At 36.7% G+C, this 58,179-nt stretch overlaps 2 pseudogenes; both read left to right on the top strand.

Annotated features, from left to right (window-relative positions):
- Nucleotides 1-5,824: 5,824 nt before the first annotated feature.
- LOC125112958 (olfactory receptor 10AG1-like) lies at nt 5,825-8,224 on the top strand (annotated as a pseudogene).
- Nucleotides 8,225-26,466: 18,242 nt separating this feature from the next.
- Nucleotides 26,467-27,404, top strand: LOC125112957 (olfactory receptor 10AG1-like; annotated as a pseudogene).
- The last annotated feature ends 30,775 nt before the right edge of the window (nt 27,405-58,179 follow it).

The following is a 58,179-nucleotide window of genomic DNA, read 5'->3' as shown; positions in this document are numbered from 1 at the left end:
GTTCTAACAATGCATTTCAAATTCTTGTAATCATTCATCTCAGTTTCTGACAGAAAAATGTAGAGTTTGTCTGAAAAAGAGTTTAACTTATTAAATTCAATATATTATTCTGTTACTATACTGTAAGTATTTGGACATTCTTAACTTTGACATTAAAGATGTAACTTGCTAAAAATATATAAAATGTAAATCACGCATATGATGAAAAAATTCATGCTTACCATCATAGACTGGAATGAAATTCTTTCATTGATGCAGATTTTGTATATGTTTTTCTCATGACATTCAGTTTTAAACTATTTGAATTAAAGAGTTGCCAATAACTTTCTAAAATGTTTTTTCCTTCAAACCAAATAGTGCCCCTTAAATATTTTGTTTTCTGTCTTATGAGAATTAGTCCTCTTCCATATCACTTTTTAATTGAACTAACTCATTATAATTGGCATTCAAATATTTTGGAAATGAACCAAAAAACATTTCTGGCCATAACATGCCTTTGTAGTTACGTCTTACTCTACATTCTCTCATTTGTCTTCATTGTGCTTTGTTTATTTTTTTTTTGCAGACTCCAATAATCAAATGTCTTTAGTTACATATTCTGTGGTGATTTTAATTAGCACATAGACCATGATTTCCAGGTATTCTCTTGACATTTACAATTTAGACACTCCTCTGACCTTTATACTGGTTCCTAATCTGTTACTTATACATAAAATCCACTTGTGCTGAAATTCAGAATGGACCATAAGTGGAAGAATGTATAAAATCAGTGTTTGTGGAAGTAAATGTCACTACTGAGATTTCATGGAATAGTGAATTATAAGTGAAGCATGGTAGATGATTAAAGGGACAAAAAATTAATGTTTGTTAATGTTTGTATGTTTCTAAATATGTAAAATTTCAAACATAAAAAAGTAGACAGAAAAATATGGTTAATTCCCTTGAGATGTAGTAAAATCATATAACCAACTTGGTTTCACTGATATTATCTTCACATCAACCTTACAGGATTAATATTGAATTAATTTTTGTATAGGTTTGAGGTTTATATAGAGGTTCAGTGTTTCACTTTTTTTTTGGTTTGTTTTGCATGTCCAATTTTCCAACACCACTTTTGAGACAATATATTTTCTCAGCTGAATGGTTTTGAAACTTTGTCAAAAAGTGTTCATGTTTATGTGCGGCAATTTTTAAACTGTCTTAAATTCCATTGGTATAGTGGCTACCCCTCCACCCACACTATATTGTTTTCATTATTCTAGACAATAGAATATACAATATCTACATATATATGTCTATGTGTGTCTCCTGTTATAAAATTCAATGTAAAACTATACCAAGTCAATTGAGGCAGATGCACTAATGGCCCAGAACTTTCAGGAATGAAGTTTTGCATCACACACCAAAGACATAGCTATGACCATCTGAAGTTCTTTCTGGGGGCAAAGGGAATAAAGATTAGATGTTGGAAGAAGAGAGTTATCAATACTAGTTATTACAAATAAGGACTTGCAGAAAGAAGGACTGTAATCTATAATTGTTATGAGTATTTCTTCTTCATTTGATTATGAATATATCAAAATATCAAGAACCAGAGAGAACATTACCTCAGGACTTTGTATCTCTTTTGGCAAAATGATAACAATTCTTTGGCTGCATGTTATATACTTGTATCATGTTAAGTGGGTTTATGTCTTTTTTATTATTATTTGGAGATCAGTCAGCTAAGTAGAGGAGTATGGTTATCAAGTTGACAAAGGAAGGACTCTGACAGCTAGTTTTATGTCAACATGTTCAGGCTATAGTACCCGGCTATCAAACAATAACCTAGGAAGTGTTTTGAGACATTCTGTATAAGTGATTAACACCTAAAATCAATAAGTATTTTTTTGGCTTTTTAGGGCTGCACTTGCAGCATATGGAGATTCCCAGGCTAGAGGTCTAATTGGAGCTACAGCTGCCAGCCTATACCACAGCCACAGCAATTCCAGATCTGAGCCACATCTGTGATCTACACCACAGCTTACAGCAATGCTGGATCCTTAACCCAGTGAGTGAGACCAGAGATTGAACCCTCAACCTCACAGTTCCTTGTCAGAGTCATCCACTGAACCATGACAGGAGCTCCTCAGTAAATTTTAAGTAAAGGAGATCACCCTCTATAATGTAGGCCTCGACCAATCAGTTGGAAGCTCTTACAAGCAAAACTGAGGTTTCCCTGAGGAAGAAATTCTGTCTCAAGGCAGCTTCTTCCTTCCAGTTTCAAAATCAACAGTGAGAAAAGAACCAGCCTAATTAGCAAATGGAGCAAACTCTTAAATAGATTTTTTTTAATTAGAGGGATATAAAAAGGTCAAATAATTGCATAAAAGATGATCACCACAGTTAGCCATTATTAAAATACAAATTAAAACCACAATAGTGCTATCCTACACATCTATATTTCATGGCTATAGTTAAAATAAAATAAATCACAATATTATGTAACTCAAAATTGGTACATAAAGAGATAACCCTTTATTAGTGATAGCTTTCAAAGCCTGCAAATAATATTTCTAATGTAAGTTGCTCCATGTCTCTACTCATTCTTCTTTATACAAGTATAAATCTATTCCTGCTTCCTATGGTTAAATCTAATATTCTTATCCATTGTATTTTGTGAGTGTGTCTATGTGTGTTTGTAGGGGACATTACAGAAAAATTATTCTATCACTGCATACTCACTAAGCTGAGAAGAGCCCTGATTAACCTAAGGACACCTGTGGTTTTGACCTCAATAAAGGAACCTCTTGGAATTTTAGGTTGTGACAAGTGAGGAGAGTTGAGGATGACATAGGCAGTCATGTCTGGTCACATGGAAGTGCAGTGAGAAATATTCCCAACCTCTCTTCCAGCCTGGTGTGATCTTATAACTAAAATTGCGGTGAGGGACTGAAATCTTACATGCTGTTTTTAGTTTGTACAACTAAAAAAGAAGTGAGTGCTTCCCTTTATCCATGCCTCCCCCTTATGTAGTCTTGAGGGTTATGAGAACTGCCAGGCTAGTGTGGATGTGGAGATGGAATATTTGTGTTTAAGATGGTATTACTGCCCCCACAGCCCTAGATTCCCCACTTCTAAATTTATAATGACAGAGAGATAAACTTCTACTTCATTTAAGGTACTGCACAATTGCATATTTTTAGACCATCTTAGTTTGTGATGCAGGTAATATATAATCATAAATTTCTGATTTTGCAAAGGCTTCTATTTTTTAAGTAATATAAAGTAATTTTTTTCTTATTTATTTTTTAATTGAAATCTATTCCATAATACACAAAATCCAGTAAGAGAGGTAGAGAATTTAGAGAGGAAGCTATATGGATAGATATGTTGTACTAAACTCCTTGAGTGGCAGACAGGAAAGTTTAGTTCATTTAGGGAGTGGCTTGGGGAAGGAGCTAATCTCAAGGGTAAAGAATAGTTCCTATCTAAAGAGCATATTTATTATGACAATAGAACATATTGTAGACAGTGGTTAACCTTTGTTTCAAATAAATGTGAATTAGCTAATTGTCACAAAAATTTATCATTTTCTCTCTTGTAACTCAATCCATAAAGGTAAGCATTGTATTTAATGTTAATGCAAACAGGTGAGCATGACTCATTTTTGTCCAATAAAAACAATTTTATTTTACATACAACTGTATATATTTTGCATCTACCAAACACTTATTTTGGAAAATTTAAAAGAGAAATCCTTTGATGTAACTCTTATTTAATTTCAAACTCTGTTTCAGACAGATTTTGACAGTATGATTCTCAGCATTATATTATAAAATTATTTTGTAATATAATGGACCAATATGCCAAAGATTACTGCCCTCTTCTTCATATTCATGATCATCCTAGGTGTTAATATTTATTAAGTTATGACTATATGATAACCATGCATTTAATATTTATATATATATGTTAAATCTGGGAATATCTCATCAAAGTTTAATTGTATATAACTAAGAAATAAGATACTGGATTAACCTTATTAAAATGGGTTTGCATCATTCTAATACCAAGGGAATAATTTTTGGTTAAAATTAAGTTCAATGATAAAAGAATCTGAAAATGCGAAAGAAATACTAGGTGGTTTTCACTTATCTTTGGAGATGTCTCCTAAGGAAAAATGTCTTCTGAACTACATTAAAAACATTTAGGTTATTACTTATCTTCAATTTTATTTTATGAAATTGCTCTAAATAGCATTAAATACATTTTGATATAGCTGGTATACCCCCAAAAAAATCATTATTAAATTGGAAAGACCAGAAAAATAAGCACAAATGATTTGAGTAAAAACAAAGGTGACTGCATTTACCTGAATTTTTTTGTGTTTTTCTTTCTGAGTTTTATAAATAGAAGATGTAAATGTTCCCAAAAGTCAGAAACCATCAAATATGTTGCAGTCTTTGTGGAAATCTTTGTATATGATATTGAATTTTGAAGGTAAGTACATATAGATAGGATTTGAAAAATTATTTCTTAATTTGCAAATGGTCTTACATTAATAATGGCATTTAATAGTCATAAAATATTGTTCCATTTGACAAAAAATAAGTTGAAGTTAAAAGTGTTTTCACTAAATGTGGACACTATATTCTTGGATGCAAGTTATGTTGTTCTTAGTTTCTCTGGCTATTTTATGTACATGAGTTTCGGTATGCTTTTCAAGTGCACTACCCTACTTGAAGAGTAATAAAACACTTAGAGAGAGGATCAAAAATGAGAGAAGGCCTTACATAAAGAGCAGATAGAAAAAATGAATAAAGCAGGTGATAGTCTCTGAAGACAATGTTTAACCCATCAAATGTAGGTTTATGAGGCATGATGGTCTGAAAGTATTGATGATTTATTCAAAACACAATTGTAATAAGTGTCCATGCAGTACACTTTATATTGTATTAAATAAGTGAATAAAACATGAATAAAGGTGTCAGGATTAGATAAACAAAAAAACCCAAAAAAGTATGGTTGTATAATCTCAGACACATGAAATTATTTTTTAGTAATATCACCTATCAGCCATTAGGTTCCAGCCATTTTAAAGACACAGTTACAGAATTTCCTACAATCACATTTTCTTTGAAAGAACTGGGTAGTAATGAAACAGGTTTTAAATACCTTTTGTACCTTAATATGCAATCTGAAATATTGTAAATGTTAAAAGAAATTACTATTTAACTTTTCTTTTATAACTCACAGAAAATCCACAGGATTCACAAGTTTCATTTTTTTTGTCTTTTTGTATTTTTAGGGCTGCACCCATGGCATATGGAGGTTCACAGGCTAGAGTTCCAATTGGAGCTACAGCTGATGACCTATGCCAGAGCCACAGCAACTCAGGATCCAAGCTGCATCTGCATCCTACACCACAGCTCAGGACAATGTCAGATCCTTAACCCACTGAGCAAAGTGAGGGATTGAACCCACAGCATTGTGGTTCCTAGTTGGATTCCCCTCTACTGTGCCATGATATGAACTCCAGGATTCACAAGTTTTAGATGAAACATTGCTTCTGCCTCATAGGTGTCTATATTTTCATAGCTGAAATCTGGACAATTGTCTTCATCTAACACCTGTAGAATATATATGTATATATGGGTGTCTCTTATTTGTAACAACTTTGCCTCTGTGAACTGTCAAATCAATTAACACTATTAAAATAATGTATAACATTCTGAAAATAGAAATAATTTGCTACTTCTGCCAGAGAGAGTGAAAAGAGTATAATTTCTACCTCCGCCCCCTAAAAAAGACCACACACTCACACACACACACCACAGAAGGCATGCTTGAACTTTACCAGGGGAAGGAGGAGGTCAGTCTGAATTCTGGGTAGGAACCCTCACTTACACCTTAAGGACTATTTCAAAGAAGCAATCAAGTTGATTCACTTTTAATTTATTCAAGCATTTAGAAAATAAATTTTTGTGGAAAAAATATGCTACACATTGCATAAAAAGATGTATAGAATGTCAAAAGAAGCATCTAATCTACATATAGCAGAAAGAAAAGTACAGCATAAAGCTGAGCAATCTCAACCTAACATATTCATGTGCCTCAACTAACACACATATGTGTGCAAAAAAGAAAAAAAATAGTGAATGGATTAAATGGATTTAGGAGAATAATAGCAATTGTTGAAGAAGTGAGTAATTTGGGAAGTTCTCAGAGATGTTTTGTGGCTGATGTCTCTTTGATAGCATAAGCATGGAGAAGTGAACATTCTAGTTAGAATTGCTTTCCTGAACAAAAGATGATAGGTTCTCCAGCCTCTGACATCATGAGTGTTCCTGGATAGGAAGACCGCCTTAGAGTTTCTTGCCTCTTGACTGAAAAATCTGAGTAAAAGTGATGAGTGTTGATTGTATAGAACTTATATTGGAAACCACAGTTATAAAATTTAAATATCATCCCAAGTATTGAGTGATCAGCTATCTCACTGAGTTTTTTATAATAAAATAGATTAAATAGAAAGTCAAAACCGAAGAGGACATTACAATAACTTTAAAAAATTAACTATATTTATCCCTAAAGTTATCTTACATGGCTTACAAAATATTTACTTGTGCAATAAAATTAATTTTGAATTAATAATATAAAATAGAATTGAGATGTGAGTGAAAAAAACATGTCAAATGGAAAAAGAAAATCACTGATGTAATTGAACATAAATTCATATTTTGCATTTTCACTATTCAGATGGCTAGCAAAATTATAATTGTATTTTCAGAAACAAAGAAATATGATAATCTGTAATAGAAAATGGAGATGAGAGGTTTTTTCCTTGAAACATATTTTATATTAATGAAAAAACTATTTCACACTTTTAGAACTCTTATCAATTATAGGTTTTGATTTTATAGCAAAGCAGACAAAATGAAAAGAATATAATCCTGTTTTACGTAAGAAAACAATAGCCAATGAAAATGGAGTAACAGTACAGCAAATTCAATCATTCCTATTGAAGAAATATGAAGAGATGGAAGCAGAAGACCATGTGTCCACAGTGATGCAATTTGTACTCCTGTGATTTTCTGACCTTCCAAACCTCCAAGGGTTACTCTTTGCAGTGTTTGCCATTATTTACATCATTATCTCAAATGAAAATAGCCTCATAATTATAATAACTAAGCTTGACACTACACTTCAGAAACCCATGTATTTTTTTCCTGGCATATTTTTCCTCTTTGGAAATCTGCTATGTGTCACACTCCCAAGGATTCTAGTCAACATTTGCACTCAGGATAGTGAGTGCTGGCCTGTGCCACTCAAATGTGCTTCTTCCTTATACTGGGAGGCACTGAATGTTTCCTCCTGGCTGTGATGGCCTATGACCACTATGTGGCCATCTGTAACCCTCTGTACTATCCTCTAGTCCTGAACCACAAGATGTGCATCCAACTGGCTGTTGGCTCCTGGATCAGTGGAATCCCAGTGCAGATAGGGCAAATGTGCCAGATTTTCTCTCTGCACTTCTTTCATTCTAACCAAATTAATCACTTCTTCTGTGACATCCCCCCCATTCTGAAGCTGGCCTGTGGAGACACATCTGTGCGTGAGCTGTCTATGTAGCAGTTCTACTGATCACCACCAATCCTTTTATGTTGATACTTGCCCCTTACAGCAAAATTATTTCTACTATTCTGAGGTTGCCCACAGCCAGAGGTCAGGCCAAAGCCTTCTCCACTTGTTCTTCTCACCTGCTGGTTCTGATTTTATTTATTTATTTGTTTGTTTGTTTGTTTGTTTGTTTTCTTTTTGCCATTTCTTGGGCCACTCCTGTGGCATATGGAGGTTCCCAGGCTAGGGGTCAAATTGGAGCTGTAGCCACCAGCCTATACCACCGCCACAGCAATGTAAGATCCTAGCTGTGTCTGCAACCTACACCACAGCTCATGGCAATGCTGGCTCCTTAACCCACTAAGCAAGGCCAGGGATTGAACCCACAACCCATGGTTCCTAGTTGGATTGGATAAACACTGAGACATGATGGGAACTCATACTTTTACTTTTTGGATCTCTTAGCATTACCTACTTAAGGCCCAAATCCAGTCATTCTGCAGGAATTGATAAATTGCTCTCTGTGTTTTAAACCATCATGTCTCTGATGTTTAATCCCATCATATACAGTCATAGGAACAATGATGCTGTTGCAGCACTTAGAAAATTACTGCTTAAAAAATAGTGTGTTGGATTTAATTGTAAATGTTCTTATGGTTTGCCCTAGTTATCAGGGAAACATTTAAAAAATCTCTATATTCCTCCTAAAGAAGTTGATCATTTCTAGATTATAATGTCCTTTTAGACACTTTTAAACTATAACTCACCATTTACTGCACTTAAATATAGAGTAGGAAAAGTATCTTCAATACTCTATGCCTAAAGCATAATTCTGCCTTATGAGTAAAACAGTAATGTGTGTTACATAATTTATTAAAAAACAGAATGTGATATATTAAGATTTTTTTACTTAAATTACCCTGAAAATATATGCAAGCTTATTTACCTAAAGAATTGCTTTAATCTTCACACATCTATTTTTAATTCTTTGATTCAAGAGCACAGAAACTGGCCAATAATAATTAAATAATGAATGTTTGAAAGAGGGTTTGAATGAATGGTTGGACAAATATATATTTCTAAGGACCACCTCAGACTCCTGGAAAATTTGAAGATTTCAGGGAACCAATCAACATTGTGAACATATTAATTTAACCCACTGTGAACTCATTTGGAATAACTCCAATCATAACACTAAAAGAAAAACTTTTATGAACTTAGTCCACTTCCTAAGTGCATGATATAATAGGACACTCCTACTTGTATCCACTTCTTTACCCAGGATATATTTCTATCTTCTATTTAGCACTTTTGACCCCAAAGTAATTTGCTATGAATTACTTCAATTCCTTCTTCAGTGCACTCCAATCATCTAATCCTATGCCAATTTTATATATTTTTTAAAAGTTACCTATGAATTTAAAAATAAAGAAAAGTGGTAGAAGTTATTTTCAGAATTACCCAAAGTCCACATACTCAAATTACATTAGTGTACCTTCCCTAATCTTTCATGTCTTGAATTCTTCCTAAAGTGTTTGAAATATTTAAAACTTTGAACTGATATTATCAAAGAAAGTGAACTGAATTAGATACAGGTAGTTATATTTAAATTTATCAACCTATGTATATCTTCTACCAACTAACATACTGTGCTACATTTATTTATGTATATTATTAACAATAGTATATATGTATAAATATAGACACACACTTAATCAAATACATATATTTATATATGTATATATAACATTTTATGCAATGTTTTATGTAAGAATTTCACACATTATCCATAATGGAGAACAGGATGTTGATGATAATACTGATGATAAAGATGGTGATTATGATGGACATAGCAGTGGTTTTAGTTTTGGTTTATGAAGTTTAGTAAAGCAATATCAAAATGTCATGGGAACAGTGCTGTCCCAAAAGCTCAAACAACTGATTTTTATTCTCCTTCATACCATATTTTGAGTAAGTGATTTAGCTACTCTTTTTCATTTCAATCTTTTAAGGAACAAAATTAAAGTGAGTACGCTTTTAAGATTTTTTTTTTGGCTCTATTCAGCGCTTTGTGAATCAGGTGACATCCAATCTAGCAGGTAGACAGGATCTCTGTAGAGCTATGCAAAGAAAGAGGTTTTCAAACACAGAAGGGAGCAGAAAAAGGGAAGTCATACTAGACAAAATGATTGCAGTTGTTTTCCTTATAGGGGATGGGAGGGTCTTATCAGGTAGATTATCTAACTATACCTAATAAGGCAATTCCTGATTGACTAATTTGTTTCCATTTCTTGGAGTGCTAAAGCAAGTTAAGTTTGGAGACACAAGGATTAGTATTAGTGACTCCATTTTAGTCCTGTTGTTATGTTTTGACATAATAATTAGTAAAATGGTAAGAATGTACTCTTTCCTATGAATTCCCAGGATAATTACAAGGCTCAAATATCATCTTAGCATGGAATATCAACAAAAATTATAGTGTTGGCTCTATTTAATTCATAATGAGTCACCAGTTCTGATTTATTTTATACTCAAATTTGTGGGGGAAAAAACTATGATTGTTTTATTTTTCATTGAAGTAATTGATTTACAATATTGGTTTCTGGTGGGAGTTTCCCTATAGCTCAAGTGGGTCAGAAGCATCTCTGGAGCACTGGGATGCATGTATGGCACCTTGCCTGTCAAAGTGGGTTAAGGAACTGACATTGCCACAGCTGTGGCATAGGTCTCAACTATGACTTGGATTTTATTCCTGGCATGTAAACTCCATGTGCCTGGGGGTGGCCAAAATAAAGAAAAAAATTGGTTTACAGCATACTGATTCAGTACTTTTACAGATTACAGTCCATTAAAAATTGTTAAAAGATAATGGATATAAATCCTCTGCTATACAATATGAACTTGTTTCTTAACTATTTTATACATAGTTGTTTGTATCTATTAATGCTATTTCTGGAATTGATCCTAGTGCTCTTTTTGAGGTAAGAGACTTTCCACAATATCAATTACTAGGCATTCTCCTGTCACTCAGTGGGTTAAGAAACTACTGGTATCCTTGAGGATGCAAGTTTGATCCTGGCTCAGCTGGTTAAGGATCTGGTGCTGCCAAAAGCTGCAGCATAGGTTGCAGATGTGGCTTGTATTCTGCATTGCTGTGGCTGTGGTATAGGTGTTCAGCTGCAGCTCTGATTTTATCCCTAGGCTGGGAATTTCTGTGTGCCTCAGGCGTGGCCCTAAAATAATACAAATTAATTTCCTAGGGAATAAAATCTACTTGTTTATACATTGGAATTATAAACTATGTTTAGTTTTGTAAAAAATGTGCTAATCAAATAATTGCTCATCTAAGTAGTAGCAATGGAACAGATAAAAATTTTCATTTAGATCATTATGAACTCAGTTTCAATGAACAATTGTAGGGTTATGAATTTATACTTTCACAAAATTCCTTGAGACTTTTATATTATTCATCTTATCTCACTACCGCTTGTCTTCAAAATCTTTTAATTCACAGTGAGGCAGCCTTTAGATATTACTTTCTGGACATTTAGTTATTTATGTTCTATTACCAACCAACATAACTGAGATTGACTGAAAATCCGTTTATCACATGGTTTATAAAAATAGTCATCTGCTTTACATATAATTCTTTGACTAGCTCATGATTGCCATGTGTGAATCCATTAATTTCTTGGCATATATACCAATAAATTATTCTAAATTATCTTGTTTCCTCTGATTTTTAAATTACACCGTTTTGCCAGATAGTAGAATTTCCTAATCTCTGGCCACCAATTTTATTCTTGATCTAATCTATGATTTATTGCCAGTTGATGAAGACTTTGATTTTCTGTTATGTCAAAATATCAGTTTCAATTATAGATATATCACAAATATATATATAATGATATGTATTATAATGGTAAATGAAACATTCACACTCCTGTCCAGATTCATTTTGGATGAATGTTCTTATATTTTGAAGATTACTTCTTCTAGGGGGATATTTATATAATTTCCATAGCAATACTATTACTTTTGGCATATTGTCCCTCTAAAGAAATACTTCTCAATTTCCCCATCGTGGCTCAGCCAGTTAAGGACATGAAATTTTTCTCTGTGCAGATATGGATTAAATCCCTGGCCTTGCTCAGTAGGTTAAGGATCTGATCCAGAATTGTCATGAGCTGTGGCCTACATAGCAGATGCAGCTGGGATGCCATGCTGTTGTGGCTATGGTGTAAGCCAGCAGCTGAAGCTCCTATTCAACCCCTAGCTCATGAACTTCTGTATGCCTCTGATGCAGCCCTAAAAAGAAAAGGAAAAAAAAAGAAAGAAAAGAAAACACTTCTGAAAAACTAATCATAATTACCCATAAGAGTGGAGAAATAATTACAATTTACAAAAATTTATTTCAACAAAAATTAGATGGCCTATAGAAATGTGCCCTTAGAGGATACATAAAAAATTATAACATAGTGTCTTTAGGCCACAAAATTGTATGTAGCCTGTATTCTCTGAGTCACAATTCCTAACACTTTCCAACTGATGATTGACTCAACATATCACTCTCTTCCATGGGTGTAGTAATTTTTAGTAATTATATTAAAATTTTAATAAATATATTCACATTTCTCTTTGTACTCTTTATTCCATTTCCTTGAAAGAGGGCCACATTAAGTGAAGTTGCCAAGAAAGCCTTGATTTTATGTGAGGATTAAAAGTACTATTCAGACTAACAAGGGGAAAGGGCCACTGCACATTTATATTATATATTACATTAATATTATATATTATTTTCATTTTGTTATATATATTCAATACACACACTTTATGTAAATTATATAAATACTACAGGTCATCATATATAATGGAATGCTACAAAATAGATTATTATATATAATTCAGTGCCTATTTTTAGATCATAGTGAAGTTGCTTTTAGTGACAAGATCCATTCCATGAGGATACCATGAAAATGCCAAGTCTACTTGAGAGCATTTTCCTGTTTAAACTATTTTTTTTTGCTAGTATAAAAAAGGATTTGAATATCTGCTGGGGTGCCTTGTCTGTCATAAATTATTGGCTAATTTTTACCCACTAAGGTTAGTGGGAACCATTTAGTGGTGTTTCACTATAGACATTACATCTTCAACTCATATTTCTGTCCTAGTTACCAGGAATTTGGTGTGGGCAAAGAAGTTGGTGTTCTTGTTTCTCTAAGGACCAATGAATCAGGCAAGAGAAGGGGATCCCTTTCAAATTCCTAAGCCCAGCAAACAAATAACTATATGAATTTTTTTTTTCCCACTGTATAGCAAGGGGGTCAGGTTATCCTTACATGTATACATTACAATTACATTTTTCCCCCAGCCTTTCTTCTGTTGCAACATGAGTATCTAGACATAGTTCTCAATGCTATTCAGCAGGATCTCCTTATAAATCTATTCTAAGTCGTGTCTGATAAGCCCAAGCTCCTGATCCCTCCCACTCCCTCCCCCTCCCATCAGGCAGCCACAAGTCTCTTCTCCAAGTCCATGATTTTCTTTTCTAAGGAGATGTTCATTTGTGCTGGATATTACATTCCAGTTATAAGTGATATCATATGGTATTTGTCTTTGTCTTTCTGGCTCATTTCACTCAGTATGAGATTCTCTAGTTCCATCCATGTGGCTGCAAATGGCATTATGTCATTCTTTTTATGGCTGAGTAGTATTCCATTGTGTATATATACCACATCTTTCGAATCCAATCCTCTGTCGATGGACATTTGGGTTGTTTCCATGTCCTGGCTATTGTGAATAGTGCTGCAATGAACATGCGGGTGCACATGTCTCTTTTAAGTAGAGTTTTGTCCGGATAGATGCCCAAGAGTGGGATTGTGGGGTCATATGGAAGTTCTATGTATAGATTTCTAAGGTATCTCCAAACTGTTCTCCATAGTGGCTGTATCAGTTTACATTTCCACCAACAGTGTAAGAGGGTTCCCTTTTCTCCACAGCCCCTCCAGCACTTGTTATTTGTGGATTTATTAATGATGGCCATTCCGACTGGTGTGAGGTGGTATCTCATTGTAGTTTTGATTTGCATTTCTCTTATAACCAGAGATGTTGAGCATTTTTTCATGTGTTTGTTGTCCATATGTATATCTTCTTTGGAGAAATGTCTATTCAGGTCTTTTGCCCATTTTTCCATTGATTGATTTGCTTTTTTGCTGTTGGGTTGTATAAGTTGTTTATATATTCTAGAGATTAAGCCCTTGTTGGTTGCATCATTTGAAACTATTTTCTCCCATTCTGTAAGTTGTCTTTTTGTTTTCTTTTGGGTTTCCTTTGGGGTGCAAAACTTTTCAGTTTGATGAGGTCCCATGGGTTTATTTTTGCTCTAATTTATATAGCTTTGGGAGACTCACCTGAGAAAATATTCATGATGTTGATGTCAGAGAGGGTTTTGCCTATGTTCTCTTCTAGGAGTTTGATGGTGTCCTGTCTTACATTTAAGTCTTTCAGCCATTTTGAGTTTATTTTTGTGCATGGTGTGAGGGTGTGTTCTAGTTTCATTGCTTTGCATGCAGCTGTCCAGGTTTCCCAGCAATGCTTGCTGAATAGACTTTCTTTTTCCCATTTTATGTTCTTGCCTCCCTTGTCAAAGATTAATTGACCATAGGTGTCAGGGTTTATTTCTGGGTTCTCTCTTCTGTTCCATTGGTCTGTCTGTCTGTTATGGTACCAGTACCACACTGTTTTGATGACTGTGGCTTTGTAGTATTTCTTGAAGTCTGGGAGAGTTATGCCTCCTGCTTGGTTTTTGTTTCTCAGGATTGCTTTGGTGATTCTGGGTCTTTTGTGGTTCCATATAAATGTTTGGATTGTTTGTTCTAGTTCTGTGAAAAATGTCCTGGGTAATTTGATAGGGATTGTATTGAATCTGTAGATTGCTTTGGGTAGTATGGCCATTTTTACAATGTTGATTTTCCCAATCCAGGAACATGGAATATCTTTCCATTTCTTTACATCTTCTTTGATTTCTTTGATTAAAGTTTTATAGTTCTCGGCATATAGGTCCTTTACCTCCTTGGTCAGGTGTATTCCGAGGTATTTGATTTTGTGAGGTGCAATTTTAAAAGGTATCGTATTTTTGTATTCCTTTTCTAATATTTCATTGCTGGTATACAGAAATGCAACTGACTTCTGAATGTTAATCTTATATCCTGCTACTTTGCTGAATTTATGAATCAGTTCAAGTAGTTTTGGGGTTGAGTCCTTAGGGTTTTCTATGTATAGTATCATGTCATCTGCATACAATGACAGTTTGATCTCTTCTCTTCCTATATGGATGCCTTTTATTTCTTTTGTTTGTCTAATTGCTGTGGCTAGGACTTCCAAAACTATGTTGAGGAGCAGTGGTGTGAGTGGGCATCCCTGTCTTGTTCCAGATTTGAGTGAGAAGGCTTTCAGTTTTTCCCCATTGAGGATTATTTTGCTGTGGGTTTATCATAAATGGCTTTGATTATATTCAGGAATGTTCCCTCTATACCCAGTTTGGCAAGGGTCTTGATCATGAATGGATGTTGGAGTTTGTCAAATGCTTCTTCTTAATCTATTGAGATGATCATATGATTTTTGACTTTTTTTTCTTAATGTGGTGTATGATGCTGATTGATTTGCATATGTTGAACCATCCTTGTGAACCTGGGATGAACCCAACCTGGTCATGGTGTATAATTTTTTTGAGATGTTGTTGGATTCGGTTGGCTAAGATTTTGTTGAGAATTTTTGCATCTATATTCATCAATGATATTGGGCGATAGTTTTCTTTTTTGGTGGTATCTCTGTCTGGTTTTGGAATGAGGGTGATGGTGGCATCATAGAATGTCTTTGGGAGTATTCCTTCTTCTTCAAACTTTTGAAAGAGTTTAAGGAGGATTGGCACCAATTCCTCTTTATATGTTTGATAGAATTCACCTGTGAAGCCATCTGGTCCTGGACTTTTATTTGTAGGGAGTGATTTTATGACCTCTTCAATTTCATTTCTAGTGATCAGTCTGTTCAGTTGGTCTGTTTCTACTTGATTCAGTTTTGGCAGGCTGTAAGATTCTAGAAAATTGTCCATTTCTTCCAGATTTTCAAACTTGTTGCCGTATAGTTGTTCATGGTATTCTCTTATGGTTTTTTGCATTTCTGCTGTATCCATTGTGATTTCTCCTTTTTCATTTATAATTTTGGTTGTTTGGGTTCTTTCTCTCCTCTTTTTAGTGAGTCTGGCCAGGGGTTTGTCAATTTTTTGACCTGTTCAAAGAACCAGCTCTTGGTTTTATTAATTTTCTCTATTGTTTTTTGAGTCTCTATTTTATGGATTTCTTCTTTGATCTTTATAATTTCCTTCCTTCTGCTGACTTTAGGCCTTTTTTGTTCTTTTTCTAATTCGTTTAGGTGGAGGGTTAAGTTGTCAATTTGGGATCTTTCTTCTTTTTTGAGAAAGGCCTGCATTGCTATAAATTTCCCTCTGAGCACTGCTTTCACAGCATCCCATAGATTTTAAGTGGTTGTGTCTTCATTATCATTTGTTTCAAGGTAGTTTTTAATTTCCTTCTTGATTTCCTCATTGACCCATTGGTTTTTTAGTAGCATGTTGTTTAGTCTCCATGCAGTAGGTTTTTTCTCTTTCCTTTTCCCATGGTTGATTTCTAATTTCATGGCATTGTGGTCAGAGAAGATACTTGAGATAATTTCTATGCTCCTAAATTTATTGAGATTCGCTTTGTGTCCCAATATGTGGTCGATTCTTGAGAATGTTCCATGCACACTTGAGAAGACTGTTTATTCTGATTATTTTGGATGTAGGGTCCTGAAGATATCAATGAAGTCTACCTTTTCTATTGTTTCCTTTAGGATCTCTGTTGCTTTATTGGTTTTCTGTCTAGAGGATCTGTCCATTGATGTGGGGGTGTATTAAGGTCTCCTACTCTGATTGTATTCTCATCAATATCTCCCTTTATGTCTGTTAATATTTGTTGTATGTATCTGGGTGCTCCTGGATTTGGGGCATATATGTTGACGATAGTAACATCCTCTCTTTGGATGGATCCCTTAATCATTAAGTAGTGTCCTTCTTTGTCTTTCTTTATGTCTTTTGTTTTAAAGTCTATTTTGTCTGATATGAGCGTTGCGACTCCTGCTTTTCTGTCATGTCTATTGGCGTGAAATATTTTTCCCCACCCTTTCACTTTCAATCTATATGTATCTTTTGTCCTAAGGTGAGTTTCTTGTAGGCAGCATATTGAAGGTTTTTGCCTTTTTATCCACTCAGCCACTCTGTGTCTTTTGATTGGGGTGTTCAGTCCATTGACATTTAAGGTGATAATTGATAGATGATTATTTATTGCCATTTGAACCTCGTGTTCCAGTTGATTCTATGTTTCTCCATTCTTCCTTCCTTTCTTTTTTTTTTTTTTTTTGTTTGGATGGTCTCCTGTTATTATCTGCTTGAGTGTATTTTTTTTTTCATTTTTTGCAAATGCAATATTTGGTTTTGGCTTGTGGTTGCCCTGTTTTTTAAGTATGCTAACCCCTTCCCATAATTGTGTGTTTTAGCCTGATGGTCCTGTAAGTTAAACACTTCATTACTATATTAAAATTGAGACGAGAAACATACAAACAAGAAAGGTTATTTACTTCCTAACATCCCTTGCCTACATTTTATGGTTTTGATGACTCTTTTTTATTTTTTTCTTTTTAATTTTATTTTGTTTGAGGCCTGTTTGTGATTAAATCTGTATTCTGGCTTATTTGAGTCACTGCTCTCTGATTGCGGTTTCCTCAGTCCTAGTTCTTCCTCTATTTCTTTTTTTTTCTTTTCTTCCCTTTCCTTCCTTTCTTTTTGGTTTAGAGAAGCCCTTTCAATATTTCCTTTAACCTGGGTTTTGTGTTGCAGTATTCTTTAAGTTTTTGTTTGTTGGAAAAAATTTCTATTTCCCCTTCTATTTTAAATGATATTCTTGCTGGATAGAGTATTCTAGGTTGCATATTGTTTCCTTTTAGCACTTTAAATATTTCTTGCCATTCCCTCCTGGCCTGTAGTGTTTCTGTAGAGAAGTCAGCTGATATTCTTATGGGCCTTCCCTTGTAGGTAACATTCTATTTTTCTCTTGCTGCCTTTAGGATCCTCTCTTTATCACTAACTTTTGCCATTTTTATTATGATGTGTCTTGCTGTGGGTCTATTTGGGTTCAAGTTGTTTGGGGCCCTCTGTGCTTCTTGTAATTTGAACCCAGCATCCTTTAGATTTGGGAAGTTTCCAGTGATAATTTCTTCAAATATATTTTCCATCCCCTTATCTTTTTCTACTCCTTCTGGAATTCCTATTACGCATAGATTGGCCCGCTTTATATTATCCCATAGGTCTCTTATATTGCTTTCCAGTTTTTTGATTCGGTTTTCTGTCTGTTGACCGGATTGAGTGATTTCCATTATTCTATCTTCCATATCACTGATTCATTCTTCTGCATTATTCATTCTGGTTTTTACTGTCCTTAGTTCAGTTTGCATCTCTGCAAATGAATGTTCTAGTTTTTCTTGGCTCCTCCTTATATTTTCTAGTTCCTTTCTGAGGGTATCTGCATTACTGTTCCTATCTTCTCTTAATTCCTTCAGTATTTTCACTATTTCTCTTTTGAACTCCAGGTCTGTCTGACTGCAGAGATCTGTTTCATTGTTGACTGTTTTAGGTGAGTTCTCCTGTTGGTTTGACTGGGGGTGGTTTCTCAGCTTCTTCATCTTGCTTGTTGTTTTCTTTCTCCTGAGGGAGTTGTACTCTCCGTTGTCAGGCAGTGTTTGCCTTGTCACTGCCATGGAATATTTCCTGAGGCCTGGCGTTGTTGGTCAATCTTTTTTTGAGGCAGTGTGGCTTTTCTGGAGTGTTGATGGGGCTAACAGTGTTTCTTTGAAGCAAAGGAGGGCTTCCTGAGGGCAGACAGGACTGGGAGGTCCACACTACAATTGTAGCAGATTTCACTTGGTCATGCAGAGCTTGCTCTGGTGTTTTTAGGCTGTGGGGTACTTGCAGGGGGTTGGTGGTGTTGGGCAGCTGTTCCTCAGGAGTGCAGCACCCCCTGGGGGCTCGAGCATCTATCTGGGTCACTGAGAACCTAAGAGGCTCTTCCCTAGGGCAGCCCAACTCAGAAGGCTGGCCTGAGAATGTAGGCAGATCTTTTCACAGTCTGGCCAAGCTTGTTGCAGCTTGTCTGGGCTGCAGGGGCTCTTCTAGGGGGCTGGTGGTGCTGAGAAGCTATTCCGTGGGAGTGGGGCACCCCCTAGGGCCTTGGGCAGGTAGCAGGGCCACTGGAAACCCAAGAGGCTCCTCCCCAGGGCAGCCCAACTCAGAAAGACCATCTGAGATCTTTTCCCAGCTGGGCCAAGCTTGTTGCAGCTTTTCTGGGCTTCAGGGGGTCCTGCCTGGAGCTGGGAGTCCTATGCAGCTGATCCACTAGGGCACCCCCTGGGGGCTAGGGCGGGTAGCAGGGCCATTGGAAACCAAAGAGGCTCCTCCCCGGGGCAGCACAACTCAGAAAAAACGTCCGGGAATTAGGCAGATCTATTCACTGCCTGGCTAGGCTTGTTCTAGCTTTTCTGGGCTGCAGGCCTTTTCTCGGGGGCTGGTGGTGTTTGGTTGTGTTTGGTGCTACTCTGTGGAAGTGTAGCCCCTCCAAAGGGCAAGCAGGCCTGTGCAGGGACAGCCCCTGCGGTGGTAGGCTTCAGGCAATTGTTGAGGCCAACCTCCTGGATGGCAGGCAGCCCCAGGTCCAGTGAGAGCGTAGGGGGTGGGGGGGGTGGGGGGAGGGGATGTACTGGAAACCACAGCTTTCAGCTAGCTAGCGGGCCTGTAAGCTTGCTGTGGTGTGGGGGGTATTCTATGGGGACCCACCCCTTCTTCTCTCCCCTCCCCAGCACGGGCACAGACCAGGCTCTTCTCCCAGGTTCCCTCATGCGGCTTTCCGCTTCCCTGCCCCTAGAGTATTGTTCCCTTCCTCTGCGACAGCTTTGTTTTCTAGTCTCCCAGGCAGTCTCTGCCCCGTCAAATGGTTTCTAGACCTCCCAAGCAGTTTCTGCTCCGCCCCGCCCCCCCCCAGCCCAGGGGACTATCCTCTGGAGCCTAGGTCTCGGTGCCCAGCCCCCACCCAGGCGTCCCCCGGCCCTCTCTCAGGGACTAACCTCTGGAGCCGAGGTCTCAATGTCCAGCCCCCACCCAGGCATCCCCCGGCCCTTTCCCGGGGACTAACCTCTGGAGCCCAGGTCTCTGTACCCAGCCCCCACCCAGGCGTCTCAAACTTTGGTGACTGTGCCCATAGTTCAGATGGTCCGTTCGGTTCTTGATCGGCTTTTCCGTACTCCAGCTTACTGCTACACTCTTCTCTGCATCTGGTGATTCCTCCGGTTCGTTTGATCTTTCCCCCGTGTAGGTGACTTTCCAGGGTGCGGGATCCCTTTCTCCTCCGCAGTTCCCTTTCGGGAGTGCCCGTCCCACTCGGATTCACCTTCTCTCACTCTCCTCTTTTCTCCCGTTCTGCCCCGTAATGTCACGAACTTCTTGCCGTTATTGGAGTTTAAGTTCTTCTGCCAGCGATTGGTTGCTGTCCTGTGCGAGTCATTTATTCTGTAGATGTGCTTTTTTTTGTTGTGTTTGTGGGAGAGGGCGAGCGTGTCCCTCTACTCCTCCGCCATCTTGTCTCCCTTCTATATGAAATTTTATATTATTTTCCAATCTGAACCCCAAATGCTGTGAATGGACTCTTTGTCTGTTCCAGCCTCTACCTCTAAGTCCTGTCTGAGAATGGTTGATGTATATCTTTGTACCTGATGAAAACATTTTACTTTGATCTTCTTTCACTTTTGAAAAATATTTATTCAAGTATTTTTCTTGACAATATTTTAAATCAACTATAGTTTTAAAAAATTTAGGGAGTTCCCCCTGTAGCTCAGTGGTAACAAACCCAATTAGTATCCATGAGGATGCAGGTTTGACCCCTGGCCTCTCTCATTGGGTTAAGTATTTGGTATTGCCATGAGTGGAGGTTTAGGTCACAGACACAGCTTGGATCCTGTGTTCTGTGGCTGAGGCATATGCCAGAAGCTAAAGGTGTGATTCAACCCCTAATTCTGGAATTTCCATATGCTACAGTTGTGGCCCTAAAAATATGTATCTTTCAGTGAATATACATTTATGGTAATAACAATCAGGACAACAATGTGTAACAGTTACAGCAATCATTTTGCAAATAAATCCAGTAGAGTACCACTACACATTTAAATGGCAAAATTCTTAGGCCTTTATATAGGATTTACTTTCATGCAAATCCAAGGACCAAGTGTCACCTTAAACCAGCAACAGAAATCATATGGCAAGCAAGAATCATGAAGCTGAGTAGCTCTCAGTAGAGAGAGATGACTGCTGAAGTTAAATACAACTGTTTTTTTTTTTCCAACTGGGTTTTTTGATTGGTTACTGGGTTATCATTTTGTATCATGAATTGAAATTGTCAAGATCTTTATCAGATGGCCAAACACAAATTTTGTTAGGATTAGATATGATGATGGTAAAGTTTCTTAGTGTACAACAAAGTCTGTGAGATGTCTTATCACTAAATGCCCCTTCCTATTAATGGCAGCATCTATAATTGTGCCATGAGGATGGCCAGTGAGGAATTAAAGGTATCTAAACACATTGTTATATCAGTCTAAACACACATCTAAGGTAGTGACCTGGCAAGGTGGACACAAGGAGATGTCTCAAATACTTGGAAAATCAGAGGGAGTGTATCCTTGGTGCTGCACTTTTGAAATATGACCTTTAAACTTCTTGTGTAAAATTCAACAATTAACATGAAAAAAGTGGATTCAGACTCCTAAGTCACTTAATGATTTTTATTCTATGATGTGATATTATATGGTGCATTGTGAATAATTTATGTCAGGGATAAAATCAAATGAATACCACACAAGCCAACCATCCTTTTTCATTAGGAGATTATGATAAATAGAAAACTGTTAGAGCTGCTTCTGTGGCACAGTGGGTTAAGATACCAACTGCAGCAGCTTGGGTCACTGCTGAGGTATAGGTTCTATCCCTGGCCCAGAACAGTGAGTTAAAAGGATTGAGCATTGCCACAGCTATGACATAGTTCTCTGCTGTAGCTCGGATTCAATCCCTGGCCTTGGAACTTCCATCTGCTGTGAGTGGGGCCATAAAATTTAAAAAATCTTTAAATAAAATAAAAATAAATTTAAAAAAGGAAGAAGAACGGTCCCTGAGGGATAAACCCAAACCCTGGGAAATTATAAATATGCTACATTACTTGACAAAATAGGCTTTGTCTATAGGATCAATGTCAAAAACTGTTGAGATGGGGGGATTATCTCAGTAGGTCCCAAGTGATCACACAGCTCTAAAAAGAGGAAAAGAAAGAAATGAAGGTATTCCAAAAATATGTTATCTGTTTGATCAGGGAGAAGCAGGTCCCAATTTGTCATTGCTGGTGCCATAGACATTTGGGGTCATGAACCAAGGAATGCCATGATTTTTTGATGCTAAATATGACATTGGGCTTGCAGCCACCAAGAAGTCTTCAGTCACATGACCTCAAGGAAGTAAACTCTGCCAATAATCTAATTGAATAGGAAGTGAATCCCCACTAAAGTATACAGGAGGAAATGCAGCCCTGTTTACACTTTGACTGTTGCCTGAGTAGACATATTTTGGACACATTTTCAATGAAGCTCCAAGGTAATAAATATGTGCTAATTTAAGCTACTCAATTTGTGGTAATTTACTACCACAGCAAGGGAAAAGTAATACAGAGATTCACATAAAATGATGTACAAGGTTTTGTAGACATGCTCAGCATATACAAGTGTAAATCTCCTCTCCTGAGACCAATTTACATAGAGTTTGGATATTTGAAATACTCAATTTCTCAGCATCTTTTCTAGCTGAGTGTGAGGAGATGACTCAATTCTTAATGAGATGAGTGTAGATGTCAGCAAGTGCTCTGTCCTTTGCTTTCCCTTCTTTTCCTTCTTGGAAGGTATAGAAGTCATATCTAAGAATGGAAAAGTAGGAAGATATTAGAAACCTGCCCCTCTGATGTACCTAGATATCCTACTTCTGAATTTTTGGTGGAGGAATGGGGGAATATTCCCAGGCCATGTAGAAATTCCCAAACCAGGAATCAAATCCTTGCTGCAGTAGTGACCTTAACCACTGCAGTGACAATGCTGGATCCTTAACTCACAAGAGAACTCCCTACTTCTGAATTTTTAATGACACTGAAATAATTTCTATTTAATTTAAGATATTGTACAATTATATCTTTTTATAACATTTTTGTTTACACTGCAGGTAACATGTAATCATAAATTTCTGATTTAATGTCTTCTATTTTGTAATAATCAAAAATAAAGGAAGAGGGGTAAAGAATATATAGAAGGGGTAGTATGGACAAATATGTTTTTGGTTGTTGTGTCAAACTATTTGAGTGGCAGGCATAAAGCTTTAGTTCAATTAGTAAGTGACCTGTTTAAGGCAGTGATCCTGGGGGAGAAGAATATTTCCTGTTTAAAGGGCACTACTTATTTAGACAGTAGAACATATTGTAGATAATGGCTAACTTCTGTTTTAAATAAAATTAAATTAGCTATCTTTCAAAAGAAATTTCTCATTTTCTCTCTGTTGTTTAACTCAATCCTTAAAGGTAAGCATTATATTTAAATTCAATGCAAACAGGTAAGCAGGAAGCATTTTTGTCCAAGTCAAATTTAGTTTTAAATGAATCTGTTTATATTTAGCATCTGCAAAAGAACATTCCTTTTTGAAAATTTCAAAAGTAATCCTGTGTTGTTATTGTTGTTGCTTAATTTTAAAACATTCATTCAGATAGCATTTTACTTTCTTAATTCTTATCATTATACCATCTAATGAAAACATACAAATACTTGATACTCTAATGGGCCAGTATAGATTAAAGACCTCTTCATATGCATTATAATCATTTTAAGTGCTAATACTTATATGGATTATTATGTGTTTAGCAAATATTTAAATATTTTGCATGCATTAAATCTGGGGATAGCCCATAAAATTAATTGTAGATAATTAAAGAAGAAGATAATAAATGGACTTTTTTAAATGGGTTTATATCTTAGTAAACATCAAAGCATCCTTTATAAAGATTAAGTTCTATGGTACATAAGTTTGAATATACTAAAGGGATAATGACAAGTTTTCATTCTTATCTCTAGAGAATTCTCCTAAAGGAAATAGGCTTCTGAATTGCAGTCACCAATTTTATATTTTTATTTCCTATCTTCAATTTGAGCCTATAAACTTGTTCTATAATATTATATGAATTTTGATGATAGATGGCATACATGTTTTCATAATCCTCACACCAAGGAAAAACATTGCTATAGTGGAAAGAACATCACTATAGATGGAAAAATAAACATCAATTATTTGAGTAAAAACAAAAGTGAGTAACAGTGTAAGCTGAATTATTTAGTGGTTTTCTTTCTGTATTGTATAAATAGAAGTCTACAAAGGATTCCAGAAGTCAGAAACCCACACCATTGTTGAAGTTTTGAGAAAAAGAAATTAATGAGTTTGAGAAATGAAGATTAAGTATAATTTGAGTAGGGTTTGAATAATTTTAAGATTTCTTATATTACATATAGTTTTGCATTGATAATTTCTTTTAATATTCAAAAAATGTTGTTACATTTGATGAATAAATAGTTGAGGCTAAAAGAGTTTCAGTAAATGTGGACACTATATTATTGATTGTAAGTTTTCAGACTTTTTCTGGCTATTTTTTGTACCTGAGTTTCATTATGCTTTTAAAATGTACTACCCTACAAGAATATAAGGAATAATTTAGAGGATCAAAAATTATAGATGTTACATAGAGAGTAGATAAAATAAAAATAAATAAATAAGGCATGAGGCAGTTTTGAAGGCAGTTTCTGTAGGTGTGTGATGCATGCTCTTCTAAAAAGACTTGTGATTCATTCAACAAACAGTTTTAATCAGTATCTGAGAACTGCATTCTACATTGAATTAAATAAGTGAATAAGACATTGGTAAAGGCATCAGGATAAGATAGTTTAAAAATGATTGTGTAGTCTTTGAGACATGAAATCATTTCTTAATATTATAGTAATAGTACAATCACTTCTTAACAGTTTGTTTCTGACCATTTGAAAGTTCCAGTTATAGCTATTTTTACATTTCCTACAATGACATTTTCTTTGGAAGAATTGCACATAATGGGCAAGGTTTAAATACTTTTTGTACCTTAATATGGAGTCTTGAATATTGTAAGTGGTAAAAGAAATTACTATTTAAATTTCCTTTTCTAACTCACAGAAAATCCTCAGGATTCACAAGTTTTAGATCAATTATTTGCTTCCACCCCATGTGTGTCTATATTTTTGTAGCTGAAATGTTGACCGTTGTCCTCCCTTAACACAAGTAGAATTTGGTTATCCTCTTATTTTCAATGACTTAGTGTCTGTGGACTTTCAAATCAGTTAATATGTACTATGAAAAATATGTACAACATAAGAGAAAACAAGAATGTAATTTGTTACTTCTGACAGAATCAGTGAGAAAAAATTCTAAACACACACACACACACACACACACACACACACCACTGAAGTTACACTTGAACTATACCAAGAGGGAGGAGGAGGTCAGTCTGAATTGTGGGTAAGAAGTAATACTTACATGTTGTAGGCTATTGTAAAGAAGAAAACAAGTTGAATCATTTTAATTTATCCAAGTTATTAGTCAATCACTTTTTGTGAAACAAATATACACTGTATAGAGAGATGAAGAGAATGTAGAAATAAGCTTAAAACATGGCTGTAACAAAGGAAAAATTACTTGGTAAAGATTAGTAATCTTTCAGAGTTCCCATTATGGCTCAGTGTGTTAAGGACACAATGTTGTCTCTGTGAGGAAGTGGGTTCAGTCCCTGAACTCACTCAATGGGTTAAGTATCCTGTGTTACAGCAGGCTGCAGCATAGATCACAATGTGGCTCAGATCCAGTGGAGATGCAGCTCCAGTTGCCCCCTTAGCCTGAGAACTTCCATATGACATACACGTGGCCTTAAAAAGAAAAAAAAAAGGATGAGCAATATCAACCCAACACATTCAAATGCATGAAATAACACATGTAGGTGTACAAAAGAAGAAGAGAGGATGAACTAAATGGGGAGGGCAGGACAAAAAAAGCAACTATTGAGAATGTGGATAAATAATAATATGCCAAAGATGAGTTGTGTGGATGTTTCTCATACAATACGTGAGTGAGGGGTGTACATTCGATTTAGAATTGCTTTCTTGAACATAATTAATGGTATATAAACCTGCCTCTTACCTATAGAGTCTTCCTGGCCAGAAAGACCAACTTAAAGTTCTTTTTCTCCCAGCCGAAAAATTGAGCAAAAATTACGACTGCTGATTTTATAGACCTTACATTGAAATACACAGTTTTAAAAATTAAATATCATCACATAATATTGAGTGATCTGTTTAGCAATTTTAAATAAAATTTCAGGTGAATATCAAAATGACAATTGCATGTCTTAAGAAACAAGTAACTATGAAAACATATAGCAGAAATGATAAACTAAAAAGATTGCTTTTTCTTACAGATAGATTGAAAATAATGAAAAATACACTTCACCATATTTTAGAGCACCTAACAGGTTTGGTTTACATAGGGAATTGAAAAATTTGAAGGAGTAGCATCTTCTAAGAAAAAAAGAGCTTGTGAAAATTAAATAACTGTGTCTCCTGTTTGAATCATATCCACAGATGAAATGTGAAGAGGTGGAAGCAGAAGACCATGTGTCCACAGTGATGCAATTTGTACTCCTGTGATTTTCTGACCTTCCAAAACTCCAAGGGTTACTCTTTGCAGTGTTTGCCATTATTTACATCATTATCTCAAATGAAAATAGCCTCATAATTATAATAACTAAGCTTGACACTACACTTCAGAAGCCCATGTATTTTTTTCCTGGTGAATTTTTCCTCTTTGGAGATTTACTGTGTCTGTCACTCTTCCAAGGATACCAGTTAACATTTGCACTTAGGATAGAAGCATTTCTATGCTGGCCTGTGCCACTCAAATGTGCTTCTTCCTTATACTGGGAGGCACTGAATGTTTCCTCCTAGCTGTGATGGCCTATGGCCACTATGTGGCCTTCTGTAACCCTCTGTACTATCCTCTAATCCTGAACCACAAGATGTGCATCCAACTGGCTGTTGGCTCCTGGATCAGTGGAATCCCAGTGTAGATAGGGCAAATGTGCCAGATTTTCTCTCTGCACTTCTGTCATTCTAACCAAATTAATCACTTCTGTGACATCCCCCCCATTCTGAAGCTTGCCTGTGAAGACACTTCTGACATGAGCTATCTGTCTAAGTTGTGGCCGTGTCATTTGTTGCTGTCCCTTTCATGTCATCATTTGCCTCTTATAGAAAAATCATTTCCACTATTCTGAGGTTGCCTACGGCCTAGAGGTCAGGCCAAAGCCTTCTCCACATATTCTTCTCACCTGCTGGTTGTGGTCTTATTTTTTGGATCTCTTATTTTGGATCTCAAGCCCAAATCCAGTCATTCTTCAGGAATTGATAAACTGCTCTCTGTGTTTTATACCATCATGACTCCAATGTTTAATCCTATGATATACAGTCTTAGGAACAAGGATGTGATTTGCAGCACTCAGAAAATTATTACTTAGAAAATAATGTGATGAGTTTATGTATGGGCATTTTTAGCTATTTGCCACACAGTATCAGAAAAACATTTTACAACTTTATACTCTCTGTTTAAGAAGCTCATTAATATAAACATTTATTTTATTGTATTTTAAGACACTTAAAAATATGTTTTGGTGTCTTTTTAGGGCCCTATCCATGGCATATAGAAGCTCCCAGGCCAGGGGTCAAATCAGAGTTGCAGTTGCCAACCTATGCCACAACTATAGCAATGCCAGATCTGAGACGCACCTGCAACCTACACTACAGCTCATGGCAATGCCAGAATCTTAACTCACTGAGAAATGCCAGGGATCCACCCACATCCTCATGGATACTAGTCAGGTTCTTAACTCACTGAGCCACAACTGGAAATCCATGAGATAATTTTAAATGCTAATCCACAATTTAGTGTACTTCATTAGGCAAATTATCTTTAATATTCTAGGCCTAAATAATAATCCTGTCTTATTAATAAAAGTCAAATGTGCATCACATTTTTTCATTAAAAAATCAATATTGAATCTCAAGATTTTTGGATTACAATATACAGAAAATATACAATTATTTATCCAAATTACTATCTTTACACTTGTATATGTTTTGCATTCTTTGATGTTATGACATGGCAAGTGTCCAAAATCAGTTAAGTAATGAGTGTTTGAAGGAGGGACTGAAAGGGGGAATGGACAGATGAATTTGCTATCCCCTACCTCAGGCTGACAAAATCTAGAGCTTTCAGAGAACCAACAAACTTTGGGAGCATATTTATGTAACCCACTGTATACTTATGTGGAATTAACCTAATCACAATACCCAAAGAAAAGTTTTCAGTCACTTAGATCTATCTCTAAGTGCACATTATAGCAGAATCTTCCACTGGACTCAACTCATTTACTTGGCAGATATCTCTATATTCTACTTAGCAATCTTGGTCCTGTATTAGTTTACTTTAAATTATTTCACCTTTTTATCACTGTAGCACAAACAATCCTATGCCAATTTACAAATTTTAACATATTAATTTAAAAGTGTAGAAATATGATAGAAATTATCTTTGTTATCCAGTCCACCCAATTATATTACATTAATGTGCCTTGCCTCTTTTCCATGACTTAACTCTTTTTATAGGGTTTAAAATATTTAAGCCTTTGAACTGATCTTATAAAGTAAAATGAGCATCTTTCAATTAGAGTCATCCTGGCAATTTCATTCTCAAAGACTCTCATCATCTCCAGAACTTGAGAATGACTTTTGGCTAGCAGACAGCAAGGAAACATCTTCAATGCTAGAACCTCAAGGAACTGAACCTGACCAATAATCTAATCAAACAAGTATAACTGGATCCCCACTAAAGCACACAAGAAGAAATGCAGCCTTGCCTACACTGATTTTTTCAGTGAGACACATTTTGGACCTGTGGACTAAAGTGTTGTAAATTAAAAAGCTTGTGCTGGTTTAAGTCACTCAATTTGTGGTAATTTATTAAAAGAGTGAGAGAAAACTAATACAGAGATTCAAAAAGATCTAGAAGATGTTGTGGACATGCTGAGGGTACACAAGTGTAAATCTTTTATCTCCAAACAAATTTAAATGTACATGACATCCATCACCACTAAATAATCCAAGAATCTTGGTGGGTCTCCTCAGAACATGGTATGATATTCTTGATTCCTGTGTCAGAGAGAGTAAGAGCCTGAATAGTCCGAGGAGCTCCAAGTATGAGACCTTCCTTGACCACCCTAACAATACTTTCTTAATGAGTGAAATCATCTCTCTCCACACAAATTACTGTCTACTTCATGAGTTGGCATACTATGGATTTTTGGTCAAATCCAGCATGTGGCCTGTTTTCATAAGACTTATAAGCAAATAATGGTTTTCTTTCATTTTAAATGGTTGTAAAGAAAAGCAAAATCTGAAACAAACAAAAAAAACTATAGAGCTGAATATTTGAGATATTCAATTTCTGAGACTTCTTTCCAGCCAATGTGAAGAGATGGCTCAAGTCTCGCTAATAAGATGAATGTAGATGTCCGGAAGAGCATTTCTGCCCATTTTGTTGTTGTTGTTGTTGTTGTTGTTGTTGTTTGATAGAAAGCTCCATGAGATATTTGTATATTTTGGAAATTAATCCCTTGTAAATCACCTTGTTTGCAAAGATTTTCTCCCATTCTGTGTGTTGCCTTTTTTCTGTTTTCTCTTGCTCTGCAAAAGCTTTTAATATTAATTAGGTCCCATAAGTTAATTTTTGTTTTTATTTCATTATTCTAGGAGGAGGATCAAAGAAGATACTGCTGCAATTTATATCAAAGTGTGTTCTGGCTATATTTTCCTCAAGGAGTTTTGTAGTATCTGGTCTTATGTTTAGATCCTTAATCAATCTGAGTTTATTTTTGTGTATGGAATAAGATAATGTTTTAACAATTCTTTAACATGTAGCTATCCAGTTCCCAGCACCAATTATTGAAGAGACTGTCTTCCTGCCACTGTATATTCTTGCCTATTTTTTTCATAGATTGGTTGACCATAAGTGCTAAAATCCCAGTCTTATGCTTTAGATATCTCTCCACATTTTTAGGGTCACCTGGTATTCCACACTGACTGCCACATGTGCCCCAAAGTGACTTATCCAGAACCTTTTAAAGTTTTTATTTATTTTTATAACCCTGTGATAAATGGTAAAAACACATTTTGGCATCAAGTATTTTTTATTGTTATTTCCCAATACACTTTTTTTTTCCTACTGTACAGCATGGTGACCCAGTTACTACCATTAAGGCTGTTCCCTCACTGCTTTTGTTCTTAGGCCCTGGGTACTAGGTTTACTTAAATGTCTTCAAATGGATAAGGCAGGAGTTCTCTGACATAAGTACAGAGATTTAATTATATCATAGGTCCTCATGCTGGAATTATTCAACCCTTCCTATTTATATGACATTCAGCTTTCTCAGAAACTCAGGTATAGAGTGAGAAAGGGGACTCACATGTTTGGTGCAAGTGCAGTGAATAAAATTCCCTACCTAAGAATGAGTGTTTCTCAAGTATGTATCTCCAGAATACATGCTTCTAAGATGAAGCCTTTCCATCAAAATAGAATAATTAATTTCTAAGAGAGAAAACTGTAGCTAAAGGACAAGGTATTCAAACATTTGTGGAAACCTATTTAAATATCCATGCATTGCAGGTAAACATCTTTTTTGTTGTTTATATCTACAGAGCAGGATTCATCAAGGGGGAAATGATCCACTTGAATGTGTTTCTTCCACACACTCTTCTGCCTGCCTATGGGACCAGAGCCATTTATAGAAGATCATTTCTCCATAGTGTTCCAAATTAATCCATTCTGAATTTAAATCCCAGATTTTCAGTGAAAACTACTGGAGGCTTTAGCCTAGAAGGAAAGATTTAGACTTATAAGAAAACTGACATTTCCACTATTGAGTTTATATTGAATTATCTAAACAGTCTTTTTCTGTCTGTGTCATGTCTTTCAGAGTGAAAGGTATTTATCCCAAGAGAAACTTAATTCACAGATGGGACTATTTTTGAACACCCCCAAATAGCATTAAGACCATCTAAGCCAGAAGTTAGGCTTCTCAATAGTGTTGATACTTCCTAAAGATTGTTATTTTCCATATACAGCAATCATTGTTTCACAGTCCTAATAATAGTACATTTTATCTTCACTACTGTCCTTAAAAGATAGTCAGTAAATATCATTATCCTAATTTGACAAAAGAAAAATCTCACAGATATTAGAAATTTGTAGGATGCAGCTCTCTAACACCTGATATCCTGCTTTTGCCCTGAAGTACTTTAATGATTAAGACTAATTATAAGAATGAAAACAAAATTTGTATATACTCCACATACAAAAAATATACATATGAATATTAAGTGATATAAATTGTAACTGTTTAGTCCAAAGATAAATATGAAGAACTTATTCTAGGATGCACTCTTATGCATAATATGAGTCTTTGTGTCTTCTTCACAAGTAAAATTGTAAATGATTCTTCAACAGTTTATTGCATGGTTAAATGTTTCTCTGTGACTTTGCTCAAAAGGTCAATTTTTCCTACCCCTAGGTTTGGAGAGTCATAATAATAAATGAAGGTATTTTGTTTATACATAGAGGTATGCTGGATATGTTCATATATGTTTTCTCAATTATTCTCATACTTCACTGTGAGGTGGACAATATTATTCTTACTTTATATTAGAGGAAACAAAATGTAAGGAGGCAAGAAATATATCCCAGATCAAGAATTTACAAGTGAGGAAAGGCAAGATTCTTATTTGAGCTTTCTGATTCTCAAAATAACATCCCTCACCACTGGGATTTCATTTTCAAATTTTTTCAGAAGAGAAGTGTGATTATGCTTTGCAGGGGAATCAAGGAGAGAAGAAATGAGGGTGAGAAAAAGACAAAGATAAAATGAACATTCAGTGAAAGAATTACTACATGGTTATTGAAAACTTGGGATTCCAATACATTATACTGCTTGTATGTGCATATACATATTTGTGTGTCTGTTGATGAGTTTGCTTCATATATACTTGTCTCCTATATTGGATTAAAGTAATTATACTTATTACTTTCATATTAAAAGGAGTTTCCTGGTTAAACATTGTTTATTATAAAATAAGTTCATTGATCTTTGGTTAAAAATGGGGAGAAAAAAGATTGAATCATTGTTCTGATCTTTATTATTTGCTTGATATTATATAGGATCCTCAACTTTATGCTTCTGTTTCTTATTGTGTAAAATAAGCACAAAAATGACAAGTATGTCACGAGAGATAAATAACCAATGTCTGCAAAAATACAAAGAGCAAGGTACCCATTCTGTAATTTATTACTGTTACTACTACTGTTCACATTAGCTTCTGAGATTTTTTTCTCATCCACAAAATGGATGCAATCATAGCACCCACACAGGCTGCTATTATGCCATGCATATAGCAAACAATCAATAAAAGTATATTTATAAACTATTAGAAAGTTATTGGATTTAGACAACATGCTTTACCAAATCTATTACAATAACTCCTGTGTTCTTCCATTATTTTCCCATCACCAATGCCCTGTGACATTTTATGTCAGCTGTTATAATTGTCTGGTATTGGGGTTCTTGTCTCTGCCTTCCGTATCCTTACAGAAACTCAGCCCACTTCATCCAACTGAAACAAATATAATTTCTAGAGTTAGATGTGATATTGTCTCTTTTTCAAACCCTACCACTCATTCTCAATTACTTTTCCTGGTTTCAAAATTCTTAAAAATGAAGGGAAAATTATTTAGCTTGGAATTCATAGAATTTGCATGCATTTTCAACCTCACTTTTTAGAATTAGCTACACTCTGTGAGGTCTACTGCCTCACCTGGGGCTCTGAGTCATCTCACAGGATAAAGTGTGCACAGATCATCTTCTGCCTCTGTGTTCACTATGGTCCTTGTGGCTCTATTTTAAACATCAGCTTCCTCCAGGAAAGAATTTAAGTAATCTTCAAGAAAACAGACCCTTCTTTTTCTATCTCAAAAAAGTTATAGGAAGTTAGAACTCAATTGAATCTAGGTATTTCTAATCTAATACATGGATGGACTTAATGAATTCAAGCTGAGCAATAAAAAGTGCCTCTTTTTCCAGGTGATATAATTAATCATACATGAGAAACATGGAAAATAAAAACAATGTGACACAGTTTGTTCTACTGGGACACATACAGAATCCAAAGATGTAGAAAGTCATATTTGTTATGTTTTTGATCATCTACATCATCTCTGTGGGAGGAAATATACTCACTATGGTCACCATCACAGCAGGCCCATTATTGGGTTTCCCTATACACCATTTCCTGGCTCATCTCTCTTTTGTTAATGCTTGCTATTCCTGTGTTGATATCCCTAAACTGATTGTAATTTCACTCTATGAAAGGAAAATCAGCCCTTTCAATTAATGCATGATCTAAACCTTTGGGGAACATTTATCTGCAGGGGCTTATGTCATCATGCTTACTGTGATGGCCTTTAAACTTTATGTGGCCATTTGTAGCCCTTGCAACATAAAACCATCATGAACAGGCAGCTGTGTGGCCTGCTAGTGGGAGTGGTATGGGTGGGAATTTTCCCTCATGCAACCATACAGATCCTCTTCATCTTAAGATTACCCTTCTGTGGTCCCAACATCAGAGATCACTGTATGTGTGATCTGAATCCTTTGTTGAATCTTGCCTGTACTGATACCCATACTCTAGAACTCTTTGTTGCTGCCAAGAGTTGTTTCATCTGCATGATAAACTTCCTCCTTTTGACTGGCAACCATGCTCTCATTCTCCACTCTTTAAGGCCTCAGAGCTTGGTGGCAAAGCAAAAAGCCCTCTCTACCTGTGTCTCCCACATCAGAGAAGTTGTCTTTTTCTTTGTGTTCTGCATATGTGTGTACCTGAGACCTGCAGCTACTTTACCTATTGATAAAGCAGTTTCTGTATTGTATACTATGATAACTCCCATTTAAATACCTTAATCTTTTTGCTGAGAAATGACCAAATGAAAAATGCTATTAGGAAACTGTATGCTAGGAAAGCGATTCCAGGTGATCAATTAAATGTGCATGGCCCCCAATGTCCATTCAAAAGAACATTGTTAGTGATCACAGCAAAGAATATCTATGAGAAAAAATTAATACCTATGAATTATATATACTGTAAGGAGGGGAGAATAAATAGATGTAGGAAAAGAAAGAAGAATCTAGCTTGGGATAAATCTTAGCATATTGGAAAAGTTCTAACAAACTTCAATTGAATTATATTAGCTTCATCTTTTTTTATGGATTCATGAGCTTTTGTAGCAATAAAATGAAATATAATAGAAGTCCCCATGGTGGCACAGTGGTTAATGACTCCAACTAGGAACCAAGAGGTTGCGGGTTCAATCCCTGGGCTTGCTCAGTGGGTTAAGGATCCAGCATTGCTGTGAGCTGTGGTTTAGGCTGCAGACATGGCTTGGAACCAGCATTGCTGTGGCCCTGGTGTAGGCCAGGGGCTACAGCTCTGATTGGACCCCTAGCCTGGGAAACTCCATATGCCACAGGAGTGGCCCTAGAAAAAAAGGTAAACACACACACACACACATACACACACATACACTAAGAAATATAATAAATAAAAATACACTGATATTCAGCAGCAATCATTATAATAGTATAAAGTGGTCGGCACTGCTATTATCTCCATTTTATAGGTGAATAAACAGAAAGGAGAGCATTTTGAAAAAGACATATTGATGAACTAGCAACCAGAAAGTAACAGACCTCTCAGACCATGTTCTTAAGTGCTGTGATAAACAGCTAGGCAATGATGGTAGAAAGGCAACATGATTATACTAGTCAACATTTATTGAGACAGAGATACATAGACTATTCATTTATCCACTCTTCTGTATATATATGTAATATTTATAGATAAGTAGTTATATGTGTTATTATATATTTTATTATACACAGCCAGCTTATATGGCTTCTCAAAGCACAGGGAATAAAAAATGAGTAACAGAAGTAAATAGTTACAAACAGCAGCTATAACCTGTCTCTAATTGTTGTATTCCATATTTTATGAATATGTTTCTGTGTCTCTATCTATTATACACAAAATCTTTGTTTTCTTCTTTCTTTAATTACATCATGTAAAATACTTTATGTTGACTATCACAATATTTAAGCATTGCTAATTTTCCATCATAGTATATAGGTTACAGGTTATCAAGGAGAAGAGTATACATGATCCAAGGATTTACTTTCCCTTCTTGGGAAGGACTCTGTAATTTCAGGTGTACACAGAAGTGTTGAGTCATATTAGCTGGACTTTTTATCTTAGTATTATTTTTATTTGGAAATTAACTAGGTTTAAAGAACATTTATATAGGTGTTAAATTGACAAGGAATAGACTCGTAGTGGTTAATTTTATGTTAATTTGACTAGGCCATGAGGTACTCAATATTTGTTCAAACATTGTTTTGATCTTTCTCTCTGAGGTTTTCCTGGATGATATTAACAATTGAATTGGTAGATTGAGTAAAGCAGATAGTCCTCTCTACTGCAGGGAGTCCTCATCTAATTCATTCAATTAACTGAATATTTGCAATTAACAAATGGCTGGCCTCCCCTTTGGTACAAAAGAATTTTCCTGCCTAAAGACTTCAAAATGAAACACCAGCTCTTCCTGCCTGATGACCTGTGTGGTGACCATCAATTCATCATCATTCTATAGATCTGAACTATTCTCATAGTTCTTATTTTATGAGTCAATAACTAGATATTGGTTTGGGAAAATAACACATTTTCATGCATTGGAAAATATAATATTGTTAAGACATGAGTAACAATATGATGCAGATTTAAAGCAATACCTATCACAACTGCTATGAGAATTTTTGCAAAGATGGAAAATTATCTGGAAAATTAATATGGAACCTCAAAGGACACCATACCCAAAATAATGTTTAAAAGAAAAAATAACATTAGACATTTCATACCTACTTATTCAAAACTTAATATAAACTATAGTAATCAAATCAGTGTGACACTGGCATAAAGACAGGCTTATAGAGCAATAGGAAAGATTAGACAGCTCAGAGATAAACCATTACATAAAAGGTTCAATGATTTTGTACAAGGGTGCAAAGATCATAAAATGGGGAAATTAAAATTTTTTCAACAAGAACATAACTAGATGTCCATGAGAAAAAGAATGAATGAGATCTATAAGCCCTATACACAATACATCATAAAACATAACATATACACAATAAACTCAAGATCAAATACCTAAACACAAGAGCTACAACTGTAAAAGAGGATAATTAGAGAGTACAATATTCAGACATTAGGTAAGGCAATATCATGTGTGTGTGTGTGTGTGTGTGTGTGTGTGTGTGTGTGTTCACGTGAGTGTGTGTGTGTGTATGTGACACCAAAAGCACAGACAGAAAAAGAAATGGGCAAATTGTACTACATCAAAAACAAAAGAAAAATTTCTGGTAATGTCAGTGGAGACAGAGGAGTAGAGAGACTCTGAGCTTACCTGCTCTTGTGGGCACACAAAAATGACAGCAATTTATACAACTACTACTGAAAAAAAATGGAAACCTTCTACAAATTAAGAGATTTAAAAAACCCACAGCATGACAGGTATGAAGGTCAGAAACACAGTACAGTATTATTCTTATCTCCAAGTGGGCAACACACAAGTGGGAGAATAATTACAATGGTAGAGACTTTTCCCAAGAAATGAGAAGTTTTAGACTCACATTGAGCTCTCAACTCCTGTGCCATGAATATAACCTACTATAATGTTCATCTTTGAATGTGGTAGGGTTAATTTTGGGACACCCAGAATGCTGTGGTAAAGAGTCTCCACTCTTAGAGGGTGCACATGAAATCTCATACCTGTGTGACCAAGGATAAAAACAATAAATTGAAAAAACCTACCTGCTGATCTTCCATAGTCTCCTAGAGAGGTGGGAGGCAATTATAGATCACACTTAGGGACATGGGCACTGGACTCAGTCATTTCTGGGAGCTCATATTGACTCATGTTGGCAAGGGCTGTATTGAAATTTTCCCTCTAGCTTATTAGACACAGGACCCAGGCCCACCCATGACCACCAACCCATGGAACAAGTAAGGAGAAACCTCAGGCCAAAGAATAACTGGCCAAATAACTCACCTGTGAGCAGGCAGGCTGCCTTAAGGTCCCATGAACCCTAAGCTATTCCTGGAAATGGCCCTGCCCACCAGAGGGTCAAGGAGCAGACCCCATTCACCAGTGTTCAGACACTAGTGCTGAAATATTTAGGGCCCTGTAGCCAGAGACAACAGGATCCAGCTCCATATAATAGTGTTCATGCACTATCCCCAGAATCTCTAGCCCTGCCACCAGCAATAATGCTTTAAGCCTTGGGCCTAGCCTCATTCACCAGTAGGTACATACCAGCCCAGGAAAAACCACATTCACATAGCCTACAGACCCTGCCCACATAGAAGCAGGCCAAAACCAGCCCTGGGACCAGATGGGCCCTAATCTTGTACACCAATAGGCCAATACAAGCTTCAGGATAATATTGGATCCCATGGTCAATTGTGTCAGCAACTGAGAACATCCACTAGTAGTCTGACATCATTTCTGGGGACCCCTGGAGCTTACAGCCAGAACTAAGACTTGGCTTTTCCTGCCATTAAGTCAACACTAACACAAGGACCTGATTTCATCCACCAGTTGGCAGACATCAGGCCTGGGATTTCCTGGATCACAACACTGCAAACCACCAGCCCCAGGGCTATCTAGGCTTCTGCACCCAGTCATTTTGTGACCTGGCCCCAAGAAGCAGCAGCCAGCAACCTCCACACAAGGTAAGTCCTGGTGACCAACAAACACATGGGCCAGTCAAACCCAGCAGACTACTTACAATAGTCATACTGACACAAAAGAAGACCTCAAGGAACCCACATAGGTGGCACCCCTAGAATACAGAGCTCTAGCAACAGAGAGGCATGTACCATGGAATATATTTTCTCTCTTTGTTAAAAACTTCTAATTTCTCACTCTGTGCATCCACTCTCCCCCTGAATTCTTTGATCATCTTCATGATCATTATTCCACACTCTTTCTTGTTTGGATTGCCTATCTCTGTGTCACATATTTTTGCTTGGTGGCATTTTACCTTTTTCCTTTTTTCTGAAACATATGCCTCCATCACTTCATTTTGTCTAAATTGCTATTTATATTTTATGTATGTGGTAACTGGTTAGGATTCTCAACCTTGGTGAAGTGTGTCTCTGTAGGAGAAAAGCAATGTATCCCACAACTGCACTCACATATCTTCCAATGGCCAGGAGTCAGGTGGTACCAGGGTAGAGTCTGGCCTTTGTTTATGGACTTGGTCTGCAGGCTGAAGGACTATAGTTTTCTAGCTTCTGGTATCTGCCCCCTTGTGGGTGAGGCTGGTTTAGTGGCTTGTGTAAGTTTTCCTGCTATAATGGGCTGATGCCTGCATACTGGTAGGTGGAGGTGGGTCTTAGCCCTCGGGTGGGCAGGGGCATATCTAGGGGCATGTCTGGAGATAGCTATGGACTCAAGAAGCCTTTAGACAGTATGTGTACTATGTTGCTGACTTTTCTGTATTTATCTGTAAGTCCTATTTTCCCTGTGGCTGACCCTTTTCATATTATATCACATTTTATAGTAAATAGATCATAATTTGAAGTCAAATAAAATTGTTTTGTCTATTTTAACATGAAGCTTGTATTAAATTGTCAGTACATTCCAAAGCCTCTGTGAAAGCTGATGATATAGGACAGAGAAAAAAATAATCATTTGAAATTATGATTGCTTTTTACAGCATTTTTCCTAACAGCTAAATAATGGAAAAAATCTAAATGTCACCCCTTATTAATGAAGAAAGAATAAAGAAGACAAGGTATACATTTATACAAGGGAATATTATTCGTCCGAGAGAGAAGCAAATCTTGACATTTGTGACAATACGGATGGACTGTGAGTGCATTATGCTAAATGAAATAGGCTAGACTGAAAAAAGAAAAAAGAAAAAATACTCTTTGCAGAACATTTGGTCCTCCCAAGTAACCATATGATATTTCGTCCACACCAAAGGGCCTGCAATATTTGGTCCTGTCCAAAATCATCTGGCATAGACCAAATAGAACCATATTTCAAGGACCTTTTGGCATGGACCAAATTTTGGACAGTCCCAAACATCTACTAGCCTAAATACCCAAATGGCATTTTCTTTTTATGTTACATCCATAAAAAGAAAAAAAAAGAAAATCAAACTCATATATATAGAAATTAGCAAAGTGTTTGTTAGTGGCTAGGGTAGGGGATGTAAGAAACAGGGAGATATTGCTTAAATAATATAAATGTTCATCTAAAAGATGACTAAGGTCTGAGGCTCTAACATACAGCATAATGACAATAGCAGATAACCCTGTATTATACAATTGAAATTTCCTAAGAGAGTAAAAACTAAATATTGCCACCAAATAAAAGAGAATGAGCATGCGGGAGGCAAGATGGTGGAAAAGTAGGGGGACACACTCACCCTCTCCCAAAAACACAACCAAAAAAACACATCTACAGGATAAACGACTTGCACAGAACAGCAATGAATCACTGGCAGAAGAACCTAAACTCCAATAGTGGCAAGAATCTCATGACATTTCTAGAAAAAAAGAGAAAAGAGGAGAGTGAGAAAAGGGGAATCCAAGCTGGACGGGCGCTCCTGAAAGGGAACTGTGGGGGAGAAAGGGATCCCACACCCTGGAAAGTCACAAACTCAAAGGAAAGATCAACTGAAGCAGAAGAATTTCCAGATGCAAAGAAGAGTGTAGCAGTAAGACACAGTTCTGAAAAGCAGAGTGAGAACTGAACAGATCATCTGAACTATGAGAAAAGTCACCAAAAATTGAGATGCTTGGGTTGGGGATGGGCACTGAGACCTCAGCTCCAGAGGTTAGTCCCCAGGAAAGGGCTGGGGATGAGATGGAGCAGAGACTGCTTGAGAGGTCTAGGAATGGGTCTGTCAAGATTGATGGGGCAGAGACTGCCTGGGAGACTAGAAAGCAGAGCATCATGGGGGGAGGGAGCAATACGCTAAGGGCAGGGAAGTGGAAAGCCACATCAGAGGGAACCTGGGAGAAGAGCTGGGTCTGTGCCAGTGTTGGGGATAGGAGAGAAGAAGGGGTTGGCCCCCATAGAATACTCCCCATGCCACAGTGAGCTTACTGGCCTGATAGCTATCAGATAGCTGTGCTTCCCAGTGCATCCCCCCTGCCACCCCTTACACATGTGCCAGACCTGGGGCTGCCTGCCACCCCAGAGGGCTGGCTTCAACAATTTTTGGAAGTCTACCACTGCAGGGGATGTCCCTGCCCTGGCCTGCTTGCCCTTTGGATGGGCTACACTCCTGCAGAGCAGCACCAAACACCACCAGCCACCAGGAAAAGGCCTGCAGCCCAGAAAAGCTAAACCAACTTTGGCGAGGCCATGAAAAGATCTGCCTACATTCTAAGAGAGTCCTTCTGAGTTCAGCTGCCCTAGGGAAGAGCCTCTTGGGTTTGTAGCATCCCAGCTAGCAGCTCCACCCCTCAGCGGGTGCCACCAGCACTGCCAGCTCCCTGGAGAAACCTCTGCAGCCCAGAAAAGCTAGAACAAGCTTAGCTGGGCTGTGAAAAGATCTGCCTACATTCTCAGACAGTCCTTCTGAGTCAGGCTGCCCTTGGGAAAAGCCTCTTGAGTTCTCAGTGACCCAGATAAGCTGATCCAGGACTTTGGGGGTGCTGCACTCCTGCAGAACAGCTGCCCAGCACCCCCAGCCCCCTGCAAGAGCCCAACAGCCCAAAAACACCAGAGCAAGCTCTGTCTGGCTGAGGGAAATCTGCTCCCATCGTGGTGTGGACCTCCCAGACCTGTCTGCCCTCAGTAAGTCCTCCTTTGCTTCAGAGAGACCCTGTCAGCCCTGCCAACACTCCAGAAGAGCCACACTTCCTCAAAAAAGGCTGACCAACAATGCCAGCCCTCAGGAACCACTCCACACCAGTGACAAGGTGAACACTGCCCAGCCACGAAGAGTACAACTCCACCAGGAAAATGAAAACAAGCAAGGTGAAGAACCTGAGAAACCACCCCCAGTCAAACCAAAAGGAGAACTCACCTAAAGCAGTCAACAATGAAACAGATCTCTGAGTATGACAGACTTGGAGTTCAAAAGAGAAATAGTGAAACTACTGAAGGAATCAAGAGAAGATAGGAACAGTAATGCAGATAACCTCAGAAAGGAACAGGAAAATATAAGGAGGAGCCAAGAAAAAGTAGAACATTCAGTTGCAGAGATACAAACTGAACTAAGGGCAGTAAAAACCAGAAGGAATAATGCAGAAGAATGAATCAGTGATATGGAAGATAGAATAATGGAAATCACACAATCAGGTCAGCAGACAGAAAACCAAATCAAAAAACAAGAAAGCAATATAAGAGACTTATGGGATAATATATAGTGGGCCAATCTATGCATAATAGGAATTCCAGAAGGAGTAGAAAAAGATAAGGGAATGGAAAATATATTTGAAGAAATTATCACTGGAAACTTCCCAAATCTAAAGGATACTGAGTTCAAGATACAGGAAACACAGAGGGCCCCAAACAACTTGAACCCAAATAGACCCACAGCAAGACACATCATAATAAAAATGGCAAAAGTTAGTGATAAAGAGAGGATCCTAAAGGCAGCAAGAGAAAAGCAGAATGTTACCTACAAGGGAACCTCCATAAAATTATCAGCTGATTTCTCTACAGAAACACTACAGGCCAGGAGGGAATGGCAATAAATATTTAAAGTGCTAAAAGGAAAAAAAATATGCAACCTAGAATACTCTATCCAGCAAGAATATCATTTAAAATAAAAGGAGAAATATATATTTTTCCAACAAACAAAAGCTAAAAGAATACAGCAACACAAAACCCAGGCTAAAATAAATACTGAAAGGGCTTCTCTAAACCAAAAAGAAAGGAAGGAAAGAAAGGGAGGGAAAAAAAGAAAAAAAAAAAAAAGAAGAGGAAGAACTAGGACTGAGGAAACCACAATCAGAGAGCAGTCACTCAAATAGGCCAGCACACAGATTCAATCATGAACATGTTTCAAACAAAAAAAAAAAAAAATTAAAAAGGAAAAAAAAAGAGTCATCACAATCATAAAATGTGGGCAAGGGATGTTGGAAAATGAATGCACACATTTTTGTTGTTTGTTTGTTTCTCTTCTTAATTTTAGTATAGTAATGAAGTGTTTGAACACACAGGACCATCAGGCTAAAACACACAAGTATAGGAAGGGGTTAGCATATTTAAAAAAGAGGGCAACCACAAACCCAAAACCAAACATTGCATTCAGAAAAAAATGAAAAAAGCAAACAAACAAACAAAACAAAACACTCAAACAGATAATAAACAGACCTTCCAACCACAAAAAAAGGAAGAATGGAGAACCATAAATCAACTGGAACACGAGGTTCAAATGGCAATAAATAATCATCTATCAATTATCACCTTAAATGTCAATGGACTGAATGCCCCAATCAAAATACACAGAGTGGCTGAGTGGATAAAAAGGCAAAAACCTTCAATATGCTGCCTACAAGAAACTCACCTTGGGACAAAGAATACATATAGATTGACAGTGAAGCGGTGGGAAAAATATTTCACGCCAATAACATGACAGGAAAGCAGGAGTTGCAACATTCATATCAGACAAAATAGACTTTAAAACAAAAGACATAAAGAAAGACAAAGAAGGACACTACTTAATGATTAAGGGATCCATCCAAAGAGAGGATGTTACTATCATCAACATATATGCCCCAAATCCAGGAGCACCCAGATACATACAACAAATATTAACAGACATAAAGGGAGACATTAATGGGAATACAATCAGAGTAGGAGACCTTAATACCCCCCTCACATCAATGGACAGATCCTCTAGACAGAAAACCAATAAAGCAACAGAGATCCTAAAGGAAACAATAGAAAAGGTAGACTTCATTGATATCTTCAGGACCCTACATCCAAAATAATCAGAATAAACAGTCTTCTCAAGTGTGCATGGAACATTCTCAAGAATCGACCACATATTGGGACACAAAGCGAATCTCAATAAATTTAGGAGCATAGAAATTATCTCAAGTATCTTCTCTGACCACAATGCCATGAAATTAGAAATCAACCATGGGAAAAGGAAAGAGAAAAAACCTACTGCATGGAGACTAAACAACATGCTACTAAAAAACCAATGGGTCAATGAGGAAATCAAGAAGGAAATTAAAAACTACCTTGAAACAAATGATAATGAAGACACAACCACTTAAAATCTATGGGATGCTGTGAAAGCAGTGCTCAGAGGGAAATTTATAGCAATGCAGGCCTTTCTCAAAAAAGAAGAAAGATCCCAAATTGACAACTTAACCCTCCACCTAAACGAATTAGAAAAAGAACAAAAAAGGCCTAAAGTCAGCAGAAGGAAGGAAATTATAAAGATCAAGAAGAAATCAATAAAATAGAGATTCAAAAAACAATAGAGAAAATTAATAGAATGAAGAGCTGGTTCTTTGAAAAGGTAAACAAAATTGACAAACCCCTGGCCAGACTCACTAAAAAGAGGAGAGAAAGAACCCAAATAACCAAAATTATAAATGAAAAAGGAGAAATCACAATGGATACTGCATAAATACAAAAAGCCATAAGAGAATACTATGAACAACTATTTGACAATCTGGAAGAAATGGACAATTTTCTAGAATCTTACAGCCTGCTGAAACTGAATCAAGTAGAAACAGACCAACTGAACAGACCCATCATTAGAAATGAAATTGAAGAAGTCATAAAAACACTCCCCACAAATAAAAGTCCAGGACCAGATGGCTTCACAGGCAAATTCTACCAAACATATAAAGAGGAACTGGTGCCCATCCTCCTTAAACTCTTTCAAAAGGTTGAAGAAGAAGGAATACTCCCAAAAACATTCTATGATGCCACCATCACCCTCATTCCAAAACCAGACAGAGACACCACCAAAAAAGAAAACTATTGCCCAATATCTTTGAGAAATGTAGATGCAAAAATTCCAAAGGAAATCTTAGCCAACCATATCCAACAACATACCAAAAAAATTATACACCGTGACCAGGTTGGGTTCATCCCAGGTCCACAAGGATGGTTCAACATACACAAATCAATCAACGTCATACACCACATTCACAAAAGAAAAGTCAAAAATTACATGATCATCTCAATAGATGCAGAAAAAGCATTTGACAAAGTCCAACATCCATTCATGATCAAGACCCTTGCCAAAGTGGGTATAGAGGGAACATTCCTGAACATAATCAACGTCATTGCTGAAAAACCCACAGCAAATATAATCCTCAATGGAAAAAAACTGAGAGCCTTCTCACTCAAATCTGGAACAAGACAGGGATGCCCACTCTCACCACTGCTCCTCAACATAGTTTTGGAAGTCCTAGCCATAGCAATTAGGCAAACAAAAGAAATAAAAGGCATCCATATAGGAAGAGAAGAGACAAAACTGTCACTGTGTGCCGATGACATGATACTATACATAGAAAACCCAAAGGACTCAACCCAAAAAATAATTGAACTGATTAATAAATTCAGCAAATTAGCAGGATATAAGATTAACATTCTGAAGTCAGTCGCATTTCTGTATACCAGCAATGAAATATTAGAAAAAGAATAAAAAAATACAATACCTTTTAAAATTGCACCTTGCAAAATCAAATACCTTGGAATACACCTGACAAAGGAGGTAAAGGACTTATATGCCAAGAACTATAAAACTTTAATCAAAGAAATTAAAAAAGATGGAAAGAAATGGAAAGATATTCCATATTCGTGGATTGGAAAAATCAATATTGTAAAAATGGCCGTACTACCCAAAGCAAAGTACAGATTCAATACAATCCCTATCAAATTACCCAGGACATTTTTCAAAGAACCAGAACAAACAATCCAAACATTTATATGGAACCACAAAAGACCCAGAATCGCCAAAGCAATCCTGAGAAACAAAAACCAAGCCAGAGGCATCACTTTCCCAGACTTCAAGAAATACTACAAAGCCACAGTCATCAAAACAGTGTGGTACTAGGATCAAAACAGACAGACAGACCAATGGAACATAACAGAGAGCCCAGAAATAAACCCTGACACCTATGCTCAATTGATTTTGACAAGGGAGGCAAGAACATAAAATGGGAAAAAGAAAGTCTATTCAGCAAGCATTGCTGGGAAACCTGGACAGCTGCATGCAAAGCAATGAAACTAGAACACACCCTCACACCATGCACAAAAATAAACTCAAAATGGCTGAAAGACTTAAATGTAAGACAGGACACCATCAAACTCCTAGAAGAGAACATAGGCAAAACACTCCTGACATCAACCTCATGAATATTTTCACAGGTCAGTCTCCCAAAGCAATATAAATAAGAGCAAAAATAAACCCATGGGACCTAATCAAACTGAAAAGGCTTTGCACATCAAAGGAAACCCAAAAGGAACCCAAAAGACAACTTACAGAATGGGAGAAAAGAGTTTCAAATGATGCAACGGACAAGGGCTTAATCTCCAGAATATATAAGCAGCTTATACAACTCAACAGCAAAAAAGACAATCACCCAATGGAAAAATGGGCAAAAGACCTGAATAGACTGTTCTCCAAGGAAGATATACAGATGGCCAGCAAACACATGAAAAAATGCTCAACATCGCTGATCATAAGAGAAATGCAAATCAAAGCAACCGTGAGATACCACCTCACACCAGTCAGAATGGCCATCACTAATAAGTCCACAAAAAACAACTGCTGGAAGGGTTGTGGAGGAAAGGGAACCCTCCTGCACTGTTGGTGGGAATGGAAACTGGTACAGTCACTCTGGAGAACAGTTTGGAGATACCTTAGAAACCTATACATAGAACTTCCATATGGCCCCACAATCCCACTCTTGGGCATATATCCAGACAAAACTCTCCTTAAAAGAGACACTTGCACCCGCATGTTCATTGCAGCCCTATTCACAATAGCCAGGACATGGAAACAACCCAAATGTCCATCGACAGATGATTGGATTCGAAAGATGTGGTATATATACACAATGGAATACTACTCAGCCATAAAAAGAATGACATAATGCCATTTGCAGCCATATGGATGGAACTAGAGACTCATGCTGAGTGAAATGAGTCAGAAAGACAAAGACAAATACCATATGATAGCACTTATAACTGGAATCTAATATCCAGCACAAATGAACATCTCCACAGAACATCTCATGGACTTGGAGAAGAGACTTGTGGCTGCCTGATGAGAGAGGGAGGGAGTGGGAGGGATCGGGGGCTTGGGGTTATCAGATACAACTTAGAATAGATTTACGAGGAGATCCTACTGAGTAGCATTGAGAACTTTGTCTAGATACTCATATTGCAACAGAACAATGGGTGGGGGAAAAACATGTATACATGTAAGAATAACTTGATCCCCATGCTGAACAGTGGGAAAAAATTGAAAAATTTATAAACAAAATGAAAAATAAATTAAAAAATAAAATAAAAAAGAGAAAGAGATAAGTATGTGAGATAATGCATGTGCAATTAATTTCACGGGATTTTTTTTCAATAAATGAAAAAAGATTACTTTTAAATATCTAGGCTATTTGGCATCATTATTATAGCCTCTCCTCTGGTGTTGCTGATAATACAAGAATAGTGTGTAAGTGCCTAAATTGACACTTTCAGTTAATGTCTAGAAACAGATCAGGGTTGAGGAAAATGATGAGGGATCAGGAGAGTGTGACTGAACAGAAAGTCACATAGAATTCCATCATACACAGCCATATCTGGCCCCAAATCTTTCCTTTGTGTCACTTCCAAAACTTCTAAACATCTTCCAGTCTGGTACTCGCTGATACTTGGTATTTTAAAAAGTGAGCCTTTTAATATTAGTGTTCATTAGCTGGTTAAGTTATCGTGCTAATAAAATTTGTTAGTGGTGGATTTTTAAATTAAATAGTCTTATTTAAATAGATATATTCTTATAAATTATACATTTTATAACAATTAGTATTTATTAAATATTCTCTATTCACTGTAAGCAGAGGGGAGAGAGAAATAAGGCATATGAATAAGATTTTAGAATATGTCTGGGGGATGCAGAGTGGTCCACTCTAGCTGGATGAAAGCATCAAAGCAAAGGGAAACAGAGGAATAAACTAAGGTAAGGCAAAAAAAACAACCATGAATCTCCAGTTTGTCATTTGCCCTGCTAAAACTTAATATATGTCACCTAAAGGAATATTACTTCTTTATGGAACACAAATGTCACTAATTTCATAGATATTTGAAAAAAAGGAAGCATATCAATAAAGCAAATTTCCAATACTCTGAGTCAGTAACCACCCAGGTCTCCCTGACCACAAAGCCTACTACAGTAATTTATGCAGGTGGTGTTTAATAATACCAATCCTGTGACTTCTACAATGAGTAATTTCAACTTGGACCAATTTAGGAAGACATTTGATAAACAATTAAGGAGGCTGGATTTTATTTCAAGAAAAATAGGGTTCCACAGCAATTTTTCGACAGAGCTCTGATATGATCAGAAATGTGCTTTAGAAGGACATTTCTATATGCCTCAGAGCCATGGGATCACACCCAGAACCTAGTTGGAATCTTCAAAGTGCAAACTGCAATCTGAATAACAGTGTTTTATTTTTTTTTGTCCAACTTCCCTAAAAAAGCATAAATGTTTTCTATCTCAAATAATAAATACTCTGGAGACACCAATCAAAGGTGCAATGAATACCATCTAATTTACTTCAATTATGAGTGTGCTATTTTATACCATACCTTCTCCATGGCAATTTTCATCTCATTTCTCAGAGTATAGATGCAAAGATTCAGCACAGGAGATATCATAGTAGAAATCATGGAGATTTCCTTATCCTTGTTTTCATTCCCAGCAGGTAGAACATAAATGTGGATACAAGGAACAAAGAATAAAACCACAACCATTGTGTGAGAACTACATGTTTAGAGGGCTTTCTGTCACCCCAGTGAGGAGCGTGTACTAAGATTACCTAACATGGTTATATTAGAAACTACTGGTGCAAGAAAAACAACCACCACCACCACCCCTGCATTTGCAATCATTAAGACATTCACAAGATGATTATTGATGCATACTAGTTTCAAAAATTACTTCACATCACATAGGTAGGGATCTATTTGATTAGGATCATGGAAGGGTAAACTGAGTATCACCACCAGTAGAACAATAGAGCACCCAAAACACACAGCTTGGGCCATGATGACCAACACAGTGCATCTCTACTTGTTCATGATGGCCATGTACTGTAGGGGCTTGACAACTGCAACACAATGGTCAAAGCCATGTATACCAAGATGAGTATTTCCACACCTGCCATCAAGAAGGCACTGAAGAGCTGGGTCATGCCATTGTTATAAGAAATATTTTTTCTTGCTTCAGCTATGCCCCTGATTATCCTGGGGGCCATGATGGAGGTGTAGTTGAGGTCCTTTAAGGAAGGTATCAGAGAAAGTAGTACATTGGTTATTGGAGTAGATGGCTGTGGGTGATTGTAAGATTATGCTGTTTCCCATTAAGATGACATAGTTTCCCATTAACACTGTCAGGTAACATAGCAGGAACAAGAAAAGGAACAGTAGCTCTGTTTGCTTATTTCCCCACAGCCTCATAAATACAAATTCTGTGACATTGTTCTGATTTTCCATGAGGCTGGGGTGTATCCAGCATAAACAACAGAAATTTAATTCATCTGAAATGACACTGAACATGATACATCTTTAATAGAACTTTTGAAGATTCAGAGTATTTATACATTTAGAAAGATGTAGGTTATACAAGATTTATTTCATATGTAATTTTTAAAATCTTTTTTATATTAACATTGTCATATTTCAAGTGAAATTTAGGGAAAGTGTATTTTAGGTCTGGAAATTTTGTAACTCTTTTGCGTGAATAGATATTTTTGATACTCATTTTACATGTGAGGAATTAGAAAAAGTTAATCCCACAAAATCACTAAGATATTAAGTAGCAACCTAAGGTACAAACTTGTATTTTATGCCATTTTCTATGCTTTGAAAAGTTATGCTACATCATCTACTGGCCAAAAGTACTACTGATCTTTTCCACCTCTATAAAGAACATGGGGTCTGATACCCTTCTTCTGTTAACTACCTGTGAAACTTTAAGCCCCTCTCTTGGCTATTGTGAATAGTGCTTCTATGAAAATATGGGTGCACGTATCTTTTTCAAGGAAAGTTTTTTCTGGAGATAGGCCCAGCAGTGGGATTGCTGGATCATATGATAGTTCTATATTTAGTTTCCTGAGGTACCTCCATACTGTTTTCCTTAGTGGTTGTACCAATTTACATCCCTGCCAACAGTAGAGGAGGGTACATTTTTCTCTACACCCTCTCCAGCATTTATTATTTGTTGTCTTATTAATGATGGCCATTCTGACTGGTGTGAGGTGGTAACTCATTGGAGTTTTATTTGCTTTTCTCTAATAATTAGTGACATTGAGCATTCTTTTCATACGCCTCTTGGCCATCCATATCTCTTCTTTGGAGAAATGTCTATTTAGGTCTTATGCCCAGTTTTCAGTTGGGTTTTTTGTTTTTTGCTGTTGTTGAGTTGCATGAGTTGTTTGTATATTTTGGAGATCAGGCCCTTGTCTGTTGCATTTACTCCTGTTCTGCAGTCATATTTTCCTTTTTTAAATGGTTTCCTTTGTTGTGCAAAAGCTTTTGGTTTGATTAAGTCCCATTGGTTTATTTGTGTCCTTATTGTTATTATACTAGGAGGTGGATCAAACAAGATGTTGCTTGATTTTATGTCAAAGAGTATTCTGCCTGTGTATTTCTCTAGGTGTTTTATAGTATCTGGCCTCATATTTAGGTCTTTAATCCTTTTTGAGTTTATTTTTGTTGATGGGGTCAGTGTTCTACTTTCTTTGACATGTAGCTTTCCAGTTTTCTCAGCACCATTTATTGAAGCGGCTACATTTTTCCACTGATAAATTTCAAGTTAGATTTATTTAAAAAATATTTTGGCAAATGAATGAAAGGATAAATTTTCTCAACATGACCAAAAGCATATGCATATGAATTACAGTTACCAGCATACCTCCTAGAATAACTAAAAGAGTAATGCCAAGTGACACGAATGTGGAGTTACAATATGTTATACTGTGTGTGTACATGTATATATGTATTTTTGTGTCTGTTCATGAAATTGTTTTATATATACTTGACTCTGAAGTATTATTAAGTATTCATAATTATTATGGTCATTTCAAAAAGAGTTTACTAGCTTAACATGTACTATAACATAGCAATAAAGGACACGTACTAAGAATTTGGAGAAAAATGGTAAAAATTATAATCTGATCTAATCTTGCTCTGATTTTTATTAGATCTAATTTAAGTTCTTGATCTTTATTATCTGCTAGATCTTGGGCAGGATCCTCCACTTTTCTATGTTTCTATTTACTGATGTGTAAAATGATAGTATTAATCATTTTACAGGCTTCAATGATGATTTGCAAATACACTTGGAGCACAAAAATTATTCATGAATTTTTGTTTATATTATAATTCATATTACTATCAATTTTGGTCTTTGAGATGGTTTCTCATTTGCAAAATGGCTGAAATAATAACACCCACACAGGATGCTATCAGGCCATGTCCATGGAAATCAATTACTAAAAGTATATTTATTAGATACTATAAAGTTATTTGGAAGTTCCCATTGTGGCTCAGCAGTTACTTAATCCAACCAGTATCCATCCATGTGGTTACAGGTTCAATCCCTGGTCTGGCTCAGTGGGCTAAGGATCTGGTGTTTCTGTGAGCTGTGATGTAGGTCACAGATGTGTGGCTTGGATCCTGTGTTGTTGGGGCTGACTATGAAGAGGGTCTGGATAAATCCATGTAGAAACCCTAGTATTGGGCTATCTGTAGTAATTGCCCTTGCACTATGCAACCATCATGAATTATCACCTATGTGGTCCACTAGTTGGAGTGATGTGGGTGGGAGGCTTTCTTCATGGGGTTATCCAGGCCCTCTTCATAATCAGATTACCCTTTTGCAGTCCTAACATCATAGGTCATTTTATGTGTGATCTGAACCCTTTGCACAAACTTGCCCACACTGATACCCACAATAGTGCTCTTTATTGCTCTTAGCAGTGGATTTATAGGTATATTAAACTTCCTCCTCTTGACTGGTTTCTGTGTGGCCATCCTGCATGCTCCGAGGACAAAGACCATGGAGGCAAGGTAGAAAGTCCTCTCTACCTGTGTCTCGCATTTCATAGTGTTTGTCCTATTTTTATGCCCTGCATATTTGTATACCTGAGACCTGTGGCTACTTTACCTAATGATAAAGCAGTTCCATGCTCTACACTCTGATAACTTCCATGTTAGATCCTTTAATATATACTATGAAAAATGCCCAAATGAAAAATTCTATTAGGAACTTTGTAGTAGGGAAGCTATTTTAAGTGATAAATAAAATGTTCATTGTGCTTAATATTTATTCAACTGATACAAAAGTCAAAAGCTTATTGTTGATGATCTTAGCAAAGAATGTCTATGATATAAAGAGGAATAATTACTGCCATAAATCAAAGATTCTGCAAGGAAAGGAAAAAAAAATGAGTGCAAGAAAAGTAAGAAAAATCTAGCCCAGGATAAATCTTGGAATATTTGGAACACTTATCAAATTGTGCTGGGAGCCACAAAGTGGCTAAGAAGAATAATCCTGCGTGAAGCCTAACTGTAAGCAAAGTTACAGCAGAGGCTGAAGAAACTGAAGCTGCAAAGCAGTTTCGAAGAACCCCCCAGCTGATCCTGTTTAGTAAAAATTCTGGAAATATGATTTCCTCTTCTATTCTTGTGCTTCTTTCCTGTCTGATGTTTATGTGTGCTGTGAGTCATTCTTGGCTCATAAAATGGGAACCTTCTCAAATTCCTGAGCTTCCACCCAAGTATGTCTTTCCATCTATTTACGTCATCTTTGATTTCGTTCATCAGTGGCTTACAGTTTTCAGAGTACATGTCTTTTGTCTCTTTAGGTAGGTTTACTCCTAGGTATTTTATTCTTTTGGATGTGATGGTAAATGGGATTGCTTCCATAATTTTTCTTTCTGCCTTTCACTGTTAGTGTATAGAAATTCCATCGAATTCTGTGCATTAATTTTGTATCCTGTGACTTTGCCAAATTCATGGATGAGCTCTAACAGTTTTCTGGTAGAGTCTTTAGGATTCTCTAGGTATAGTATCATGTCATCTGCAAATAGTGATAGCTTTACTTCTTCCTTTCCAATTTGGATTCCTTTTATTTTTTTTTTCTTCTCTGATTGCTGTGGCTAGAACTTCCAAAATTATGTTGAAGAGTAATGGTGAGAGCAGACATCCTTTTCTTGTTCCCAATCTCAGCAGGAATTCTTTCAACTTTTCACCATTGAGAATGATGTTTGCTATGGCTTTGACATATATGGACTTTATTATGTTGAGGTAGGGTTCCTCTATGCCCACTTTATGAAGTGTTTTTATCAGAAATAGGTGTTGGATTTTGTCAAAAGATTTTTCCATGTCTTTTGAGAAGATTATATGGTTTTTGTTCTTCAGTTTCTTACTGTGGTGTATCACATGGATTGTTTTGCAGATATTGAAGAACATTTGCATTCCTGGGATAAATCCAAGTTGATCACGATGTACAACCCTTTTAATGTATTATTGGATGTGGTTTGCTAGGATTTTGGTGAGGATTTTTGCATCAATGTTCATCAGTGAAATTGGCCTGTAGTTTTCCTTTTTTGTGTATCTTTCTGGTTTTGGTATCAGGGTGATGGTGGCCTCATGGAATGAGTTTGGGAGTATCGCTTCCTCTGCAATTTTTTGGAGTAGTTTCAGGATAGGTGTTAGCTCTTCTCTAAATGCTTGATAGAATTCACCTGTGAAGCCATCTGCTCCTGAGCTTTTGTTTGTTGGAAGTTTTTAAATCATGGTTTAAATATATAATGGAGAAAGGACAGCTTGTTCAATAAGTGGTGCTGGGAAAACTGGACAGCCACATGGAAAAGAATGAAATTAGAGCACTCCTTAACACCATACACAAGCATCAACTCAAAATGGATTAAAGACCTAGATATAAGACCAGACACTATAAAACTCTTATAGGAAACCATAGGGCAAACACTCTCTGACATAAACAACAGAAACATCTTCTCAGATCCACCTCTTAGATTATTGACAGTAAAATCAAAAATAAACAAATGGGACCTAATAAAACTTCAATGTTTCTGTGCAGAAAAGGAAACCCTAAACAAAATGAAAAGACAACCCACAAAATGTGCGAAAATCTTTGCATGTGATTCAACTGACAAGGGATTCATCTCCAAAATTTATAAACATCTCCTGCAGCTCAATACCAAAAAAAACAAATAACCCCATCCAAAAATGGGCAGAAGATCTAAACAGACAGTTCTCCAAAGAAGACATATGGTTGGCCAAAAAACACATGAAAAGATGTTCAACATCACTCATTATTAGAGAAATGCAAATCCAAACCACTATGAGGTAACACCTTACACCAGCCAGTTTGGCCATTACCAACAATTCTACAAACAATAAGTGCTGGAGAGAGTTTTGAGAATAAGGGACCCTATTGCACTGATGGTGGAATTGTAAACTGGTGCAACCACTGTGGAACACAGTATGGAGATTCCTCAGAGAAATACAAATAGAACTACCATTCGATCCAGGAATCCCATTCCTGGGCAGCTATCCAAGGAAACCACAACTCACAAAGACACATGTACTCCGATGTTCATTGCAGCACTATTTGAAATAGCCAAGACATGGAAACAACCTAAATGTCCATCAACAGAGGAGTGGATCAAGAAGAAGTGGTACATATACACAATGGAATATCACTCAGCCATTAAAAGGAATGAAACACCAGCATTTTTATCAACATGGATGGACCTAGAAATTATCATGCTAGGTGAAGTCAGCCATACAATGAGACACCAACATCCAATGCTTTCACTGACATGTAGAATCTGAAAAAAGGACAGACTGAACTTTTTGAAGAACAGATGCTGACCCACAGACACTGAAAAACTTATGGTCTCTGGAGGAGAGAGTTTGTGGGGTAGGGGGATGTGCTTGGGTTGTGGGATAGAAATCCTGTGAAATTGGATTGTTATGATCATTATACACCTACAGATGTGATAAATTCATTTGAGTAATAAAAAAGGAGTAATAAATATTATACCATATTTTCAACATTCTTTGTTGCATTCTGAATCCTATTGTATTAATTGCATAAAAGTCTTATGCTGAAAATATATGAGACATGTTTCAAAGTATATTTTAATGACAAATGCAAATTTCAATTTATTAAAGAAATTGTCATAATTTATAAAGAAGTTCCCTACCTGCTAACAACAGTTTCTACCAGTGCCATAATATTTGCTATGCAATTGCTGGCACAGTATCTTATAAATATTGAATGGATAAATAAATATATAAGGATGATGCATGCTTTTAATAAAACATAGAGTAGAAAAAGTAAGAATGATGTTAGGACATTTTTTTCTGCCTTTATCTCCTTTAAACCATGAGAATTCTAGTTGTATTTCTTTGGGAAACCACATTTCTTTTTACTCTTGTTTAAAGTGGGAAAAATAAAGAAATAGAAATGAAGTATTTTATCAGATGAACAAAGAGTTTACTTTGGTATTCTCCTTGCTTTTACCAACATTTCATCATTTTCTGAATGTTGGGTATTTTTTGTTCCATTTGCCTTTTAAGTAGCTTGCATTTTGGTAACATTTAATTATGAAAAGGTGTTTTTAAAAATCTGTAGCTTCTGCTACACTCAAAGCATTTTCAGGGTAAATATATTTCATTCATTTTTTTCCCCCTTCCTCATTCATTAAGAAACAGATATTCTTGAACCCACAGAATGTATCAAGTACATTAATAATCACCAGGGCTTCAGGGGTGAGTAAAGAGTAATGTGAATGATTTCTTCACAGAGCTTAGAACCACTGAGATTCTCCGAAAGAAAGCAAAGAAATATCACACAGTGTTATAAATAGTAAGATATTAGAAGCATGGTGTGCTACGAAAGTATGTTTGAGGGACACAAAACAATGTCCTGGGGATTCAGACTCAAGTGTGAAAATACATAAAAAATAGGATGCAAAGGATATAAAGGTCAATAGAATGAATAGGCATCAGTTAGATGAAGATATTCCTAGGAGATGGAATATATAACCAAGGCAAGAAAGTGAAAATAAAAATGCAGAAATCCTGATAAACTTGATACAGCTATGGTTGTCAAATCAACTGTTTATTTGGGTTATGTGCATTGTGTTCCAAGTAACATGCTAGCTAGGGTAAATATCAAAATATGAAGATAGGGAGATTGGAACAGGGAAGACCAATAAGGCTCTCATAATTGTGTTAAGGGCTCAAAGCTAAGTAGAGTGAAGAAAATTTTGGAAGGTTTTTTAAGCTAGCAAATGATGCTGCTATATTTGAGTAATATATAGAATGATATAGAATGATGACTCTAACTACAGAATGGAAAATCAATTGAAGAGGACAAGGTGGACAGCAAAAGCATAGTAAGAAGGTGATTGTAATTAATCAGTAGTACCACATGATGGAGAATATTGTAGACACTGCTGCACCTGGTCAAATTTCATTCAATGGACCAGTGCCCCAAGGATTATCTGCTGTTTTTCTGGGCTGCTAACAGCTCACAGGTCCCATTGTTTCCAGAAAATTGCACAAAAGATAATCAAAACTGCCACATTTGGTGACTAGGCTCACCATCTGAAGGTCTGCCAATGTCCAATTTATGACTGAAGATGGAGTAAAAGGAACTGGTATCCTTGCATAAGGGTGAAACCTGGGCAATAGTGTAATATATACTACAAGTGTGAGTTCCTGTATATCCAGGCTGGAGCCAAACTAATGGAGATTATACCTTTTTTCCCCTATCATAGTCAGTTCCCTCAACACTTATCCTTATAAATTACTTTCATAAAAATTCCACCACATCATCTGCATTTAGGAAACCCAAACTAAAATGTAGAGAAAGAAGAGTTGGAGAAATATTTTGGAGTTATAAGAAAGAACTTAAAATAAGATGTAGACATGAGAAAAAGAGTCATGGATTAAATCTAGATTCTGTCTTTTATCACCAAATATGTGAAGAAATTGAGAAGTAACAGAGAGAGGATGAAAATTCTTTGACAGTGGACAAGGCCTCTTCACACCCAGTGGACATGGCATCTCACTCAGGCTGAAGGATTAACTCTTCATTGCCTGAAGAAACTGTAATGAACTGACCTGCCCTGCAACAGTTGCCATGAAAGACCATGCTGATTCTCCTCAGGACACACAACCATAGCACTCATTCCCTTTTCTTCTAGTTCTGTAACTAGACACAGGTACCAGGAATCTGCTAAAAGTGAGGTCCTACAGGGAATTCCTACTGTGGCTCAGTGAGTTACTATCACTGGCATTGCTCAGTGTGTTAATGATCCAGCATTGCAATGAGCTGTGATGTAGGTTTCAGACACAGCTCAGACCTGGTGTTGCTGTGACTCTGGCAGAGTCCAACAGCTGCAGCTCCAATTTGACGCCTAGCCTGGGAACTTCCATAGGCCAGAGGCACTGCCCTAAAAAGCAAAAAATAACTATATAGTGTATGATATCCTATTGCACAGCACAGGGAATTATATCTGATCTCTTGAGATAGAACATGATAGAAGATAGTATGACAAAAAGAAGATATACACACACACATACACAATTCTATATGGCTGGGTAACTATGCTGTTCACCAGAAATTGACACAACATTGTAAATCAACTATACTTTAATAGAAATAAGTGAGATACAAAATGTGGTACATTAGGAAGTTGCACTACACTACCAAATAACTACCTGATTATTCTAATGTATAAGACAGAAATCCAGGATAATTGTAGAAAAATTATAAATTTTGATCAGACCTGATTTATTGATTGGTACTCACTAAGAAGAGATTCTGACTTCAACATTGATACTGGGGGAAATAAAATGGTCTCTAAAAGTTTATGTGTTGCTGGTGGCTAACATGTGAACCAAATGGTGGCCCACAGTGAGCATCTTAGAAATGTCAGTCCTGCTTTAGTTTAATGTAGAGGAAGAGATTAAAAAGGCATAAGGAGATTGGAAGATCAGAATAAATTTGTTATTGCAGATAAACTCAGGGACCCTTAGAGGTCCCAGAATGCACACTTTTCATCACAATCATGAAAAATAAATTTGTAGCAGAGCCCTCAGTATCCCTGAATTTCTCTGTGATGGATCGCAAAGAAAAGGAAAAAAAAGAAAGGAAATCTCTGCAGGATATCATGCAAGATTCTCTGATACAGTGGGTCCATGTTGTTTGGTATGTTAGTGGCAGATGGGGATGCCAGTGCCTTTGGCAGGTCTCCACAGGCAAACTGCACTGCAGGCACTTAGTATTTTGGAGCAAATCTTACCACCTTTTGCAGTTAAATATTCTCCTTTTAATATATAGCACCTGGCCTGTTATTGGACTTTAGTAGATTCTGAGTGCCTCAGCTATGGCTTCCAATTTACCATATAACCTGGGCTACCCATCATGAACTTGCTCTTATCCGACCCATCAAATCCATAAATTTGGGCATGCACAACACTGCCCCATCATCGAGTGGGCCAGCTCAAGTAAGACCTGAATGAAAACTTATGGTTATGTGGCAAAATACTCAGAGTCCTGACCTGTCTAATACTCCCTTCTCTCTCCCTGCCTGTACCTATGGAGCCATGAGTTGACTACAGTTAGTTGAAAGAGGAAGAAAAGACTAAGGACTTGTATACGGATAGTTCCACCGTGATAATCAGGTATAATCTGAAAGAGGAGGAGTTCCTCTTGTGGCTCAGTGAGTGAAGAACCCAACTCCAGGAGGATGCAGATTTGATCCCTTGTCTTGCTCAGTGTATTAAGGATTTGGTGTACGTCACAG

This window comes from Phacochoerus africanus, chromosome 12 (genome assembly GCF_016906955.1).
Source record: "Phacochoerus africanus isolate WHEZ1 chromosome 12, ROS_Pafr_v1, whole genome shotgun sequence".
NCBI lineage: Eukaryota > Metazoa > Chordata > Mammalia > Artiodactyla > Suidae > Phacochoerus > Phacochoerus africanus.
Note: the sequence above shows the minus strand (reverse complement) of the source record. Positions and strands in the feature narration are given on the sequence as shown.